At 33.8% G+C, this 72,089-nt stretch overlaps 2 pseudogenes; one reads left to right on the forward strand and one right to left on the reverse strand.

The window, feature by feature from the left end:
- The first annotated feature begins 7,895 nt into the window (after positions 1–7,895).
- LOC120186720 lies at positions 7,896–25,040 on the forward strand (annotated as a pseudogene).
- A 685-nt stretch (positions 25,041–25,725) lies between these two features.
- Positions 25,726–32,968, reverse strand: LOC120186732 (annotated as a pseudogene).
- Positions 32,969–72,089: the final 39,121 nt, after the last annotated feature.

Raw genomic sequence — 72,089 nt, forward strand, 5'->3', positions numbered from 1 at the left:
TTTAATTTAATAAATTAAGTCGCTTTGTAGCAGAGTTAGTACCTACAGAGAAAGATGCTTGCGAGTTGTTTGTTGAGGGCTTATGCCCAAGTTTAAAAGAGATACTGATAGTGTTAAACTTATCCTCGTTTCAAGAGGTAGTAAATCGTGCTAAAGCCTTAGAGAGAACTCAAAATGAAAGGTTTGGGAATCAAAATACCCAACCATCTAAAAGAACTGGGGCTTCATCAAGTTTTGCACCACCTAAGAGAAGTAGAGATTTTGATTTCCGATCTCAAGCACAATCAGAGTCGATGGCATCCGTTGCAAGGGAATCAAATCAGATGAGAGATAGAGAGACTCAATCTGTAGGGTTTGGTAATGGAAGAGCACAACAGAGTCAAATTAGACAATGTGAAATTTGTGGAAGAAGCCATAGCGGAACGTGTAGGGTAGTTACTGGAGCTTGTTTCCGATGTGGTGAAGTGGGACATTTCATGAGAGATTGTCCATTGGGGACAGGAGAACCAGTATAGTCGGAGCGATCTGCTTCGATGTTTCAAAGGAGGAGAAGAGGTAGATGAAGAGGTAGAAGTCAACCTGAATCCTCTACTCAATAGGAAATACGCTCTACTGCTCGAGTGTATAATATGAATACAAATGAAGATTTTGATGATCCAGAGATTATAACAGGTACTTTTTTATTATGTAATAGATATGTTATGATATTGATTGATCTGGACTTGCATATTTATATATTAGTAGTGAATTGATGTGAGAATGGAGAATTCAATTAGAAGTTATTTATGATGTGGAAGTGACAAATTTATTTGGGTACAGTGTTGGGATAAATAAAATATGTTGAGAATGTTCCATTAGAATTTAGAGAATTGAATTCCCTGTTAATTGATGGAATTATTATTCAAATGATTTGAAGTAAGATTGGAAACTGTAGAATTAGAGGATCTTTATCGTTCTGAAATAAAGTAGTTTCTTTACTTCAGTGACAAGATAAGGTAGAAAGAATGGGTGTTATTAGGGGAATATTAAAAGAATAAGTGATGGATACTATTATTTTGGGAAATTGGAAAATATGTGCATCAGTAATCAGTTTATAAGACAAAGGTAAATGGAATGTTTGAATGCAAACCAAGGAAATTGTATTATGGATAAGTGTGAATTATAAGTGGATATGAAAGTAAGGAAATGGTAGACGGTGTTATGAAAAGATTGTTTGATTCTGTAAAATGTATGTTTAATCAAATTTGAAGAAGAGTTAAGGTTGTGCTTTGGTCAAATGATGATGGAATAAGAGTTTGAGTTATTGTTATAAGGTAATTAGAGATTAATGAAGAAATAAATTGATTTATGATATAAAGTGATGAGAATGGAGGCAAAAGTAAGTCATTGGTTGGAAATTGATTTTCAACGGTCAAAAGTAGGTGTATAACCAAAGAAGAGAAAAGATCGAAATGGATTGAGTTACTTGGAAATTGAAGGCAAATCATTAGTTGCAATTGCGTAAGGAATAAAGTGGAGACAGCAGCACGAGAACATTAAAAGATATATTCTTATTAATATGTTCAGTGAAAATTTGAGGATGAATTTTCTTTAAAGGAGGGGAGATTTGTAACATCCCGAAACCCCGATTCAGTGACTAAAATGAGAATTTTTGAAATTTGGTGATAAAAGTAAAATAGTTTAATAGTTTAATGACTTATTAGAAATATAGTTGAAGGTTGTTTGGTAATTATTGAATGAATTAAAGGGCAAATTGGTCATTTGATAAAAAAAATATTTTTCCCCTTTTATAAGAATGAAACACGTGGGGGAAAAGAAAGAGTTATCTGGGAAACTCTCTTCTTCTTATTCTTCCTCCCGTATCTCCAAGCTCAAAGGTAAGTTTGTGATTTCTTGATTATTTGTTGTTGATTTAAAGGTTAGGTTATGATCACTAGATGATAATTAAGCTTAAGGAAAGTTTAATTTGTTCTTAAACAACAAGATGAAAGATATATGAGAGATTAAAGATTTTGAGTTCTTGAATGAAATCTTGGAATAGAGTTCATTACTCATATTGGAAGACAAATTTGACTTGTCATCCACTTAATTAAGGGATATGAAATGATAAAATTGAATTTAGAACAAGTAGAAAATTTAGTATGATTCTTGGATTTCATATGGAAGATAGAATTTTGAGTTTAAAGAAGTGATTATGGAATAGAAGTGAGTTTAAGTGTGTATATGAAAGTTAGGAATATTAAAGGAGGTGAAAGATGAAGAATTAAGCTGAAAGAGAGTGAATTCGTGTTTTAAATGTAAATTATGGGTTGTGTACATCGATGCATCTTCAATGTGCATCGATGCACTCTTAAATAAATGAACATCGAATGCAACCAGTGCATCAATGCATAAGGAGTGCATCTATGCACCTGCTTAAAAATACAAACATCGAATGGGATGCATCGATGCATGCCTTCATTAAAAGATAAAAATAGCTTTCTTATTAGCCTAAGGAATGATAGTTTAGAATATATCAATTAGTATACTGATATGTATCAATGTATTAATATATAGATTTAGAACGTGATCTCATTCCGGAACAATTGAAGGATTAGAATCGAGTCAAACAAGGCTAAGGTGAGTACATATTAGAAGTATGGTACAAGGGAATAAGACTTGTGATAAGTCTAATTCCTATGTTGATTTTCATAGCGCAATAGTTATGAACATGCATACATGATAATTATTATGATAAATGCATAAAGTATATATGTTCATATGATTTGATAAATGATATATGTGAACATATCCAAATGCACATGTGATATGATAAGTGATATGAGCTATATGATCACAAGAGAAATGACATGAACACATGAACACATGAAACATAAGAATAATGCCCATGGTATACGATATGAGAGCTATAGGTATAGTTGGCATGCCAAGAGTCGAAGGTTCTACGTGGTCCTTCGGGACGTATATGTATCCTTTGGAACATTTACAGTGTCTTTTGAGACAGATCTGATCCACTGGAATATGTATATGGTTCTTAAGGAGTGGTCCTTTGGGATAAATACAGTCATAGGTCATTCGGGACAAATTTCATATCCCCTAGTGGGACCCATACGAGCTGTGGTGACAGCATAGTGCACAACCTCAATGTACTGGAATACCTTGAGTTCTCAAAAATATACATGGGCCTATAAAAGGTTATCAAAGGTAATTACATTGTTATAGTTATATGTTATCATATTATTATTGTTTACATTGAATTGTATACGACAGGATTGAATGGATAGATTGCATGTTCATATTCATACTGAATGTATTATTGTTTATATTTATAAGTCTCACTAAGTCTATAACTTAGCGTGTAAGTGATTTACACGTAGGTACCAAGAATCAAGAAGAGTGGAAATAGGGTTTCAAGAACAGCAGCACTGTTAGAAGATCAGATCAGAAGTAACGGATAAAGTATGGCTTTTGTCGTGTATATGGTTGGCATGTAAGAAAAGTGTCTGTTACAAATGCTCTGATCAGTTTTGTCTTGTTTTGGTTAACTTGTGTAAAGTAACAATGTTATTTTAATGAAAGTTTTAAATTTCCTTGATTTTTTTCGTCAATAGTCAAAGTTTGAAAAGTCAATGTGACACCTCGGACTCGTATCCGGGTCGGGTATAGGTTGAGGGTGTTACATACATCTTATGCATACTTAAGAGCATCACATTTATCATTTTTTCGCATACATAATTTTTGCAGCTTTAGAGTCAAATATCAATTTCACAGTGGAAGATATTGAACTCGAAGCGATTCAATTTACAAGCTTGGATTTCAACTTCACAATGAAGGACATCCAATTCAAAGCTCAATTTCACAGCGAATGAGCCGTCTGCAATTTCAGCTTCACGAAGAAGGATATCATGGCCAAATGGATTGACTTAGTTTCACAGTAAATGAGTCATCTACAATAATAGGGGGTTATCTCCCAGCCTATTATAGCATAGCTCAAGGCGATAAGGGTTATCTGTCAACCAAAACTTTCGAGTTCGATTCCATTCAGCTCGAGGGTATATCAACTGCATTGTAGCAGCAAGGAACTACTTTCCAGTTGAAGTTAAAACTGAGGTCTTTAAGTCAAGAATAAGACCTGGGTTGGCTGCGATTTAGCAACAAGGAACTATATTCCAATCAAATTTACAACATAGCTCAAGGCGAGAAGGGTTATTTGTCAATGAAAACTTTCGAGTTCGATTCCATTCAGCTCGATGACATATCAATCGCTTGGTAGCAGCGAGGAACTACTTTCTGTGATTTAAACAAGGGGCAATATCCCACCTAGTACAATATAGCTCAAGACGAGAAGGGTTATCTGTCAACAAGAACTTTCAAGTTCGATTCCATTCAGCTCAATGGCGTATTAACCACAAGGTAGCAGTGATGAACTACTTTTCAGTCAAATTTTCACACCGAGGTCTTTAAACCGAGAATAATACCAAGGTTGACTACGATTTGACAACAAGGAGCCACTTTCCAATACAAATTTTGAATTATGATTTCAACTTCATAATGAAGGATATCATTGTTCAAACACAACTCTTGAATCATCCAAAGTATGGGCCAACAATAGGAAGTCAACCGCCTCTATTTTTTGAATCTTAATTTCACAGCGGAGGGTAGTTGACAAAGATTCAACTACAACCTTAAGTTGAATTTCAAGCTCAGAAGTTAACCATTCTTACAGGAGCAGGCTTGTTTCTAAGCCCATATACACCGAACGAAAATTTGTGTCTTTTTGTCTTTGCCCTATTTTTGTTACACGATAATAGGCAAAGAGGGGCAGTTGTAGTCACTCATTTTCGCCTAGGGTTCTATTTAATATATATAAAATTTTTCGAATATATATATATATATATATATAGTTTGAAACATTTTGAAAATATATATAATATATAGTTTTTGAAAACTTTTCAAAAATATATATAATATATAGTTTTTTGAAAACATTTTGAAAATATATATAAATATAGTTTTTGTAAACATTTTTGAACACATATAATATATGGTTTTGAAAGCATTTTTTGAAAATATATATAATATCATTTTAAAAAATATATACATTTTATTTATTTATTTTCATTTATTTATTTATTTATTTATTCATTTTTATTTTTTCTTTTTTTAAGGGTCCAATAAGTCCAAAACAGTCCAAGAGGCCCAGTAAGGAACCCAACCGGGTGGGCAAGCCTAACCCAGCAAGTCGACCCGATGAACCCAAGCCACTAAGGTTTCATCATCAAGATCAGTGCCACACAAATGAGTATCGTTAGATCAATATGGAGATCAACGTCCAAAATTATAAGAGAGCTAGGGTTTGTTTGACCCTCAAATATCATCACACCGCAGTCGATCCTGGACCGTTGGATCTGTAACCAATCCAACGGTCCAGATCAAATCCATGAGGGTTCCAGAAGCTCGAAAGCCACCAATGGCAGCGCATAGGAATCACGTGCCGACAAGATTACCAGTCGACCGAAGATTTCGATGATTTGAAACACAAAAGTCGAAGCAACTCGGACTGAACCATCTGAGATCTTCGGTCAATCAAAGAACAACCCTGAAGATTAGAGAAACTCAGACTAAACCATTTGAGATAACCAGGAACAACCCTAAAATAACCGAGAATAACCTTAAAGCAATCAGAAATGGCACCGATGGGGGTCTATAAATGCCCTGCGAGATAAAACATCGGGAGACAACAACAGGAGAAGCAAAAATATCACCAATCACAATAAAAAAAGAACCCAAAAATTAAGAGACCGAAGACAATATTCAAAGCCGAGGGACCCGAATCGTCAAAGCATAAGAGAACGAAGAATCACCGTCGAAAAGGTAAAAGATTCAAACTTTAGGCTTAGATCTACGTCAGTAGGGGTAGGTTTTGAGTTTTTTGGCCTCAGATTTGAGCTTACAGGGACGAGGAGATTTCTTTGGGTGATTTTGATTTTTTCGACCACCGACGGTGGTGGCTGGAGCGGCGGTTGGCGGGGGCCAGTATAACGGAGGGCCCCGTCGGAGTGGGACCAACCATTGGTCGAGAAGGATCAGTTGAGAAGATTTTCTAGGTGGAAGATGAAGTTTTTGGAAAATGGTTAAAATGAGATAGGAATTGGGTATTTATATACCAGAGACCTTTGTGTAATTAAAGGATTTTTAAATCCTTTCCGCCGTCCCCTTATTTTGATGTGCATTCTATTTTGGTCACATGTTATAAATTGGCATTGGGATTTTAAATTAATTCAATTTAGTCCTCATTTATTTTTCATAATTTTTGTAATTGAACCCCCTAACTTTGAGTTTTACTTTGCAGCCCTCGATTAATTCAATTTTGGTCCTTGAAATTTTTTAAACCCTTTAAATTTAAATTTTCTCTTACTTCTTTATTTATCCAAATTTTATTTAATTTTACTTTATTTTTTGTCTTTAATATTTTATTTCAACTCTTTATTTTATTTTATTTTATTTTATTTTATCTTATTTTATTCTATTCTTTAACCCTTTTGACAATTTTAGGAATGATTTTAATCGATCAAATGTAAGTAATTTGAATCGAGTCTTTAAATTTTAATTTTAATTTTCGCAATTAAGACATCCGACAAATTGAAATTGTACCGAAAAGGCAGTTCAAGGGTGCTAATCCTTCCTTGATTGTAACCGACTCTAAAATCCGACATATTTCTGATAAAATGCGGATCAGGTAAGATGGTGTCCGTTCAACCTAAATATTGTTTTTAAAATGATCGATGGCGGCTCTAATGTTTTTGTTTAAGTCGAAGCTCAATTCTGGATCCACCCGAAAGACGGTTATGAGAGTGTCTCCGCACATGCTACAATACATGACAATTTGTTGAAAGATAGCTTGAATACAAGTCTTAATAACATCATTTTTTTGTATACAATCTTTGTTTTTACACCTTGTGAATACGGTATTAATACCCTCCTTGAGATATAGATACCTTAAGTATCGATATCATGCAAATAATTTCGATATTCAAACTTAATCTTTTAAAAAATGAAACATTGAAGCTTGAGAAGGTATGGATCCCTTAACAAGATTGATACCTTACAAAATGTTTCAAAAACTATAGTTTTACCTTTTAACCTTTAGAGATTTACAACAAAAAAAAAAAGATTTGACTGCTACTTCTGAAAAAGTATGATGGCTCGATTGTTATGTTATTTGATGTTAATCACTGTAATACCCTTTGCTTTTAAAGTGTATAAATCAAGGATGGATGTACATGGTTTTCTAGGGGAGTTGTTGCACATCTATTATTTTGAGAAAATTGTTAAATTTAATTTAATTTGTTAATAGGAATAGAAAAAAATAAGAAAATTTACGTACCAAATTTTTTTAGAATAAGGTATTAAAATTTTAGATCATATTTTTTAATTTCTAGATCCGTCACTTATATAAATTTCAACAAAAAAATGAAATCTGATACCATTTTTATTTCGATCCTCGAACCTAACATCCGACTTGTATAAAACTACTAAAGAAAACAATGATGTTAAACTTTAAAATAAATCTATTCAAAATTACCCCGAATGATAAAATTATTTACCCAAAATCTCATTGACATGAACTTGAAAATAAAAGTAAAAAGTTTATAAGCAGGAATAGTTCATATCCAAATACATCTTATAATAGATTTTGCCCTCACATCCATATTTGTAATGGGAAGGATGACAAGAAATATTGGATGCATGCATGGCAGACGATGCGAAGAAAGTCGATAGGAATAATCTGCTTTTTCGAAAAAATATATATCGGCAGTTTTTTAATCATTTTCCTTCCAATTGCCAACCAATCAACGCTCCTTATTTTTCTTCTCCTCCTCTTCTTCCTCCCAAATTTGCAAGAATCTTTTTTTTTTAGAATTTACCTTGAGTTTTTTAGGACTGTATCCGCCGCCAGGGCCATGCATGTACTACAATTACCCATTCATTGCACCATCTGCAAGGCCGTTACCAACATCGCCGATCCTCGATCCGCCCCTTCTCCCTCCCAGCTGCCTGCTCCTTCCTCCCACGCGCCTCCTCCGCCTTCCCCCTTCAACCACGCGCCTCCCGGTGACCCTCCCCATGCGCATGGTCGGAAAAGGGCGGTGATCTGTGGGATATCGTATAGATACTCGAGGCACGAAACTCAAGGGTTGCCTTAACGACGCCAAGTGCATGCGTTACCCTCGTCAACAGGTTTAAGTTTCCCGAAGATTCCATTCTCATGCTCACCGGTAATCTTTCTTCTTTGTTTTCCTTTTACTTTTCATCATTAAATTTGGTATTGTTTTTTTTTTCCGAATTGGAATCAATTCTATTGAGCAATATTTGAACGGGCTGTAAATTCTAGGGTTTAAAGATCGAATTTTGACCATAAAAGTTGATAGCTGCCTCAGGGAATCTTTCCTTTATGTATGATGCATTTATTTTATGGTTTTAAATTTGAATTAAATAACTAAAAGAATTTAACTTTCTTTCCTAATGCAGAAGAAGAAACTGATCCCTACAGGCTTCCAACGAAGCATAATTTGAGGGTGGCATTGTATTGGCTAGTTCAAGGTTGCCAACTGGTGATTCTCTGTTGTTTCACTATTCCGGTCACGGTTCGCGGCAACGGAATTACAATGGTGATGAAGTCGACGGCTATGATGAGACCCTTTGTCCTTTGGATTTCGAAACTCAAGGGATGACTGTTGATGATGAGATAAATGCAACTATTGTTCGGCCACTATCTCATGGGTAAAGCTTCACGCAATCATTGATGCTTGCCATAGTGGAACAGTATTGGATTTCCTTTGTATAATGAACAGGTTTGCTGCAGCTTAACATGCTTAAGTGTTGTAACCGTCTTCGAGTGGGTTAAGAATCGGGCTTCTTAAATAAAACATATTAGAGTCGCCACCGATCATTCATTTTTAGAAAAATTTAGGTTGACTGTACACTTTAATTTATCATCTTACATTATCTGTGTTTTACTAAAAATATGTCAAGTTCGGGAGTCGATTACAGTCAATGAAGGATTAACACCCTTATACTGTCATTTCGGTACCAATTTAATTTCTCGGTTGTCTTAATTGCGAAAAAATAAAGGATCAAAATGTTAGATTGAAAAACACATTAAATAAATCAAAGAGGAAGGAAAAAAAAGAATAAAAGTAAATTGAGAAAAGAACACAAAAAGAAATAAAAACTGTTAAAAGAGAAAAATATATATATAATGAAATAAAATAAAATATAATATAATGAAAAAACTAAATTAAAAAATAAAAAATAAAGAAGAAAGTAAAAAAATAGTAAAATAAGAGAATATTGAAAGAGAAATAAAAAATGATGAAATAAACAAATAATAAAAAAATGTGTTAAATTTAGAAGAGAATGAAAATAATAAATAAATAAAAATAAAAATTTAAGGATCAAAATGAAATAAATTGAAATTTATGAATCTATTGATGATAAAGATGAGCTGCAAGAAAAAAAATTAAAAGGTTAGGGGACTGAATTGCAAAATGTAGTAAATATAACCATGGATTAAATTGAAATAATTCAAAATAAGAGGGTAATTGCAATAGGTGACCAAAAATTACACATCAACTTTTAGGGACAACGAAAATAATTTAAGAATCTTGTATTTACACTCGGGTCCCAAATAGCCCAAAAATCCTTAAAATTTCATTCTATCTTATTTCACCAAAACATCCCCGTCCCTCTTCTCAAATGCTCTCAACTCTCTCCGCTCGACTGAATGGGGCCACGCTTTAGCCCCGCATTGTCGCCCAGCCGCCGAGAAAAACCAAACGTTACCTTTCAAAAGCCCACGTTACCCCGAGGTCGGATCTAGCCCCCAAACCTCCTAAAACATCCCCGAATGGTGTAGATCTACGACAAAAGGTCCCAGGTTTTACCTTTTTCGACGTGCTCCGGCGACTTTTGGTTTCCCCCTCGATCGTGCTTCCCTTCACCTAGTGGCCTTTGATGAAGGCTTTGATTTTTTTTGTTTCAAACATTTGTTTTGCTTGTTATTTTGCTTGGTTTGCTGTTAGGATTTTTCTTGGTATTTTTCGTGGTGTCGGTTGCTGTGGTATTTTGGGTTTCTGGTGTGTGTTGGTTTGTGGTATTTGGCTCGGGTTTCTCTGTGTTCTTCTCGTTGTATGACTGGAGGCTTTTATAGCCGTAACCGACCATTGTGGTCCCAAATATCTCGGGATATTGGGGTGATGCTGATTTTTCTGGGATGGTTCAGTCACGTTCGGCGTCGTTCGTTGTTGGTGCGGCCATAAAACTCGGGATGAGGCAATCCTGGATTGTTCGGCCAGAAATCCCGCTGGTTACTGGCGCGTGGCCTCTACGTGCGCTCCTTGCTTCCTCGTGCGACGCCCTGATTAACATGAAACCAAGCTCTGTTGGGCTCACCGGTCGGATTGGGTCAGGCCTGCTTCCGGTTCTAGGCCCATTGGAATACTGGACCTGTTCCAAAATAAAAAAAAAATAAATAAATAATGAAATAAATAATAAATAAAATAAAATAATAAAATGTAATAATAACAACTATATAGATTATTATATGTTTTCGAAAAATTTTTTAAATATATATTATACGTTTTCAAAATCATTTAAAAACATATTATACATTTTCAAAACCGTTTTGAAAACTATATTATATGTTTTCAAAACCGTTTTAAAAAACTATATATTATATGTTTTCAAAACTATTTTAAAACCTATATATATACGTTTTCCAAACTATTTAAAAAACTATATACTATATGTTTTCGAACCGTTTTAAAAACTATATATTATACGTTTTCAAAAACTATTTTTAAAAACTATATATTACATTTTCCAACTATTTTGAAAAACTATATACTATATGTTTTCAAAATCGTTTTAAAAACTATATTATACGTTTCTAAAACTATTTTAAAAACTATATATTATACGTGTTTTTGCAAAAAATACAAGTTTTCAAAAACTATATTTTATATTTATATACTATGCATACAAATAATAAAGACCCCGGACGGAAATAAGTGTCTAACAACTGCCCCTCTTTGCCCATTTATCGTGAAACAAGAAATTGGGCAAAGATAAAAGGACACAAATTTTCGTTCGGGACTTGCAAGCAAGCTTGTTGTCTATCTCTGAATTTGAAATCCGACTCAATGATGCAGTTCGCTCTTTTATCGAATATTCTCCTTCGCGGAGTTGAAATTCGACTTAAAAATACAAGATGACTTCCTGTTGTGGAGTTATATTACGGGTGACTCATTCGTCGTAAAGTTGAGTTGATCTTGAATGTCTTTGAACACGATACCTTTGTCATGAAGTTGAAATCATGGTTGACCCCATCGTCCTGAAGTTGAGTCGGTTGAGCATGATATCATTCGCTCCAAAGTTGAAATCTAGCTCAATGTTTGGAGTAGAATGAAAGTCGTCGTCGTTCTCTTCAAGCCCAATACCCTTCGTTGTGAAGTTGGAATTTGACTAGATGACCTTCGTTGAGAGATATTTTCTTTTTGTTGTAGATAACTCCTTCATTGTGAAGTTAAGTTGATCTATTGGGCATGATATTCTTCGTCGCGAAGTTGAAATCGTGAGTGACTCCCCTGTCGGTTAGTTGAGTCCCAATTGAGTATGTTTTCTAAGTCGGATGTCCTTCGTGTGAAGTTGAAATCCAACTTTGAGACTGTATTGTTTTGAGTTTTCTTTGTTCAATATTCTTCGTCTTGAAGTTAAATTGACCTGACAAAATCTGCAAAATTATGCATATATGCGATGCTATGAATGCAATGTTCTTATGTATACTTAAAATGCATATGCATATATATTTATTTTAGGGTTTAGAGAGAATCTCAATCTCTTGTTGTCATTCTGGATGACTCTTGATTTTTGCCAATCTTGAATTTCTGATCCTTGATTTTGGACTCTTCACGGGCTTTGGTCTGATATACACTATTGGAACTTGCTAAAATAAGCTTTACTTCTAGTATTGATTTAATAATGCCTTTTTATTTCTCAATGAACTAGTATTCAAGTCATTCTTTCGAGTATGGTGCAAGACCTTTATTAGCTTCTGAACATCTGGATTTTCAGGAAATCTTTGCGCAATAATATGCAATGATCTTTTCCAAATGTGAATATATTATTTAACTCAATGGAAGATGCTTAAAAAATTAATTTTCATTTCGAGATACGACCATATTATTTTTCATGATGAAAAAGAATACATGGCAAACATTATAAAGAGTCAAGATATACAGGAGTACAAGTAAATGTCCTAGATCTCGATAATGCAGACGCTTCTGAACTGGTGCACCGTTAAATGACTTTTGAGTGCAGCTTTTGTCAAAGGGACTTCGAAAATGTGACAATGTTTGGAAAGCGCATAGTTCCTTCCAAATTACTAAATTTCCTGTAGACTTGGATGCCGCAATATTTTATTTCCTCTATCTGGGACCTTTCCAGCGTGAATCATGCATCGTTACCCAAGCTTACCTTTCGGGTTTTCAACTTGGATCCTCCATTGCTTTCAAGACGCCCTTTGCGGGTTTTCATATTGAACCCACCTTATTTTGTTCTTTGTTTATTTTTTTAATTTAGAGAACCCTTTCGGGTTTTCACTCTAAATTTTTTTTAAGAACTTCAACTTAGGGTGCCCTTCCGAGTTTTCACCTTAAGCGAAATATTTCTTGACTGCGTCAAAGTTTACAGGATTAGGTAGTTCCAACCCGTCTATTTCAATCAAGATCAGTGCTCCTCCGGAGAAGGCTTTTTTCACAACATAAGGCCTTTCCCAATTTGGCATCCACTTTTCTCTGAAGTTCTTTTAGATTGGCCAGATCTTTTTCAATACAAGATCTCCTTCATGTAATACTCTTGGGCGCACCTTCTTGTTGTGTGCTTGGATCATTCGTTTTTGGTAGAGTTGACCATGGTTAACGGCTTTCAACCTCTTCTCTTCTATTAGGTTCAATTGATCATATAGAGTTTGCACCCATTCTACATCATCTCCACTTCAATGGGCAATACCGCCTCTATTCCATATGCTAATGAAAATAGGGTTGCCTGAGTCAAAGTTCGTACCAAAGTTCAGTAAGCAAACAAGGCAAAAGGTAATTTCTCATGTCAATCCTTGTATGTCTCAGTCGCTTTCTCCACTATTTCTCGATATTTATTTGCAACTTCTACGGCTCCATTCATCTTTGGTCGATAAGCAGTGGAGTTGTGATGCTTTATGTTAATTGTTCACAAGCATCTCAATCATCTTGTTGTTCAAGTTTGTTTCATTATCGGTAATAATTCTTTCTGGTAAACTATACCAACATATGATCTCCTTTTTCAAGAACTTTTAAATAGTAGACTAAGCGACACTAGCGTATGATGCACCTCCACCCATTTGGGTAAAATAGTCAATTGCCATGAATGAACCGATGATCGTTTAAAGCTTTGGATGGATTTGTCCAATTACATCCATCCCTATATAGAAAAGGGCCCATGGTGTCGTCATCACATGAAGAGGGCGAGGCAGAACATTTATTTATCCCCATATATTTAGCACTTATAATCTTCTAGCATAGTTGTTTAGTCACTCTCCAATGTAGACCAAAAGTATATGCATCTCATAACTTGTCTGGCCATCATGTCTGTTTGCATGAGTTCTATAAACTCTGTCATGTATTTCCTCCAATATCTTTACTTCTTCTGCCTCTACACATCTTAACAAGACTTGATCATGGCTTTTGTATAAGACTTCTCTGTTAAGAACATATCAGCCGCAATCCTTTTGATTGTTTTTTTGTCAATTTCGGTGGCTTCTTCTGGATAGCTTTGATTCTTAATGTATTGTAGAATGTCATGGTACCAAGTTTGGTGTCTTTTATCTCTTCGATTTGGTAACAATGAGCCGGTACTCATATGACTGCATGTCAATTGGCATCATATCCGATCCCCGCCAGCTTTGAATGTTGCTGCCAAGGCAGCTAAGACATCAACCCATTTGGTTTTCTTCTCTAGCACTAGTGGAAAGTGACTTCGTCAAACTTTTAGAGTAGATCCAATATGAGTTTTTGTATTCCATCAGTTTAGCATCTTTTATCTCTTACTCTCCTTAGAGTTGATAGATTACTAGGCAGAATCTCCGTGTACCGAAAAGTCTTTATATTCTGTCTAATAGCAGCTTGAATCCCTAAATCATAAGCTTCATACTCTGCCTTGTTGTTAGTGCAATCAAAGTTCAATCTGCTAGTGAACGGTAATGATTTCCTTTGGGTGAAACCAAAATAGGCCCAATGTCGTGTCCAATGCATTTGATGCACTATACAAATGCATTTTACAGGAATCACATGTGGAAGTATTTGTTTCTTCATTTTGCAAATCAAAGTCCAGGGGCTCGTAATTTTCAGAAGTTTTGCTTGCCAAGAAGTCCACTATGGCATTTCCATTTATAACCTTTTGGCCAACGTATTCAATGTCAAATTCTGATAATAGCTTCTGCCATCGGCTAACCTTCCAGAGAGAGCATACACCCACATCATGTATTCCGCGGATCTAACTTAGAAATCACGAAGTGGTGTGGTACAACATGTATGTCTGAGTCTTCGTGTAGCCCAGACAAAAGCACAACAAACTTTTTCAATATGTGGGTATCTAGACTCGCAATCGGTGAACTTCTTGATTAGGTAGTAAATAGCTCGTTCTTTTCTTCCAGACTCATCATGTTGGCCCATGCCACATACGATCAAATTCTCAAAGATGGATAAATAAAATAAGGTTTACCCGTGATGGGAGACATTAAGACATGAGTGTGAGACAATACTCTTTTATTTTCTCGAATTAGTCTGGAAGTCCTCATTCCATGCTCCATAATTGTTCTTTCGGAGAAGATGAAAAATTAGATCATAATTTTCCGTCAACTAAGATAAGAATCGAGCGAGCGATGTAGTTTAGTTACCTAAAAACCTCTAACTTCTTTCTATGTTCGTGGGGAAGGTAAGTTCTGAATGGCCTTGACTTTGTCTGGATCAACCTCAATACCTTTCTTGCTAACAAATCCTAATACTTTCCAGATGTTACCCCAAAGGTACACTTGTTGGATTAAGTCTCAACTAGAACTTTCTCAATCTTTGGAAGAGTTTTCTCAGATTCTCGACAGTTCATCTTTAGTTTGTGCCTTGAAATTATGTCATTGACATAAACTTCAATCTCCTTATATATCTGTCATGAATAAGGTCACCATAGCTCTTTGGTATATTGCCCCAACATTCTTTAATCCGAAAGGCATTACCTTGTAACAAAATGTTCCCCACTTGTGACGACGTGGTTTTCTCCATGTTATTTGGATGCATTTTAATCTTGTTGTATCCTGAGAATCCGTCCATGAATGAGAAGAAAGCATTTTCCCACCATATTACACCAGAGTATCTATATGCGGCAAGGGGAAGTTATTTTAGGACTCCTTATTGAGGTCTCGGTAGTCGACACACATGCGCACTTTTTCATCCTTACTTGGCACTGCACTATGTTAGCTATCCATTCCAAATACTTGGCCACTTGACAAAAGCCAGCATCAAATTGTTTCTTGACTTCTTTTTATTTTAAGAAGCTTTTAGGTTTCATCACCTTAGTTTGTTGTACGGTTTGATTCTGGCTTGATGGGAAGTTTGTGGACTACCATATGTGTCTAGCCCAGACATGTCTTGATACGACCATACGACACATTTGTACTCTTGAATTAAGTCTATCAAGCTTTGCCCTTCCGATTAAGTGTCATGAAAATTTTAACTTCATTCTTTTCCTCTTGTGCCAAATTCAAAACCTCGATTTTCTCTTCATGTGGCAATTTGTTTGTCTTCTCTTTTCACCATTCTTAATAATCAAAAGTAAGTTGCTTCTTTATTGTTACATTCATCATTTCCTCAAGCAACTGAGCTACTCAAAATCCATCTTCGGGTCAGAATCATCATTGTCCGAATCATTATCTGAGGCCCTGAAAGGGAAATGAGAAGAAAAATGTGTATATGCGAGAGAAAAGTATCTCACATGGAAGAAAAGTTAAATATGAAAGAATGTAAATGAGAAGGAATAAATTTTTGTCAGAAAAGAAATTGCATCTTTTATTGAAATGAATAAAACAATTTATTAACCTTACAAAATATCACCTATTGCCCCAGGTATAGGCAAATAGGAAAGTCTGAGTATTACTCTGAAAGATTTGAAAACCACATGTAGTTCTTCAGCAATCCAGTTGTTAAGCACAAATCCCTACGGTAGTGGACGGATCCCAATCCTATCACTATCTTCAATGTCATGCTCAAGTCTTTCAGAACTTCTTTATATTAGGTAAGGTCATTCATTGATTCTTCCTCAAAAGAATAACCACCAAACCTGAATGTACTATTAAGAGGGGAAAATACATCAACTTCCCTTTAATTTCTTCTCCAGTCAATCTTGCCCTTCTTCTTTCTTGGCATTTTTGAATCTTTTTTATTCTATTGATGACTCGGCTAAAATCCGAGCCCGAATTGATCTAGCTTGACAATAGGAACATGGTCTGACTATTCCTTGTAAAGAACTCTCAAAACCTATCTTATAAGTGGTAGGTCCTATGGTCAATGGTGCCTCAATTTTGTCGAGCACTTCTCTTTGTCCCATAGAATGCTCGAACCATACTCTGGCATGTTCTCACGTGGGAAGTATCCATTGGTAGCCTTTTCAGAGTAACCAAAGGCATCACATTAAGGGAATCCATTGTCAATTACACACTTGGCAAGGCATGTCCCTTGCAATGAGTGGTGATGTTTAATGCTTTAACTTGACTTCTTCCTCTGGACGAAATCTCATCATCAGAAAATGAGATGAGATTATCAACTTGGATGTTGTTAACTAGTCAATCCATCTTGTTGACTGGTATGTCTTTCGACACAAGTGTCTGATTTAAGACTTTCAGTGCCTCTCTATGTGCCTCCGAACCTAGCAGCAGTGCCAACATTGAATACGTGTTGGCATTTTATGTAATTGTTTCATGATGTACTCCTGTGTTTTAGAAATTTTAGGAACTCTACAACCTCTTCTTCCATTATTTGATCATTTACTGCTAGCACGTCCCCTATGAATGGTTCAAGTGGTCTCTGGGTATGTTAGGCTTTTAGGAGTAGTATTTCCCAATAGTATGCCCCATTTTGTTGACATCTTCCTTCAAAGTACTTACTTGACATTCATACTTCTAATTTACTTGTTTGTTATCCTTGTAAGGCAAAGGTCTTGGTGCCACTATCACCACCTTTGCTGGTGCTTTATTGTTACCGTTACTTTAAGGGTGATTACCAGGTATGGCCCGTGCCATATACACTTTCAGATGAATCTGCAGCCACAAATATCAGCTTCTGGAGTGTCCTTGACTTCCTCATAGAATTCTAGCTCCTTCTTATCCATCATGATCTGGATTAAAGTTTTAAATTCTGAACAATCTTGCACATCATGTCCTTCTTCATTGTGGTAATAACAATTGTTACCATCTTCACATCTGGTGTGTCAGAATGTGGTGCAAGAAATCCTGCTTTTACCATATGCCTCCATACCCAGGTTAGAGGAGATTTATTTTAGAAACACTTTGTTTGACCCTCTTGATTCTCTCCTTGACGATTGTATTAACTCCATTTTCTTGGTGGTTAGGCAGAGGGTTATGTTCAACGTTTGGGGAGTCTGGATTATTGAAATGAATCTAGTTCCTGTTGCGCATCTGTTGCACGATTCTTTTGAAATGAGGCGATTCTCGATGGCAATGCCCTGGAAATCCACCATGATATTCACAATGTGCATTTCCATTATACCACTGGGTATAGGGGCTTTAAAGGTTCCATTAGTTAAGGTGACACCACGTGTGTGTGTCAAAGAACTACTGATAGAGTTTCTTATAAGTCATGCATATAGGATCGAAATGTTCTCTCTCTTTCTTTTCTTGGTTCCCTTTAGTCTTATTTAGAAGTATCTGATGGTATAACTATGGCTGGCTTTGAGTTAGAGACCATAACACCTTTGCTAGTGTTAAAAGAATTGATGTTATTGATCTCTCATTATCTTTTCTTTATAGGAGGACTTCTGCTAGACTCACCTCATTCAATTTTTTCCTTGCTTAATGGTTGTTTCCACCATCTCCCCGGCTATAACCAAATTAGAGAAGTTTCTGGACATAATGGAAACCAAATGCCCAATGTAAGGGGCCTTCAAGGTATGTACGAAGAGCTTCCTTGTCTCTTTTCATCCAAGGGCAGATGAACTTGCACAGTTAAATCCCTTCATCGCTGTGCATACTGTCAGAAACTTTCGTTATGCTTCTTTTCCATGCCCTGTAGCATAACACGATCTGCTAATGTCGTTTACGTGCTTGTCTGTTCCAAGAATGACTTGGCGAGATCTTTCCATGTTTGAATGTGTAGTGGTTCAGCTGATTGTACCACCTGATAGCTGAACCTGCGAAACACTTCTGAAGTAGTGAATTAGGAGTTGGTCATTCCTACGTATCCTCATCTTTCGACAGAACATGGTAATGTGAGCTGAAGGGAAACTGTTCCCATCAAACTTTTCGAAGTCTAAGACTTTAAATTTTAATGAATAATCAAATCTAGGACTAGGCTTAATTTCAAAGCATCAACTCCATAATAGTCGATATCCCCTTTAACCGTCTTCATCTGATCTTCTAACTGCTTGATCTTTTCCTCCATTTTCTTGCCTTGTCCTCTTCATCAAGATTCGTTATATGGTAGTCGTCTAGATTATTCTCAGGATGGATATAGAAGCCTGTACTTTACAGCAGATGATGCTTGTGCTTTTGCAGTAGATGATCCCCTTGAAGTCCTGGTAAGATTCTTGGCGAGATAACCATCTGTGGGTTAGGTGGCACAGTTACTCCTTCAGATGTCCCTACCCCATGAGTACTTGCCTGATTCAAGCCAGATAACTTTGCAAGATTTTATCAACCAAAGACTCTGGCTTTTAGTGATTGATTCCAGAGTACTTTGATTATTCTGACTTATTTTTTCTTCAAGCTCCCTTTGTAACCTCACATGTTCTCTTCGAGTTGAGCAATCTTAGCTTCCATTTTCCTCTTCTTTGAACGAGTATTAAAGTATGTAAAAATACATTATGCATGAAATTTTTGAGGCACTGATCCAAAAAACGTGTTTGTTATTATAAATAATCTTTATTGGGACAAAAGTGATATTTCTAAGAGATAAAAACAACTCAAATGTACATCATGATTAAATCGTCTAGACCCGAACGGCTTCTAATAGGTTGACAAGTCTTCTTCCTTCGTCTGTCACCGGCTGAATACCTTGTTGGACCACTTCAGCTTCTCTCGCCAAACTGTGCAAGTGATGTTCCCTTTCTGTACTTTCTCTAAGAAGTCTCGAATAACATATCTCTGGATTTCACCCTTTGCTGATCTTGCTCCAACGAAACACCATTGAAGTCCTCCATCAAAGGGAACTACGTGAAGCTCACTTGCATGCTTCTTGAACTTGTCAACAATGGCCTCCAATTCAGTTATCTTTTTGCCATCATGTTTTTTTTTGTCTTTGAGGGACCTTTCCAGATTAATAACCTTGGTCCTCAATCGTTTGTTCTGGTTGTTAGCTTTCTAACAACGTCTATAGGAAGTCTTTATCTGTTCTTTTTAGTGTCTCTTTTTCATCTTATCCTTCAAACTTCATTTTCAGACTGGTGGTTTCACTTTTTTATATTCGGAAGATCTTTTCAGACTAGAGTTGTTCTGAACTTGCTCTTAATACCCCTTTCTCAGTCTTCCAACTTAAAGCATATTTCTTTTATTCCTTTTCTAGCCTGTCTACTCGATCATTTTGAGTATCATCATCTAACTTCAATTGGAATCTTTTGGCCTCTAGATCCCTTAGTCTTTGTTTCAAGCTCATCTTTTTTAGATTTGAAGTCTTTATTTGCTATCTCTAAGGGAACTGGTTTAAGATGCTCTTCCATGGTCCGAGTATCTTTATGATCTAGTACAGGAATGGTGTCATTCTTCTTAGCTCTCCATTCCAAATAATCTAGAGTAAGCATGTCTTTAGCAGCCACAAATCCATATGGAATATCTTTTTCCATGACTCAGTTAAATCTTTGACCTTTTTTTGTAGTTGTCCTCATGGTATGCGAATATGATCCAAATATTCCATGTGTAGTTGGGATAAACTGATGTGCCCCATACTGCCGAAGTGCCAAAACGGAGAATAGCTGACTCATCCCCATAATCCAAATAACATTATGATTCCTGAGTCCACATCGATAAATGATGTCATATGGGTCAACTAGGGGGCTCTCCAAACAATGTCCTTATTTTGAAAGTGTGTGAATACCATTACCCATTTTTCTTTCGGGATGCCTTCTTGCCACTTTAGTGTAAGGAATTCCTCCAAAGAAGAGTAAGTGGTGTTGAATTGGCGGTAAGAAATCCTATCAGTCTTCCAGAAGTAAGTATGAATCCAAACATAAAGAAGTTTGTGGGATAAATCTTCATCCCCTAGTATTTCTGCAATAGTTTAGTGAATGAAAAGTTTAAGCTAATATTGTTGGTTCACTCGCTTAGCTAGTTGTTCAAACAGTTCCACCAAAGCCACCTCGATGTATCCCAAAGTTTTAGGAAGATAACAAGCCGTAGATACTTAGTGCGAAAAGGTCAATCACCTTCTATTCATATGGATGATTGTTCAATAATTATTTGATATAGGTCCAAGCAATTCCTTCTCCTTTACCTTTGCATTAATCCGTTCAGTTACCCACTTTTCATCTACCCCTGCAACCTTTGCCTACACATTCTTGAAAGGATGACTTTTGATGTACTTGGTGTAGACCCGGTCCATTCTGAGTCCTTCACAATGTAGTGAAGGAGTCTACTCTTCAATTTTGGGCACCATGTCTTCTTGATTGAATGTAAAACAGTTGTACCCTAGATTCCAAAATTACACTAAAGCTCGAATTAGGGGCTCATCTATCTTGACATAGAGTAGAAGCCTGATATCACTATACCGCTGGCAGAATCTATGTTTCTTTTCATTTTTCCAACTGTCCCAAATGCTCTGCAACTCTTGAACACCGTTTTGTTTAAGGATGATAGAAGCATAACCAACATTTCTGACACGTAGTTACCTTACAGTCTATCTCCCTTTTTCTTCTGGGTTTTCTCTGACCATAGACGAACCTCTGTATTTCACCTCTTGCACTACAACCCCTTTATCCATTAATGCAAATTATTTATGTTTAACGAACACTTTTTGTGGATCAACACTTCTTTAAATGATGCAAATGGAAAAAGTAAAAGAAAACAACATGGAAACAAGTTAGTAAGATAAAATAATAATAATTAAAATAAAGATTCCTAGCCCACACGATATCTACCCCATATGTTTCTCTATCACGCATGTTAATTTTGAGCAAGTTCTAACCGCATATATTTCTAGTTCGCATACTTTGAACAAAAAATAAAACAGGAAATAACTCAAGCATCTTAGGTTTTGAAATTGAGTGTCGGGGTAGGCTCTAATTCCTTGTAGTCTCCCGGTTTAGGTTCTAAAAAAGGTACCCGAGTTCTCATTCTTGGTGCCCTTGGGCTTGCCAGACCCTCAGTCCAAAGCCCATTACAAGTTTGTTTGGACCACGTTAAACTCGAGAGATGACACATTCCTTATGTTTGTACGTAGAATAAATTCACACGAAACATAAGGTATATGAATCCCGAAGGTTACTTGCTAGGCATGTACAGAGAATAAATTGTCACGAAGGTGGCGCTTCACATCCACTTACGAAAAGGTTTAGCGCTCAGGTATAGAGCCTGAGAGAATTTTGAAAAGCTGAAATCATTAAAAAATCAGTACAATTATTTATTTAAAAAAATAATCAAAGATAAATAATAAGGATCGAATAGACAATTAAAATTCAAACTTATAATTTTGCTTTAAAAAACAACCAAAAATTAATTTTGGCCTGACTCACTTACCTTTCCCCAACATAGTCGCCAAGTTGTCGTAACCGTTATTTGGGTGGGCCCGAAATCAGGCTTCGACTTAAATAAAATAAGTTAGAGCCGCCACCGATCATTCATTTTTAGAAAAATTTAGGTTGATCAGACACCTTAATTTACCATCTTACCTGATCTGCGTTTTACCGGAAATATATAGGATTCGGGAGTCGATTACAATCAAAGAAGGATTAGCACCCTTGTACTACCCTTTCGGTACCAATTTAATATGTCGATTGTCTTAATTGCAAAAAATTAAAAGTTAAATTAAAATTTAAAGATTGGATCTGAATTACTTACCTTTGACCAATTAAAACTGCCCCTAACAGTAAAAAATGTTAGATTGAAAAACAAATATTAGATAAATCAAAGAGGGAGAAAAAAAAAAGAAAAAAAAGTTAATTGAGAAAATAACACAAAAAAAGAAATAAAAAATATTAAAAGAGAAAAATATAATATAATATCATATTTAAAAACTAAATTAAAAAAGAAAAAATGAAGAAAAAAGTAATAAAATAAGAGAATTTTGAAAGAAAAAGAAAAATTATGAAACAATGTTTAAAAATAATAATAAAAAGAATGAAAAACATGTTAAAGTTAGAAGAAATTAAAAAAATAAACAATAAAAAAGATAAATAAATAAAATTTAAGGATTAAAATGAAACAAATTGAAATTTATGGATCAAATTGATGCTAAAGATGAGCTAAAAAAAGATTAAAAGGTTAGGGGACTAAATTGCAAAATGTATCAAATATAATCACTGATTAAATTGAAATAATTCAAAATAAGAGGATAAATTTGCAATAGGTGACCAAATGAATTACGCATCAAACTTTCAGGGACTGTGAAAATAATTTAAGAATCATGTATTTACACTTGAGTCCTCCTTATAAACAGCCAAAAATCCTTAATAATTTCATTCTATATCATTTCACCAAAACATCCCCTCCCTTTTCTTAAATGCTCAACTCTCCCACTTGGCCGAATGACCGACCACCGCTTTAGCCCCGCATCGCTTCCCAACGGTCGGAAAAACCAAACTAACACCTTTTGAAAGCCCACGTTACCTCGAGGTGGATCTAGCCCCCAAACCTCCTAAAACAACCCCGAATGGCGTAGATCTACGCCAAAAGGTCCTGAGTTTACCTTTTCGACGTGCTCCGGCGACTTTGGTTTCCATCACGACCGTGCTTCTCTTTGCCTAGCGGCCTTTGATGAAGGCTTTGATTTTTGTGTTGATTCGAACGTTTTTTTGCTTGTATTTTGCTTGGTTAGTTGTTAGGATTTTTCTTGGTATTTTTTGTGGTGTTCGATTGCTGTTGGTATTTTTTGGGTTTTCCAATGTGTTGTGTTTGTGGTATTTGGCTTGGGTTTCTCTGTGTTCTTCTCGTTGTATGACCAGAGGCTTTATAGCCCCGTAACTGGTCATTGTGGTCGAATATCTCGGGATATTGGGGTGTTGTCGATTTTTCGAGATGGTTCAGTCCGTTCGGCGTCGTTGGTTGTTGGGCCGAAAATCCCGCTGGTTACTGGCGCGTAGCCTCCACGCGTGCGATGTTTCCTCTCGTGCAGCACTCCTGATTAATATGAAACCCTATCTCTGTTGGGCTCATCGGGTTGGTTAGCTGGGTCAGACCTACCTACCCGGTCTGCTAGGCCCTTGGATTGCTGGACCTAGACCTTGACCGAAATAAAAATAAAAATAATAAATAAATAAATAATAATAAATAAAAAATAATATGTAATAATAACAACTATATAGTATTATATTATATGTTTTCAAAAAAGTTTTTAAAATATATATTATACGTTTTCAAAATCCTTTAAAAAATGTATATTATACGTTTTTAAAACCATTTCGAAAACTATATTATATATGTTTTCAAAACTGTTTTTAAAAACTATATTATACGTTTTCAAAACTTTTTAAAAACTATATATTATACATTTTCCAAACTATTTTAAAAACTATATACCATATGTTTTCAAAACCATTTTAAAAATTATATATTATACATTTTCAAAACTATTTTTAAAAACTATATATTATACGCTTTCCAAACTATTTTGAAAAACTCTATATTATACGCTTTTAAAATTATTTTAAAAACTATATATTAAACGTTTTTTTTAAAACAAGTTTTCATAAATTATATTATATATTTATATATACTATGCTATACAGTATAATAAAGACATCGGATGAAAATAAGTGTCTACATATGTACCCTAACTTTTAATCGAGATTCCCTTCTAATTTTGTTAGAAACAGAATCTCCATTCTAAAGAGATAAATTTAGTTTGCATATCGGGAAGAAAAGTGTTCCGTGTTATGCATGGTAGATGAAGAGAAAAAGGTTCTTTAAAGGACCTAATTATGGTCTAGGGTTGACCCATAAACTTTTCATACCCTTTGGAGGTTTAGTTTGTGGTTAACTATGCTGTTTTATAACTTTGAAGACCAGAAGTTGATGCGTTGTTTTTGTCCAGGGTTGGACAGTATGTATGGGAGGATCATCGTCCTGCATCGGGTTTATGGAAGGGAACAAGTGGTGGAGAAGTAATCTCCTTCAGTGGTTGTGATGATGATCAAACCTCTGCTGATACATCTGTAAGATTCTTGAAAACTGATTGCATGTCTTGAAACTTCAATTCTGTTGGCACTTTAGATTTCAAAGACAATATATTGCCATGACATTTTGTTTCATCCAAGCCATTGAGAGGGGGCATGGGGCTACATATGGGAGCATTCTCACTGCAATGCGCCAAGCGATTCGAAGTGTAGGTAGTGGTGGTGACCTTATTGGTGGTGCTGTTACATCCCTCGTCACCATGCGTTTGACAGGAGGTAGATCTGCTGGACTTGGTGGTGGGTTGAGGCAGGTAATATTCCCATGTTCAATTATTTAAGGAAAACCCCTGTTTCTCCGACTTATCAGTTTAGATTCCATTCCTCCAAAAAAAAAAAAAGAGTGCTTTGATTGATTGTATAGTAGGGCATTCCTATAAAAAAAAATGTATAGTATGGATCTTTCAAACACACCATACATACTCAACTCAAACATCCTCATGCTAAGCAACTAGGTTGATATATGCGCGAAAATGATAATGCAGATGCATGTGGAATCAGCATATATTCTGCCAACTAATTGACATGTTTGGAACAAACATTGGTAAAATCTTTGTTAAAACAACCAAAACTTTGAACTTGTCTCTTTGATGTTTTACAATATCATTCTTTTAAGCCAAGTTCATTGAGATTTTGGATTTGGCATTAGAATAAAGAGAAGAAATATTCGTTATTTGAAGATGTATTATTTTGTTTAATTTTATTTATTATTAATTTTAAATTTTTATTTATACTAATTCTTTTTTATAGTGTGATAAATTATTTTATAATAATTAAGCCTTTCCTTGGGTAAAATTGTTTCAGTGGCCCTTTTATGGCTCAGTCTCTGAGTTAATAGTATAAAGTTATACGTTATATTCAAAGTAATACTAAACATCTTCCTTCCGAGAATTATAAGTTGGTGTCTTGTTGAATAGCCTTCAATCCAAGGTTTCTACAATGGTGGAAGTAACAATATCAACTTTTGAAGCTAAAAAACTTGATCTTCCATAATTGAATTGAACGTTTCCAAGAAATAACAATAAAAATATCAAAACGTGGCCAAGAAGAAATCTCCCGTGTGTAAAAACCCTGAAGCACTAGACTTTCAACTTCTCTAAGCAAAAAATACAAAACTGAGAACCATCAACATAATTATTATTATTATCATCGTCTAAAGAAAAGTTTCTAATAACCTTGATTTGTAAGGATCTGGTGGCCGAAAGTCCTCCAACCGCAAGTTGCAGTTCCCTCGAATTTCATTAAACACACTTTCTCCTTTCTCTGTTTTAATTACTCCCAATGCGCTTCCAAGAACGTCCCCAGCAAGCCCGATTTCCCGAAGACGCCCTGGCTCCTCTCCACCATCATATAATAGTCCAATATCTTTCAAGGATACCACATTTTCTATTATCAGTTTGGCCATAAGTTGACCAAGAAATTCTGCAGCTTTTGGAGCATCATTAACAGCATCCTCCAGTGTGCTGAAAACATATTCAAACCTGAAGCAGGAAACAAATTCATATGGTTATTATTACCAACCCTGTAAGCCAAATGTTGATACCAAATGATTGGTCCTCATACCCTTTAACAAGTTGAAACTTGGCTCAGCACACCATCACGAGACCTCGTCAGATTCACAAGTAGCTTGGCCAAGTTCGTTCCCACGTCTTTTCTCTCGAAAGAGTCCGTTACAAACAGAGCAATCATTGAGGGGTGGAAACTTGGAGAATTCAAGTCTTTGATGCACAAAGCAACTTCCTTCTCATCCCTAGCACTGTAAGACTCAAAAGAGAAAAATTTTAAGCACTTTGATGAGCTTAACCAGGTAATCATATCTAATCTGTAAATTCATTATGGACAGCATTACAGCAGTATAAACATGTATATAACTCTAAGATTACCATTCGGGATTGCACTACTTACCCAAATTATGCATTATCAATATCTTAATCATACTTTCTAAAAAAAAATTGCTTCTAAATGTAAAAACATGACAAGACAGAATTTGGGCATGTTAATTTCAGTCAGAACATTAGACTACCATCTCACAAATTGATATTGGAGATACTGAAGCTAACTGTCAGTAAACCAGATACTGAAGCTAACCGTCAGTAAACCAACTTTTTCGATGCAATTCTACAGGTGCTAAAAGTAGAGAACATATACATCCTTCTGCAAATGTATATGTTAGTTTGTACTTTCTACATGAATATTGAAGGAAAACACCAAGTTTAAATAAGGAAAACACTAAATCACACTTGGGGTCAAGGGGATACCTGTAAATTCTTTAATTGTAGACATAGACATATCACGTAGGTGCTCCACAGACCAGCACTTTTCCGAAGGAAGACTTTGAGTTGAACTGGGTCTTTGGCCTCGTGAAGCTGAAGCGGTAGATCTATCAAAGCTGTGATCAGGACCCAGTTACCAAAATTCATGCCCCGTTCCTGGGAATTCAAGTAGTCATAAGCAGTAGGAACTGCAGATCTCTCTGTCCCATATCTTGGCATTCGATCCTCCCTAGAACCATAAGTAGCTCGCTCTGATTGAGAATTAAAACCATTCAAACCAGTGGTCACTCTTCTAGAATCTCCTGAAGCTGGAGAAGCATCAGCTAAGGGAGTACTGGATATTCCTGATGGTCCCTAAATGACATCCCTCTCGCAAGACCTCCCTGGGACCCAAAGTAATGGAATCATCACCCATTGGTCTTTGAGGCAAAGGAACCGACAAAGTCCTAGCCTCAAAATACTGTCTATCATCCATGCGAGAATCATGAGCACCAGAACCACGGGCTTGAGTTGGCATCGCTCTATAATTACCCATCTGAAAACCAGGGGAAGATAACATAGACCCTCGTGGACCAAAATCCATGGGTGCTCTTCTTGCAGCAGCATTGATGCCAGGACAACGAGCAAGCCTGCTGGTTTGTGCTTGTCGCTCTTGTGCAGCATCTCGGTGCACTTCCTCAATTTTTTTAGGTCCTTCAAACTTTCCTCCTCTGTTGCCAACTATTCTTTCTCAGATCAATGGAATCCTTCAACACGAATCTAACCCTAGAAGACAGTTTCATATTGTTCGACAACTTTGCCATCCTGTCAAAATAAGCATCCATATGTACCTTTGCTTTTGGATGATCAATCATTTCTCCAATCGTACTCATTAGTTTGCACAAAGCCTCAACATCCTCCTCATCAGGATTCTCATACTCACCAAGTAATTTCTTGATGCATTCATGCATTATTCTCTCAGTTAACATTTTTCTCTTGTACAATTCCCAATAAGTCTAATGTTACCTAACATTCGTCTTCGTGCCTTGATTCTCTTCTCTCGTCCCTCTTCAGATTGCTTAGCCTCACCCTCTTGCTCAACTTTATTTGCTTCTTCTTGCTCTCTTTCTCCTCTCTCAAATTCTTCTTGGCACTTGTTCAGTAGCAATCTCTTGAAAGTTATCTTTTCATTCTTTTCACTAAAATCAGGTAACACTCCTGCCAGATGATAACAGAAATCTGCATACATTTCACAGAAAGTAGGCTCCATCAGAGCTTTGTCAAAAATTTGTGAGATAACACGACCGAGTGTAGCTGCATTGTCAATGTTTACTGTTTTTACTTGCTCAAAGAGTTTCTCAAAGTTTTGTGGAGTTAGTTTGTTCAAAATGGCTTTCAGTTGTCTTTGCTTGGATTCTTCCTCACCAGCCACTTTACCCACTTCATACTTTCTTTCAGTTTTGTGCATCATCTGCAAAGGAGTTTGTGGAGAAGGAATAAACCCTTTTTGCTGATAGTTAGCAGTCCGCTTCCCATCTGTCTGAATCAAGATTATTGCGTGGCATTCCTCCTTGTGGACCCATAGGTTGCATTGGGCCAGCAAGGATCCCTCCAACATATACCAGAGGTGCTTGTCCACGTGGGTGCCTAAGAACACCAAAGTTACCTCCTTGACCAGGCCGAAAACCTGCAACAGCATAACCAAGATCGACACGCAAATCCCTTCCAGGGCCAAAAGAACCATGTTGTCTAATCCATCTGTCATCATCGACCATTCCACTAGCATGACAATCTTGTCGAGATCCACTAAATTGTCTATTCATAATTCTTCCACTACCACTGTATGAATCACGATCAACAAAGTGAGAAGCATTGGCATTGGTAACCATCAAGGAATCTACAATATCAGAAGCAATCTCAAATCCAGGGGGAAGATCAGTACACTTTTCTGAAAACTTGAGAAGGAAATCTCTGGAATACTTCTTTGCTATATTTTTACTTCCAACTTTCTCATGATTTACAAGCCCTCCACGGGCCCTTTCACCATTATCTGAAGTTCCTAATTTTGCTGTAGAGATGTTAGCAGCATCTTCCCAATCATCTGGTTCAGCTTTATTCTGTGCAATCTTCTCACTTCCATGGCATCAAAGTGAGGGGTCTCATGAGATGCCTGCTTCAAATTCTGACCAACAAAATTGCTTTCCGCACTTGTTACTGTCTCTTTCTTTTCCTCAGGGCCTTTATATGCCATATAGAGATCAGAAGTTGTTCCAGCAGCATCTGCTTTCTGAAGAATTTCTTTTCTTTTCTTCTTCCCTCTAGTTGTATTAGTCCTTTTCCTACCGATATCTAGCACAGATCTCTCTTTTGAACTAGGCACCTGAACACCTTCCCTTTCATATTTGAAGTGATTCTGAGGGATCAAGAGCTAGGATGGTATCAAACTGTTTATCAGATGCAACAGAATTAGAAACAGTTATTTCACTGCTACCAGCTGCACTTAAAGAAGCATCAGAAGCAATGGTATAACCAATGTGAGAACCTTCAACATCTGTAGTGCCAGCAACTCTAGAGGGAGAGCCATCCCTGCTATCAGGGACTCTCTCATTTTTGAGGTTCCTGAGGCAGGTACATTGCTGGTAGCTATTGCCTTTGAGGCAGATCCCTTATTAGAATTAAGTTCCTTAGAATTCAGGGTAACCGAATGTGAAGGAATCTCAAGAGTAGCATCGTCTGTTAATTGCTCTTCAAGTAATTTTTTTCCTTCTTCACCCTTAATTACACTAATTTCATGTTTCTGTTCATCCAGCGTTGAAGAACCATCTGTCTTCGCATGTCGAACCATGTCAAAGCTATCAATATTACTACCAGTACCAGAAACATCAGATGAAACTAAGTTTAAACCTTCACTCTTGCTGTCTGCCTTCGGCTCTAAGGAAGGAGGTGAAGCATTGTTAACTGCTGGTAATTCCATGGTATGTTGTGATAAAACATCAGTAACTACTGATGATGTTAGAGCTGTCTTAGCCTCTATTGTTTTAGAAACTGCACAGCCTGAAGGCATACCATGTTCGGCAGTGTGGGATGCCAAGCTGGATGCTGATGTAGACTGTCCAACAATGTGAGAAATAGAAGTTAAATATATGCAAACGAAACACATGTTAGAAAACAATAGCAAGAAAAATACCTGATTGGCTTTCATCTGATTATCTTTTGTAGAGTTGAAATCACTCAAACTATCCTTCTTGCTGTCATTACTAACAACAACTGCCATAGACTTCTCAGATGTGGCAGCTGGAGCAGGGAAAATGGAACTAAAGGGCGGGCTTTCATCCAACTTTGTTGTTGGAAATACCCAAGGTTGTTTAGCTGCATCTGAATATGACTTGGATGTTAAAGATTCAGTTCCAGGTTTTGGCTGCTGTACAGAGCTCCCCTGACAGGCATCCAAATCTGTTTGAGCCTGTGATGAGCTAACCTCACTAGCTGGAATTGAAGGTTTGAGGGACCTAACCTTTTCAAATGCAGGAAAGCTACTTGACAACGGGGAATCCACAACCTTTTCTCCAACAGAAACAGTGGTTGGCTTAACAGAAACCTGTACCAAACCTAATGGAACAGCGGATAAAATAGTATGTGCATCATTTGTATGCTCCATATTATTTGATTCTGAAGTGCCATGTGCAACATATACAAATTTATTACCTGGCACTGAACCATAATGGGCTGCTGCTGAGTTCACGAAAGAAATGTTCTCATGACCCTGGCTAATAGGATAGTTAAATCTCGGCCCTTGTGTATTAGCTGCTATCAGGCTATTGGAAAATGGAAGAGAACTTGGTGGCGGAAAAAAAACATTGAATTGGAAAAATAGTTGACCGAATGAGCAGCAAAGGATGGAATTGGCTGAGATTGAGATGGCACATTAGGATGAGTCCTGGGACCTGATGCCCCACCATCTGCATGGGCACCTGTCCGTTTATCAAGCCTTAATTCTTCATGAGTATCAGGATGAGTAATCTTGACAGGGGTAGTTTTACGTGGAACACCAAACTTCCCTCCCTGCTGTTGAGGATACTGAGGGGCAATACCCATTCCCAAGCTTCCCAAATGGGGTGGAAGCTGGCCACCTATAGGTGGCGAGAAACCCAAGCCCTGACCCTGATGCATCATTCCCTGAGGTGACAATTGATGAGCCTGAAGGCCTGGAACAAAGACTTGTTGCTGAACCTGAGATGCATTTTCCATAGGTAAAGGTATATGAATTGGCATTTGCATTGAAGTAGGAGATTGAATCGGAGGACTAGGCATCCCAAACTGCATGGAAACCTGCGGCTGGTGGTGAAATGGCCTCTGCATAGGATTCATGGGCACACTAAGAAGAGATGGCTTCTGTGTCTGGTTTGTGGGGGATGCCACAGAGGCTTGTGCATCTTTTTTGACCTTGGGCAATTCCTGGGCCTCCCCAAGATTCGATTGGATGGTTGGAGAATTCTCTTTGGTTGCTGCTGCTTAGGAACAGGAGTGGGAACATCCGGTACATATCTAAAAGAGGAATCATGGCATGCCTGCAGGTTAAAATGCCATTCAATAGTGAATTCCCAAAATTACAAGACTATCAATTAAAAACATGAGACCAACACTTAATATGGGAACAAACATGTCACTTGTATTGCAAGGTTTTCTATTGGTTAAAATCGTTAAAGATAACCACGGTGATTAGTGAAAATCATCTGTAGTTTTAAGCAATGTGATATTATGGTTCTTGAAAATTGAAATACATGAAGAAGACAACCAATGCACCAGATCCACTAACCTCTGTATCCTTTAAACTTTTTTTTTTAAAGGGGTGAGAGAAACATATGAAAGATGAGGTGCAAAAACATCGGTAAACAATTTACAGTTTACGATGACAAACAAACCTGGTCACGTTTCTGCTCATCCAAATTTGGGGGAGCTGAACTAGTTCTAACCGATATCTGATGCAAACGGGGACATCTGCTGTAAGATACAATGTTTTGAATGTGAAAAGATGGAACACCAACATGAGAAAAGTGAGGTACCTGCATCCCATTCATGAAACCAGGACTTATGGATCCAAACTGTAGAGAGAACACTTTTGATGCATCTCCTGATGCTAATCATCATAAATGAAAATATATATACATATAATTAGTTACATCAGATTAAGCTAGGAATGCTATTATGTAAACAAACAAACAACCAATACATTACACATCATTGTAACTACAAGTAAAATGAAGTACCCCATGTTCCCTATAATTCCAACAACTTTGATCCTATAAGCTTAACCCACCAGGCAACATACAAACATACCCTTTGTGGGAGTCATGGGGCTACCATCAGAATTCACGGTGGTCAGTTGAGAAGTTGGAGCCTTTGGAACTGCTCGGGTGCTTCTCTGAGTGGTGACTGATTCAACTGGATTGGCTGTACTGCTTGCAATCGTTTTATCAGATGCTCCTATAAAAGAAAATGAAAATGAATGCAAATAACATCAATATAATCCAATTTTCTTCAACTATAATCTATAAATTCAGACAAGCTTAAATTCTTTCGGATCATACCCTGTAACTGGGGATGTACATGTGCACCATTTTGTACGTTACTAGAATTTACACCGGGTGAAGTTGCCTGAGATTGCGCTCCTTGTGCATTGTTAGTCTTCTTAAAACTATCATGTCATTACCACCCAACCGAAAATAAATGAATCCTCAATCAATAAAAGTTGCAATAGAAAACTCTAATCCTGTGAAAACCCTATATAAACTGCTATCAAAATGAAATGAAAAACAACATAGCAAACCATTAAGCATTTACCTTCGATTGGAAGACGACGAAGAAAGTGATGGTGAAGGGGCAGGCACGCCTCCAGCACCCTTATTGCAATGGCCTGTGGAGGTCCGCTGCTGATTAAAATTTTTTGATCGCCTAGATTTCCGATACTGATGCTCGCTTTTTTCAAACCTCGATTGATTGAAAGACATATATTCCACCCTTGACTCCTATCTCCCCTTTTTTCTATCAACATCAACAAAAATGGAAAAGAAATCAATAAAACAATCATAACATTTTAACAATACAACAATGTGCAGTGGAGAATCAGGCTCAATCAGCGGAAGAGTGTACCAATGAACTCAATGGTGTATGTAGAGAGACAGAAAGATAAGGATTTGTAATAACGTTCTCATGTGATATACACAGGAGAATCAGAAGCAAATATAAACTTATAACTTATTATTCCCCTGAAAGAAACAGAATGAGAAATGAGAGAAGGAAAGAAAAGGCCCACAGAAAACAGAAAAGTGAAAGGAAAAAAGAAAAGAAAAGAATAAGTCATTAGTAAGAGAGTAAATTAAGTAACAAACCGTAGAGTAAGGTGGTGAAAAAATAGATTTTTTAGGTGACTCTTGGTTAAGTGAGAGAAATCTCCGATCTTTCCTTCATTTTCATTTCTATTTTTTTTTTTTTTTGTTTCCCTAAACTAAAGTCTACAAACAACAACTATATGTAAACAGCTAAGAAATGCCCCTCATTTGTTTCTTCAAAAATAAAAACTCTTACGAAAACCATACAAAAAAATCATCTTCCTGTAAAAATGTAAGTACCCATTATAGAAAAAACAAGAATGGAAATAATGCAATAACACACATAGATAAAGAAGATAATTTCATAGTTCTGGAAACTGAACGAAATGGGTTTGAAAGAAAATACGAGATATTATTACTAGAGAGTTCAACGGCTTAATAGTGTTGTGAAGCTTGGGCTGACGTCAAAGAACCAAAAAGGAACATCGTTTCTGTGTATTTTTTTTTCATAGGATTTAAAAGTTTGGAAGAAGAGTGGTTGTACTTTTTTCGAAGGGTTTAAAGGTTTGGAAGAAGAGTAGTTGTATTCTTTTGAAAGAAGAGGGGGCCGTCTTACTAGCGAGAAAGCATTGTTTTGTAAATGATTAATTATTAAAAAGTTATAAAATAATGATAATATATGTTATTCCTTAACTTATTAGTGTGATTTGATAAAATCAAATATCAAATGATTATTGTATCTCAATTAATAAGTTAACGTTTAGTTTAAACTATTATATTTTTAACGAAAGATGGTGAGTTTCAAACATATAAATTGTCGAAAGATAATTTTGTAAGTTTTAAAAATTAGAAGACTCAACAAAATAATAACATATAATTTAGAGATTATTTTGTAATTTTTAATAATTGAAGTACTTAACAAAACAATATTCTATAATAAATGACATATTTGGGTACTTTACTTTTTTTTAGTTATTCTATTTCTATTTTCTATTTTATATTTTGGATTAATGGTTGAGATCAATTTATCTTTTATTTAAAGGCTGTTTTTGTTTTTAAGAGTAAGTTTTAAGGTCTTTATTTACTTGTGAAAAAATACCAATACTTTTGAAGTTTAAAAAAATAAAAAATGATATTTCAACTTTTGAATTTAAATGTATCGATACTTTGCAACATTCTCATTTTTTATTTTTTTAAATTCAAAATTATTGATACTTATAGAAAAGTATTCATACTTTCAATTTTTTTATAATAAAATATTAACATATGTACAACCCATTTTATTAATAAAAATATTAACATTTCATATCACAATATTTTTCATAGGAACCATGACATTTTATTAATAAACTCTAATAACATTTTAGGCTCAACCCATTTTATTAATAAAAATATTAACATTTCAGATTAAAACTTATTTCTTAGTGAATTATTATATTCTTGGGTGTAACCTATTTTATTAAAAAAATATTAACATTCCAAATAGTAACCTATTTTTGAGTCAACCATGATATTTTTGGGCATAACCTATTTTATTAATAAAAATATTAATATTTCAGATCACAAACTATTTTTTAGTGAGCCATACATTTTTAGGCACAACCATATTTTTATATACATTCATAACATCTTCAGCTTTTAACTTATTTTTTTATCGTGGGTAAATATAAGGTTCCACCAGCTTAAACTCTATTAACATTTTAGGCACAACATAAGATGTTAATAGTATTCATAATATTTGCAGTTTATAACTCATTTTCTTACTCTATATAACATTTTAGTTTAACAAGTTATGTTACTACATTGATAACTTTTCCGGTTCCTTTTTATAACATTTTGTGTTCCACTTTTAACTTGTAAGATATGTTTCATGGTTACACCATTTTAAGTTATTTTAAAATGGTTACAATTTAATATATTACATATAGATTAACATTTCTGGTGCCGTTAAACCTTTTTTTTGTTAAATTCCTTTTTAAATTTTCAGTTGCGTCGTTTTTAACCTTATATTAATCTTCCGTTGCTTAGAATTGATCTTATTACTGTTGTATAATCAATCTATGATTATGTTCATTATTTATATTCATTTTACCTAATACGCAGGTTCCACTGTGTAGTTTGGGTTGCTTCATGGTTGTTCTGTTTTAAGGCTTCTCCTTTGCCAATCAATGGTGAGCGTTAAATATAACATACATTTATTGTTATTTACTCCTCGTTTTCCTGGGATATTACGAATTTATTTTTATTTTGGCTTATTTTCTTATAAAAATTCAATCAGTTAAAACCAACAGTGAAATTGTAGAATCTAAAATTTTTCTGGGAGTCATGGTTGTAGTAATGAGCATGATTTGGGACATAATATTTTTTGACGTGCCATACTTCGATGATCCAGTCATCATCTTCTAGAAGATGGACGAATATTATTTTGAAGATTAAATTTTTGAAATTATTTGAAAGATAATTATTTGAGATAATTGGGGGTTTGGAAGATAAAGCATAAGATTTTATTTTGAGTATTTTTATATTTATCTTTATCTTTTAGGGATATTTAGGTCTAAGTACCCCTAAGGTTCAAGCTTTGAACATAGATTAGAAATTATTTTTTCTTGGTTCTTTTTAATAGAAATATATATATTTTTACTTTTCTCATTTATTTTCCATACCAAAATGTCAAGAATGATATAATCCATGCTTCGCTAAACTTCCACTTAGCCAAATGTTTTTGCGAAGCTCAATTCTAATTGTGAGAATTGCGTCTTATTCTTCATACGTTCAGATTTTATTCTTCAATTTTTTTGGAAACTGTGAGTAACAATCGATCATTTCCTTAAAAGTTACTACATCTTCAACTCAAAATGTACACGTTCATTTGAATACTATTTTTGCTTGAACTTTGGAAGTCGGATCGATTGGTCATAATTCGACTTCTTATGAACAAAATTAGTAGCGATATGCTAAGTGGAATTAAGATTGAGTTTGATTTTTGGTGAGACACTATAACTCGAATCAAGTTTTTCCAGGACTTAAAACTATTTTAGATCTAACGATGTTAGACGTTGTTAAACCAAGAAGGACTGTATTTCAAAGATAGACTTAGAAATTTCAATTAGTCGTAGAGAAGAGTTCGCTACAGGAGTTGGGCTCTATTGATTGTAACCAGCGTATATCAATGAGGGAAAATTCTATTTTGATGATCGATCAAAATTAAAGCTAAGTAAAGCCTAAAACTAAATCAATCACATTGAATTCTTTCATTATTTTAATCATTTCAATTTACTTTATTTTTATTCCTCTTTTTATTTATATCAATTCTAAATCCCCACTTTTACCTTTACAGTTAAAACTGAAGGAATGAAACAAGCATATTTATCAGGCTTCCTTAGTTCTTGTGGTTCAACCTCTACTTCACTATATTATTTCCATTATTTATTTGAAATTAGATTATTTATTTATTTGGCAAATTTGACACTTGTCAAATTGGCGCTATTCGAATTAAAGATAGGTTTTATCTATCTTCTGTTGACCTTTCACGGTTTGTAAAATGATAATCCGTTTAACACCCTTAATTCGTAAACGTACTCAATTACAAGTTAAAGATGTCACATTAGCTTTTAAACACTTACTAAACAAATCGGGTTAAAATTTGAATCTTTCTGAAACTTGTACAACTATTCCCTTTTTCAGCAAACTGACTTAATCGCGTAACATAAAATTTAATATTTTGACCTAAAAAATTATATCCGATCTCAGGTAGAAATTTTGTAGTTCAACACTGAATCATATCTAAAATGAAACTGCCTATGTAAAAATTCATTTCAAAGGCGTTATAACTATAATTAATAATTACTATTTATGCAAAATATTAACTATATCTAATAATATACATACTTAAGCTAAATTTATATAATACATATGAAACTAATATATCATAGCAACAAAACACTTATTAATATACATGCCAACTAGCTAAGTCAAAATCGGTAAATACCGTACTAATACTGGAAGCAGGTGTGATCCACAAAAAGTGATGCTCTCTATGCTCCCTACTCCACTGACTTATCTTTTTCTTCACCTACGCATGAAATATTCATACGCTAAGTAACAACTTAGTGAGGCATAATCTAAATAGATAAATCATATCGACATAAAAAGTTGAAAATACATTTCTTATAGAAAATTTCTTATAAAAATATAAGAATATAATAACTGAATAATTCTTTTTTTTTTCACCAGAAATCTGAAAAAGTCATTCAAAATATAAATCCATATTCACATATCAAAATATTCAAAGAAAGATTTATTTTCAATGAATTAATTAATCATGTATATTTCATATCATTTAAACAGATAGCCCAATGTACACAACTGAGAATGCAAGGTACATGAGTCAGAACGAGTGTGTGCACAACATGCAGTCGTAACTACCAGAACGGAATGCACCTTTGGTGCTAGACATAAATATAGGTACTGTAGAACACATCATCACTACATTGAAAACAGAAATCATATAATGGCAACTAATAATGTCAAGACATCGTGAAGCCTAGAAAGCACATATAATGCTAGACATATGTACATAAATGTATCAGATACATAATCACTCAACCTCATAACATGCCAATCGTACCACTAGCACTCATTGCACATACAATGTGCTTAAAAATCAAAATCAGATTCCAATTTGCATTTCACATATAACAATAACAAAAATTAGTGAAATTGGGCAGTTCATGCCCGAAATCATTCTTAAATCATTTTAGAAAAATATTTCATAATAAAATTCATATTCACTTTCTTTTGAATACATCAGATGTTGAATTATCACAAGTCTTCCTCATTTCATATAAATAAAATAAATAAAATGCACTCACCTATGCCTCACCAACATACCTTTGCTTCGATATCCTTACTTGGGTACTTTGTCCTTGGCCTTTGGTTCCCAACACACATACATTTCAAAACATATGTTAGATACATACTAACATAGGTAAAATGTAGTAACTTAAATTATAAAAATTTATTAGATGCTAATATACTTCTCAACATAACTATTGACTTTAACATTCTAAAATAACACTTCTAGTCCTTCAATGTTCATATTCATCCAATAACCTTCAAACTTAATTTCAATTCCATAACTTAACCCTAAAGTGAATTCCCTTAGAATTCATCTCGACATTTGTAATTTATGTAAAATAACCTTTTTGACACTTGATTTCAAAGTCAAATATATCACCTTATAAAATCAAATATTCCAATATTCGAAACATGCTCATCAGCTTATACCAAATTCCAATCTAAACCCAAACTTCCTATAATTTGAAATTTGGTCCCAAACTTTATTCAACTTATAAATTGATCCAAGCTGACATCCAATTTTTAAATTAGCACTCAAATATTAGATTTCAGCGTATTACTCCATCATTTAAACAATTGTACTCATTCCCTCAAAATTTTCCAAAGTCTATGAAATGGTTCTTATACTTTCACCAATTTCCAAATTGGTCCAAATAACTTTCCAAAGCATGTAAAATCATTCTAGTATCAATTCTAAACAATAGAAAATTTTTGTAAAATTTTTCCTAATTTTCTTCACCCAAGCCGAATAACCTAATGATGTAATTTAATGATTTCCAACTTGTTTCGAGTATGAATACAAGATCTAAACCATATTCCCATGCAACCTTAATCAAATTCCTATCAAAATAGCTCAAATTAAACCTTTCCATAAACCCTAGGTTATGGCCAAATCTTTTTCTATGCATTTCCAATTGATTCCAATCATCCTACAACTTGAAAACAACTCTATAACACCATTAACATAAAAATTCATCCTTAAATCACAAAACTCCAACTTGTTTTTTATCCACCCTAACAACCAACTCAATGATCCAATCGAGAAAACTATGAAATAATTATACCAAATGATAGATGTAGACACTATATTTTGTCCCTACATAAATATTTATATATTACATAATTTATATGTTATATATATATATATATATTATTTACATGTCCTCCCTTCTTTTATTTACAGACGCGTTACACACAAGTAAAAAAACGGCCCTACAGTGGACCAAGCCCAGGAGCACACCAAACCCAGTACAGTAGCCCACCATGCTAGGGTTTGAAACCCTAGCTTTCCATTCTCATCCAGCGCCGCAATGAGGGAAATCTGCCCAGCCGAGGACTCCTCGCCACACAACCGTGTTTCACGCCGATTCTCTCGGCCTCCAACAGACGTGAACCTATGAAACTCCAACAACCCGAGTTCTTCGGCGCACATATCACCAACGAGCACAACAACTAGTATTAGTATTTTAATCGAAATAAAACTCCTAAAAATAGGAGTTAGGTCTACTATAAATTCATGTAATCAATACCCCATGGTACGAAGAGTTTTACATAAGGATTAGGCACAAAAATACTCGGAAAAAAAGAAAGCAAATCGGAGCTATTGTACACAGTTCGAAAAGAAATAAAGGTATCATTTTTACCTTATTTGTTGGTCTTTCGCTTTGCATGTTAGTATTCTTCTACGATTTGCTCAAAAAATAAAAAAAACAAGGTTTTGGCCGATGAACGGAAGGGTTGGTTGGGATCTTCATTCGTAGATCTAGTCCCCGGGGCATGTTTTTTTTATGAAAATCGTTTTGATTTTTGGAATATGTATTTAAAAAGCCTTCGAAAGTTTTAAAAAAAAATTACCGCCGATGAACGGTGGCGGTGGCGAGGCGGCGGAGTCACCGGAATCTGGAATCAGCGGTGGCTATTCTTCCTGGCTGATGAATAGCCGAGAGAATTTGAATGATGGGGAGGGGCTCTTTCGGACGAGAAGATAGAAATGAGAAAATAAAAAAAGGTTTTGGGTTTTATACCTGACCCATACGACCCGCACGACCCGACCTAGTGGTCGAGGATCGCATGTTTTACCTTTAAAAAGGGTAAACTTCGCTTTTGGACCCTCTAACTTTGAAAGCTTCTATTTTGACCTTAAAATCAATTTGTGAACCAGATTCTCTTTTAATTTGTCACTTGTTTTATCCTTTTTTACGATTTAGTCCTTTTTTAATTTTAGTTTTACTTTTCTATTTTCATTTTTATTTAATATTACATTATAATATTTATATATTTTGTATTTTCCTTTTATATTATTTTCTGGGTTTTTGTTTCTATTTTATTTTTTCCCCTTTAATATTTTATTTTTATGTACATACGTGAATTATTATTATATATTATTTATATTTTTATTTATATACCATAATATATATACCATTTGTATTTGTTTTTTTCTTATTTTTTATTTTTTTATTTTTTTCTTTTTATCTCTTGATTTTATTTATTTATTTTTTCCTTAAGTGTTTTGCTTTATTTTTACTAACAATTTATTTGTTTTTTATGTTTTACTTATTTTATTATTATTTTTTCTTTCTTTCTTTTTCCTTGTTTTATTATTATTTCATGTTTGCATCTTAATTCGATTATGGATTTCACTACATTTCTATCTTTTTGAGGGTACACTTTTAAACCAATCAAAGGTAAATAATTTAGGATTGTTATTTTACCTTTTAATTTAAAATTACAATTTTCTTAATTTAAGACAACTGGAAATTACATAATACCGAAAGAGCAGTTAAAGGGTGCTAACCCTTCCTTGACTGTAACCGACTTCCGAATCCGACACATCTTTGGTAAGACACAGATCAGGTAAAAAATAAGGTATTCAATCTACCTATTTATTCTAAAATAAAAGATCGGTGGTGACTCCAATTCGTTTAATCCAAGTCGAAGCCCAATTCCGGGCCCAACCGAAAGACGGTTCCGATAGCTTGGCGACTCCGCTGGGGACACAGGTAAGTGAGTCACGCTAAGGTAATTTCCAGTTGTCTTTTTAACGAAAAGGGTAAGTTTAAATTTTAATGTAACATTTCGGTCCTTATTGCTTACTTTTGATTATATTTTCGAGTAAATAGTTGTACTAACCATTTTCTAATGATTTCAACATTCTAAACTCGTTTTTCACTTAAGGATCTAAACCCGAGCTCTGAACCCATTTTTAAGTAGGGGTGAAAGCGACGCCTTCGTGTGAATTTATTCACCGTATGAGCCTAGCAAGTAATCTTCGGGATTTATATACCTTATGCCTTCGTGTGAATTTATTCTCCGTATGGGCATAAGGGAATGTGTCCTCTCGAGTTTAACTTAGTCTACACAAGCCTGTGATGGGTTTAGGACTAAGGGTCTGGCAAGCCCAAGGGGGCACCGGCAAGGAGAACTCGGGTACTGTTTTTAGAACCTAAACCGGGAGACCATGGAGAATTAGAGCCTACCCGAAACCACATTCCAAAACCTAGGATATTTTTACCCTAACCATGTTGTTTGCCTTTTTTCTTTTTACCTTTTTCTTTCATTACTATTTTTCTTATTTTATTAACTTTTTACTTTCGTGTTTATTTTAATCATTTGCATCATTCGAAAGAGGTGTTGATCCACCAAAAATGTGTTCGTTAAACGTAAATAATTTGCATTAATGGACAAAGGGGTTGTAATATAAGAGATGAAAATATATAGGACATTCTATAAGGTGACTATGTGTCGCATTCAATCCAGAAGACGTGGTGCCCACAATTGAAGAGTGTATCACTCTGCTGCATTATAAAGGACTCAGAATGAACCGGGTCTGCATCAAGCACAATGAAAGTCTATCTTTGAAGAATTGGCTGGCAGAAGTTGCAGGGGCAAGATGAAGGGAGTCCCTTCAAAGACAACAATGGCAAAACAATAGCTGAAATTGGAGACCCTTGCTGACGAATTCAAGAAATAAAAAAATGAACTTCACATAGTTCCTATCAATTGAGGACTCCAATGATGTATTCGTTGGGATCAGGCTTAACAAAAGATAAATGCCAGAGATGCAGTCATTCGAGACTTCTTGGGCTAGTACAAAAAGTAACTCAATATTTGCACGGTTCATCCAGAGAAGTCGGAGCGGTTCAACAAGTTATTCAATCGGTGACAGACAAAAACAGAAGACTAGTCAATATGTTAGAAGCTGTCAGGATATTTTTGTCTCTTAAAAGATAAAACGTTTTTGTCCCCAATAAGGGTTATTTATAATAACAAACACATTTTTGGATCAATGCCTTGAACATTTCATGCATCATGCATTCTTGCATATTATGCATTATTTTTATTTTCTTTCCCGTTTTTTCATTTCTAACAAGAGATGTCTCATAAAGGGAACAAACAAGCTTTGAACGCGAACTGAAGATTACCTGAAGCGTGTTTGAACATCCACAACGATGAATGAGATACTAGCGCGTGTTAGTAAGATCGATAAAATTCAAGAGAAACTCATGAAAACCCAACGAGAGATGATTGATCAAACAAGAAGATTTCAGGATGAATCCAGAGAACATATGACCAAGTTAATGGATATGATAAGTGTTGTGATCCATGGAGAGAAGCCACTAGTGGATCTTATGAATGCTGGTGCTGAAGCTGAAACGATAATAACCAGAGGACCTGTTAAAGAGCCAGATATTTCAGGTCCACCCCAAAAACCAAATGTTGTTATAGAAGGTTCCCCTAGGCCAACCATGGAAAATGAGTTTTCCATTGTGAGAGATAAGTTTCACTCAAAGAAGAGGGTCACAGAATATGATCGAATGTTGACCAAGAAAGCCAAGAATGTTTAACCTCTCATAATTAGAGGTTATACCCATTTTCAATCATCAAGACAGGACACTCAAGTTCTATCTATGAAGTCATTACCCAGTAGTCTCTTGTCATGGGGACTAAATGAGGAGAAAAACAAAGTGCAGGGTTTTCAGTTTCCTCCTTTCCACTTTTCACTTGAAAAATTACGTTCAGAAATGCTCACAGCCGGATTGATTACACCGGGATATATCCAGCCACAGTGGCCCCCGAATAAGAAATTAACCTACAAGGAGATTCCTTGGGTAAACCAGGATGGAACCCCAGCTTGTTCAGCTAAGGTTCCTGGAAACTTTGAGGATCCTTTAGAATAAGCAATCCATAAGTGCAAGGTAGAGATGAAGGTCCAAAACTCGGAAGTTGTCAATTTAATGGAGAATGCCTGCGAAGAACATCCAAACATGAGGCTTTCGTTAATGTAATCCGAGATTGGCCCGTGGGTTTAAGAATAAGTGGAACAGGCGTAGCTTCAACACCTATATCAGATTTCCTGAAAGTAAGAGGGATTCTAGGCAACTCAGGAGGATTGATGAATATTACGCCAATCACAGCTGCGATATGTGTTCAGGATTCAACCAAAACTATCACCACCGAGGAAAATCGTTTTGGATATAATTTGGGCCCAATTTCCAGCAACTAGGAAAGGAAATACTGATAAATCACAAAGAAGTGGGATTTTCCCTGGAAAATGACCCGGAAGAGGCAGAAATTGATGTGTCTGAGGGTACATCAAAAGAGCCCCGCCGGTGAGGAGTGGGGAGCCAGCACAGATGAAAGCCCTAATCAAACTAGTAGGGCACCCAAATGAGGCCTTATTCCATTTCATGGCATCTTGTTTGAAATTGTTTTTTTGAATTTTCTCGTATTTGGAACTTATTTTTGAACTCTTTTTGGATATTTAAATGAATTTATGTTGAATGTTGAACCAAATTTACAACTTGAAATTCCTTGAATATCACCTGAATTAAAAGCTTTTTAATAATTGAGGTTGTAAATCTTTGACAAATGACAAGATTGAACCCTTCAAAACAAAGACCCCTTGGTCCTAATTTAAAAGATACATTAGACTACATGCTCTCTCTACAGGGACCGAGCTAGTTTTCTCTTCTCATGAAAAGTCCATCAAAGGTTTTCAAATATGTGTTAGGAGCGAACAGAATGGGGCAACTAGCACATGAGATTGCAAAACTAATTTATACTTTTGTTCAAGACGTTCGATGATGATCATGATATTCTCAGATGGAATGGTCAAGTATGTGAATCTAGTTTAGGTCAGTTGCTTGGGAATTGAACTCTAACGATGGGATTTTCTAACCTTTAAAAAACCTAGACTATAACAGGTTCTTCTTAACAAACTTAAGAAATTGGACCCATATACCCACATTATAATATTATTTATATACAATAAAGCTTGAGTTGTCCCTATAGAGCAATTGGTTAAACACCCCGACTTTATGGATAATATTCAGCTAGCCTGATAAAGGTGATTATACTATACAATAAAGCTTGAGCTGTCCCTCTAAGGCAATTGGTTAAATGCCCCGGCTTTATGGATAAGATTCAGCTAACCTGATAAAGGTATTTACATATTAGTTGTCCCTTTAAAGCAATTGGTAAAACACCCCGGCTTTATGGATCCAGCTAGCCATTTAATGGCAAATTTAAATAAAGAGTTTCGGTAAAAATGGACTAAGGGAGTTAAGGAACACATGTTATAGTCAAATACACACGAGAACTCAGGAATTTTATTTTTAGACCGAAATTTCTGCACTACCTTTGTTAGAGGAGCTTACAAAACTTGAACAAATAGAAGATTTCAGAGAACTGAAACAGAAGTGTTCTAATAGGTCTAGACATTGATTATGCTAGTTGTGTCATTTTGTTCGCCTCCGATCAAAATGTCAAATCAAGAAAGAGGGGCATGCAATGATCTTCGCGATGACCGAATCGATGAAATAAACCTTAATTTAAATAACCCACCTCTAAACAAACTTTTCGGTCTTGATGTTTGTCAAAGATTCTATCAAAGCTTAAAAGAGAATTTGATTATTTTGATATAAAATCTTGTTTTATGACTTGCTTCAATTGTGAAACCTAGAAGGAGGTAATATTTTTCAAAACTCCTTTTGATATTTTTCAAAATTTTGAAAATTCAAAGGAAGAAAAACATTTTCAAAAAAGATAAGTTCTCTAGAAGCATGTCTTGGAAATCAATGAATATCTCTCCGAAGCTCAAGATTGAAGCTGGGGCAAGAGAAGCCAAAACTTTGGGCCAAAATTTGTTGGAGCAAGGAAAATAATTTGTCTTAGGTTGAGGTTTGCAAGAGTACACCCTGGTGAAAATGAAGACAAACTGAGTCAGAGATAGAATGAAGATTGCTCACGAAGTTATCCCCTTCACAGATCAATATTTTGTATATTAGAGTTTAGCATGTTGAAGAATCCAAGATCAAGAATCAGAAATTCAAGATTCCAGCATCAAGGGTCATCGAGACTGGCAACTAGAGATTGATATTTCTCTTCAAACCCTAAAACAACATGTTTCACATATACATTTTATGCATACATAAGAGTATTGCATCCATAACATTGCATATGTGCATAATTTTGTAAATTCATGCTAGAGTCAATTTCAACTTCACGAAGAAGGATATCATGCCCGATGAACTGATTTAATGTCATAACAAACTTGCCATCCATAGATTTAACTTCCTTAAGTCATCGATTAAAGCTTCTGAAAGGATTTCATTAACATGCATGAACAAGAAGATTATCGATCACCTTTGGGATTGTTTCTCTCGAAACGAGGGCGTCTCGCTCAAGACTAATTTACTCAAAAAAAGTTTTGTCTCTCTTGAGACGGTTTCTCTTAAAACAAATTTTGTCTCTCTTGAGACAGTTTCTCGTAAAACAAATTTTGTCTCTCTTGAGACAGTTTCTCGTAAAATAATTTTGTCTTTTTGAGACATTTTCTCTTAAAACAAATTTTGTCTCTCTTGAGACAGTTTCTTGTAAAACAATTTTTTTCTCTCTTGAGACATTTTCTCTTAAAACAAATTTTGTCTCTATTGAGACAGTTTTCATTGGATCAAATTTTGTCTCTCTTGAGACAGTTTCCCTTAAAACAAAATCTTTAAATCTGTTTTCCTTTAAACAAATTTTGTCTCTCTCGAGACAGTTTCTTTTGAAATTAAGTTTTATCTCTCTTGAAACAGTTTCCCTTGAAATAAATCTTTGAATCTGTTTTCCTTGAAACAAATTTCGTCTCCCTTGAGACAATTTCTTTTGGAACTAGATTTTGTCTCTCTTGAGACAGTTTCCCTTGAATCAAATTTTGTCTCTCTTGAGACAGTTTCCCTTGAAACAAAATTTTTGAATCTGTTTTCCTTTAAACAAATTTTCGTCTCTCTCGAGACAGTTTCTTTTGGAACTAAGTTTTGTCTCTCTTGAGACAGTTTATCTTGAAATAAATTTTGTCTCTCTTGAGACAGTTTCCCTTGAAACAAAGTTTTGCCTCTCTTGAGACAGTTTCTATTGAAGCACCAATCTTTGAAATTGTTTCTCTTGAAACACAAAAAAACCTTTGAAACAGTTTTTCTTGAAACACAAAAAAAAAACCTTGAGACATTTTCTCTTGAAACACAAAAAAAAACCTTTGAAATTGTTTCTCTTAAAACACCAAACCTTCGAGCTTAGTTACGCTCAGTTCAAAGTAACATCATTTGCAGCATAGCTTAACTCAAGGAAAGCTTTGTCAACAAAGACCTTTCGAGTTCAATCTCATTCAGCTTTAGTGCCTATTAACCACTTGGTGAAGTCAAAGAATTATTTTCCAGTCGAATTTTCAAACCAAGGCCTTTAAACCGAGAAAAAGACTGGAGTTGACTACAATTTGGCAACGAGAAGCCACATTCCGATTCAAATTCTAAATTGCGGCTTCAATTCCATTTCAAGATGGACCTGACTTCACAACTAAGGATCCATTCACATTTTAACCTCACGACGAGGGAGTCATTTCATATTTCAGTTCAATTTGACAAACCAGTTTTAATGTCGGATTTCAACTCTACGATAGAGGACTTTCGATATGGATGAAATTTGTGTCTTTTAATCTTTTCTTTATTGTTACACGATAATGATCAAAGAGGGGCAGCTGTAGACACTATATTCGTCCTTACATAAATACTTATATATTACATAATTTATATGTTATATATATATATATATATATATATATATTTACATGTCCTCCCTTCTTTTATTTACAGACGCAATACACACAAGTAAAAAAACGGCCCTACAGTGGACCAAGCCCAAGAGCACACCAAGCCCAGTACAGCAACCCACCATGCTAGGGTTTGACACCCTAGCTTTCCATTCTCTCATCCAGCGCCGCAATGAGGGAAATCCGCCCAGCCGAGGACTCCTCACCCACAGTCGTGTTTCACGCTGATTCTCTCGGCCTCCAATAGACGTGAGCCTATGAAACTCCAACAACCCGAGTTCTGCAGCGCACGCATCACCAACGAGCACAACAACTAGTATTAGTATTTTAATTAAAATAAAACTCCTAAAAATAGGAGTTAGGTCTACTATAAATTTATGTAATCAATACCCCATGGTACGGAGAGTTTTACACAAGGATTAGGCACAAAAATATTCGAAAAAATCATAAAGCAAATCAGAGCTATTGTACACAGTTCGAAAAGAAATAAAGGTAGCATTTTTTACCTTATTTGTTGGTCTTTCGCCTTTGCATGTTAGTATTATTCTACGATTTGCTCAAAAACTTAAAATAAACAAGGTTTTAGCCGATGAACGGAAGGGTTGGTCGGGATCTTCATTCGTAGGTCTAGCCCCCGAGGCACTTTTTTTTATGAAAATCGTTTTGATTTTTGGAATAGGTATTTAAAAAGCCTTCGAAAGTTAAAAAAAAAAATTACCGCCGTTGCGGCGGAGTCACCGAATCTGGAAACAGCGGTGGCTGTTCTTCTTGGCTGATAACAGCTGAGAGAATTTGAATGATGGGGAGGGGTTCTTTGGGCGAGAAGAGAAATGAGAAAATTAAAACAGGTTTTGGGTTTTATACCCCACCCATACAACCCGCACGACCTGACCCAGTGGTCGAGGATCCGCGTGTTTTGCTTTTAAAAAGGGTAAACTTCGCTTTTGGACCCTCTGACTTTGAAAGCTTCTATTTTGACCCTGAAATCAATTTGTGAATTAGATTCTCTTTTAATTTGTCACTCGTTTTATCATTTTTTACGATTTAGTCCTTTTTTAATTTTAGTTTTACTTTTCTATTTTCATTTTTATTTAATTACATTAAAATATTTATATATTTTGTATTTTCCTTTTATATTTTTTTGGGTTTTTATTTCTATTTTAATTTTTTCCCTTTAATATTTTATTTTTATGTACATATGTGTATTATATATTATTATTATATTTTTATTTATATACCATATTATATATATACCATTTCTATTTGTTTTTTTCTTAATTTTTTTCTTATTTTCTTTTTATCTCTTGATTTTATTTATTTATTTATTTCCTTAAGTGTTTTGCTTTATTTTTACTAACACTTTATTTGTTTTTTATGTTTTACTTATTTTATTATTATTTTTTCTTTTTTCTTTTTCCTTGTTTTATTATTATTTTCATGTTTGCATCTTAATTCGATTATGGATTTCACTACATTTCTATCTTTTTGAGGGTACACCTTTAAAACTTATCAGAGGTAAGTAATTTAGGATTGCTATTTTACCTTTTAATTTAAAATTAAAATTTTCTTAATTTAAGACAACTGGAAATTATATAGTACCGAAAGGGCAGTTCAAGGGTGCTAACCCTTCATTGACTGTAACCGACTCCCGAATCCGACACATCTTTGGTAAGACGCAGATCAGGTAAGAAATAAGGTATCCGATCTACCTATTTATTCTAAAATAAAAGATCGGTGGCGACTCCAATTCGTTTAATCCAAGTCAAAACCCAATTCCGGGCCCAACCAAAAGACGGTTCCAACAATAGAGAATTTGATATAGATTCATTCTCTAATTCATACTTTAATCCAAAACTTCAAGTAAATTGCTTAAAAATAAAATTGAAATTTTCTCACCTTTTCTAATGGAGTTCACGACACCTATGGAGAAGGTGAACAATTTTTTCTTGAACATTCTACTAAAATATCTAATAAAACTTTTCTTTATACTAAATAAATGAATTTAAAATTCATTTCAATCTTGTTTGCCATTTTGCCATGAATGAAACTTTATAATTTATCATTTTCCATTGCTATGAATTTATCTTCGAAGTCAAACGTGAACCAAATATCTCATACTTTTCTCTTAAACCTTATAAATTTTAAAAATTACAATTTAGTCACCAAAATTAAACAATTTTGATTTAACATGAAAAAATAATTTTAATTCCAATGATCCATGTTAAAATTCAACCTTATAAAATATAAAAGTAATATTTCTAACCCTTTTTCATCATCCTTTAGAATTTCTCAAAATTCTGATTCGATCCGATTATCCGAATTTTTACCGGACTTTACTACTTTATAGCCTTTTATACAAATTCTGAATCAAAATTCTTACTTCCATGAAAACGTTAATTTCGGAGTAAACTATTCATTTATGGGATAAATATTTTGAGAAATTATAACTTTAGTAGTTGAACTTCTCCCAAATTTCTACTTTGGTCACTAAACTTTTAAAATTTAAATTTTGTTTAGTAGTCAAAATTTGGAGTATTACAAATCTCCCCCTCAAAGAAAATTTGCACTCGAATTTTCATTATGCACCTGATACAAAGAGATGAAGAAACTACTTTTTCATATCTTCTTCTCATTCCCAAGTTGCTTCCTCGACTTTATGATTCCTTAAGAGAATTTTAACCAATGGAATCGTTTTTGTTCCTTAGTTATTTAACTGTATATACCAATATTTTCACTGGTCTTTATAAGTCAGGTCTGGCTAAATTTCAATTTACTTCAGTGTAATAACATGTGAAGGATCTGAACAATACCTTCGAAGCATCGACACATAAAAGAAATTATGAATCTTATCTATCCCTGGAGGTAAAGCTAACTGATAGGCTACTAGACCAACTCTTTTGATAATCTCATACAGACCAATGAATCTCAGAATTATTTATCCTTTTCTTCCAAACCGTAGAACTTTCTTTTATGGTGATACTTTAAGAAATACTTTATCACCCACTTGAAACTCAATCTCTTTCCTCTTTAAATATGAGTAAGATTTTTTTTCGATAAGTGGCTACCTTGAGATTGTCTTGAATAGTCTTTACTTTTTCTTCCATATCCCTAGTTAAATCAGGACCAATTATAATTTTCTCTTTTAGCTCGAACCAATTCAGAGGCGTGTTATATTTTTTCCATACAAAGCTTCAAAAGGAGCCATTTCGATACTTGATTGGTAGTTGTTGTTATAACCGCACTGTACTAAAGGTAAATACTTTTTCCATGATCCTTTGAATTCTATTACACATGCCCTTAGTATATCTTCCAAAATCTTAATAGTTCGTTCTTATTGACCATCTATTTGAGGATGAAAAACAGTATTGAAGTTAAGTCGAGTGCCCAAAGCCTTATGCAAAGAATTCCAAAATCTCGAGGTAAACCTTGGATCTCTGTCCAACACGATTGAGACAGATACTCCATGTAATCTTACAACTTCTTTAATATATAACTCGGTATATTTATCCATCGAGTAATTAGTTCGATCTGGGGCAAAGTGTTCTGACTTGGTTAATCTATCCACAAACACCCATATCGAGTCTTTCTTGTTGGGCATCAAAGGCAATATAGTTACGAAATCCATCGTTACTTGTTCCCATTTTCATTGAGGAATAGAAATCGACTTCAATAGTTTAGAAGGCACTTGATGTTTTACCTTTACTTGCTGACATGTCAGACATTTGGAAACAAATCCAGTGATAGTTTTTTCATGCCCGACAACCAATATCGTATTTTCAAGTCTTTATACATTTTGTTTCCTCATGGATGCATTTTCAAATGACTGTAATGCATTTCATAAAGGATTTCCTTCTTCGATTCCTTTTGATTTGGTATACAGATCCTTCCTCGATAATACAAACATTAATCGGGCTTAATTTCAAAGTCTTTATTTTCGCCTTTGTTCACTCTCTCAATCTTTTCTTTACACTTTTCATATTTTCTTTGTAGATCTCTGATTCGAACATCTAAAGCTCTTAATGCATAAAAAGTTTTATGGCTCAACGCGTCAGCTACCACGTTAGCCTTTCCCGGATGGTAGTTAATTATCACATCATAATATTTGAGAAGCTTGATCCACGTCTGTTGTCTCAGATTAAACTCTTTTTAAGTTAAAAAATATTTTAAACTTTTATGATCTATATAAATATAAAAGCACTCACCATATAAGTAGTGGTGCCAAATTTTCAAGGTAAACACCACCGTTGTTAATTCCAGATCATGAGTAGGATAATTCCTCTCATGTGTCTTAAGTTGCCTTGAAGCATAGGCCACCACCTTTTCTTCTTGCATCAAAACACATCCTAAACCGTTATGAGAAGCATCACTATAAATCACATAGTCTTTACCCGATTTCGATTTCACTAAGATCGGTCCTCTGTTAGAATCTTGTTTAACGTATCAAAGCTTTCTTGGCATTTGTTAGTCCAAACAAAAGGTACATCCTTTCCTTAACAATTTTGTTAGAGGCGAGGCGATCATTGAAAAGTTCTTCACAAACCTTCGATAATAACCAACAAGTCCCAAGAAACTTCAAAAACATTCTTAGGAATTTTCCACTCCACTATAGCTTGTACTTTCTTGGGATCAACCTTTATTCCTTCTGGTAAAATTACATGGCCAAGAAAAGTGACCTCAGATAACTAGAATTCGCAATTGGATAGTTTAACATAAAGCTTTTTCTCTCGTAGAGTTTGAAGAATAATACGAAGGTGAGCATCATGTTCTCCCTGAGTCTTAGAATAGGCTAGAATATCATCAATAAACATAACCATGAACTGATCCAAATATGGTTGATATATTCAATTCATTATATCCACAAAGGTTGCATGAGCATTTGTTAATCCAAACGACATTACCATAAACTCTTAGTGACCATATTGAGTCTTGAAAGTCATTTTAGGAATATTCTCCTCCTTGATCTTTGGTTGATGATAACCAAATCGAAGGTCAATCTTGGAAAACACTACTACACCTTTTAACTAATCAAATAAATCATCAATACTCAGAAGAGGATACTTGTTCTTCACTGTCACCTTATTTAACTAACGATAATCTATGCATAATCACATAAATATGTCTTTCTTTTTCATAAATAGCACTGGTTCACCCCAAGTTGATACACTTTGTTTGATAAAAAACCCCGATCAAGTAGCGCTTACAACTGTGCCTTTAACTCTCTGAGTTTGGTTGGAGCCATACGATAAGGGGCCATTGAAATAAGAATGGTACCCATAAATACGTTAATTTTAAATTCAACTTCATGGCCATGGAGGAAAACCAGATAATTCATCTGAAAATACATCCAAAAAATCTCAAATTGTGGGAATATATTCCAATTTAAATTCAGACACCCGAGTCTCCATCACATTAGCTATAAGTGCTTGGCAACCTTTTAACATTAACTTCTTAGCAGATACTATTGAGATCATATTGGACAATTGATTCATTCTTTCATCAACCATTATAATTTTTGAATCTTCTAAGTCTTTCAAAAGTAGTCGCTTCAAGCAGTAATTTACTATACCATGATATCAAGATAACCAATCCATGCCCAAAATTATTTCAAACTCCTCAAAAGGTAATTTTATTAGATTCACCAAAAACTCAACACCTTGAATCATTATCAGATAGTTTCTACACATTCGATTTACTCTTGCACTCTAACCAAAAGGGTTTGTTGCTATTAGATCACTTGCTACATGTTTTAATGGAATTTCTTTTTCTATGACTAATTTAGTTCTGATATACAAGTGAGTAAAACCATGATCAATCAAAACAAACATATGTTCATAATAAAGATAAATTGTACTTGTAATAATCTTTGGATGATCACGATCTTCACTAGTCTTAATGTTGTACACTCTAGTTGGACTACACACATCAGGATGGGAAGTTGACTCTGAAAATCCTCTTCCTTTACCTTTGTCTTTTCCTTCTGAGATACAACTGCTAATCTCTCAGTCTGAATAGATTTTTCTCTAGCTAGCATAGGATAATCCATGATAAAATGGCCAATATATCCATATATAAAGTGGATGATTCTTTCCGTAAATCTGACATGGTAGGTATTGACCCTAATATGATCTATCTGATTCTGCAACTGTTGATAGAGATTGTCGCCCTTTATCAAAATTGGCTCCTTTGCAGTTGGAAGCAATATATTCAGATCTATTATGATAACATAAATTTGATCATTTACCTCGCTTAGAATGGAACGAGGTAGAAGACATTCCCAGCCTCTTCAATATCTGAGTCCTCTACTCAATAGCTCTGTTAGGCTATGATAAAGATCTCTCAATTGCCTTGGCTCTTTTAATCACCTCGTGAAAGGTAGCCAGATTGAAAGCTAACATATATTCTCTCAACCCTGATCAAAGACCATGTACAAACAAATTACATTTAACTCTTTCATTTGGGAACATCTTTGAAGCAAATCAACTCAATTTGTTTGATTCACATTCATACTCATACATAGTCTAGTTTCCCTACCTTAAACTGGGAAATTCTTGCTTCATATCCAAAATAAATTGATCATCAATGTATTAATTCTTGAACTCCTCCAGAAAGAATTGCCAGATCACTTGTTCAGGAGGAATATGTACAATAACATTAGTCCACCATACTCGTGCTTGTCCTCTTAGCGGTGACATCGCTCAAACTTTTTTGCAACAGTGTAGTGGAAACCATCGAGCATGATATTTTTATCATTGAGCCATAGGTCTGTTGCCACTGGACCCTCATCGGCCTCGCCTTTGAATTCTGGATCTCCTAGACTCTTTAATTCTTTAGTAATTGAAAATTATGGAGCTGAAGGAGTAGGCGAGTGATGTTGTACTAAAATGGAATCCAGTGCCTGAAGAAATATTCCTTGATCCTGTACGGGCACCCCCTATTGTGCCGGTGCTCATTGTTGTTCATATTACAGCAGAGGTGCATTATTCACCTCATTATTTCCACTGTCGGCTCCTGTCGGAACCTCCTGATCGACCGCTTGACGTGAACCACCAGTTTGTGACATCTAAAACAAACATATTTCACAAACACGTTAGTAAGGAGAAACATTAATAATTAAATCTCATAACCATATCAAATCAGTAATACTAACATCTTAGTGGCATGTATAACTTTTTAACATAAAATATCTTCAGTTAAGGCCGAGAATCGGCTAAACTTGCAGCACTGATACCAATAAATGTAACACCCTTAACTAGTAAATATACTCAATTACAAGTTAAAGATGCCATATTAACTTTTAAACACTTATCACACAAAATTGGGTCAAAATTCGAATCTTTTTTAAACTTATACAACTATTCCCTTTTTATCAAACTGATTTAATCGTGTAACATAAAATTTAATATTTTGACCTTAAAAATCAGATTTGATCTCAGGTAGCAATTTGGAAGTTCAACATCGAATCAAATTTAAAATGAATCAGCCTAAAAACTACCATGTAAAACTTCATTTCAAAGGCATTATAACTATAATTTAATAATGACTAGTCATGCAAAATATTACCTATATCTAATAATATATATACTACTTAAGCTAAATTTATATAATACAACTTGACTTATTAAACTAATCTATCAAAGCAACAAAACATATTTAATGTACTTGCCAACTAGCTAAGTCAAAATCGGTAAATACTGTACTGATATTGGAAGTAGGTGTGATCCGTTAAAAGTGATACCAGCTATGCTCCTTACTCCACTGACTTTTCTTTTTCATCACCTAAGCATGAAATATTCATACGCTAAGTAACAACCTATTGAGGCATCATCTAAATAAATAAATCATATCGACATAAAAAGATAAAAAAATACATTTCTTTTAGAAAATGTTTTATAAAATATAAGAACATATAATAACTGAGTAATTCTTTTCTTTCATCATAAACCTGAAAAAGTCATTTAGAATATAAATCCATATTCACATATCGAAATATTCAAAGAAAGATTTACTTTCAATGAATTTGTTAATCTTGTATATTTCATATCATTTAAACATATAGCCTAATGTATACAACTGGGAATGCAAGGTACATGAGTTAGAACGAGTGTGTGCACAACATGCAGTCGTAACCACTAGAACAGAAGATACCTTTGGTTCCAGACATAAATATAGGTATTGTTGAACACATCATCACTATATTGAAAAACATAAATTAGATAATGGCAACTCATAATGTGCCAGATACATAATTACTCAACCTCATGACATGTCAATCGTACCATTAACTCTCAATGCACATACAATTCAGTTTTAGTTCATTTCCGAAATCATTATTAAATCCTTTTAGAAAATATTAGGAAAATATTTCATAATAAAATTCATATTCACTTTCTTTTGAAAACATCAGAGGTTGAATTATCGCAAGTCTTCCGCATATCATATATATAAAATAAATAAAATGCACTCACATATGCCTCACCAACAGACCTTCGCTTCGATATCCTTACTTGGCTAATTTTTCCTTAGCATTTGGTTCGCTTCGATCACGTTTTTGTTGAGTATCTAAACAAAAATTACATTCACAACATACATACATTTCAAAGCATATGTTAGTAACATACTAACATAGATAAAATGTAGTAACTTAAATTATAAAAATTTATTAAATGCTAAATATACTTCTCAACATAACTATTGAATTTAATATTCCAAAAATCACACTTAAAGTCCTTCAATGTTCATATTCATCCAATAACCTTCAAACTTAATTTCAATTCCATAAATTAACCATAAAGTGAATTCCCTTAGAATTCATCTCGACATTTGCAATTTATGTAAAATAATCCGTTTTGCCACTTGATTTCAAATTCAAATATATCACCTTATAAAATCAAATATTCCAATATTGTATTTTAAACATTCTCATCAGCTTATACCAAATTTCCAATCTAAACCCAAAATTCCTATAATTTGAAATTTCGCCCTAGACTTTAACCAACTTATAAATTGATCCAAATTGAAATTCCAATATATAAAATCAGCACTTAAATATTAGATTTCAACATAGTACTCCATCATTTAAAAAATTGTACTTATTCCTTAATTTTTCCAAAGTCTACAAAATGGTCCTTATACTTTCACCAATTTCCAAATTGGTGAAATAACTTTCCAAAGCATGTAAAATCATTCTAGTATCAATTCTAAACCATAGGAAATTTCTGTAATTTTTTCCCTAATTTTCTTCACCTAAGTCGAATACCCTAATGTTGGAATTAAATGATTTCCAACTTGTTTCAAGTATGAATTCAAATTCTAAACCATATTTTCTTGTAATATTAATCAAACTCCTATCAAAATAGCTCAAATTAAATCTTTCATTAAACCCTAGGTTATGGCTAAATCGTTTTTTATGCATTTACAATTGATTCCAATCATCGTACAACTTGAAAACAACTCTATAACACCACTAACATAAAAACCCATTCTTAAAGTACCATACTCCAACTTGTTTTTATCCTCCATAACAACCAACTTAATGATTCAATAAAGAAAACTATGAAATAATTATACCAAATGATAGAGAATTTGATATAAATCAATTCTCTATTTCACACTTCAATCCAAAAACTCAAGGAAATGACTTTAAAAAATTGAAATTTTCTCACTATTGCTAATGGAGTTCACAACACCTATGGAGAAGATGAACAAATTTTTCTTGAACATTCTACGAAAATATCTAATAACACTTGTCTTTATTCTAATTATATGAATTTAAAATTCATTTCAATCTAGTTTACCATTTTGCCATTAATAAAACTTGATAATTTCTCATTTTCCATTGATATGAATTCATCTTCAAAGTCAAACATGAACCAAATATCTCATACTTTCTCTTAATCCTTTTAATTTTCAAAAATTACAATTTAGTCACTAAAATTAAACAATTTTGATTTAGCATGGAAAATTAATCTTAATTCTAATTATTCATGTTAAATTTCACCCTTATAAAATATAAAAATAATATTTCTAACCCTTCTTGTTGAAAACATTTTGATGTTTAGATATAACAAATTAAGTGTAATTGAATTTTAAGATTTTATAATAGTATATTCGATTAAATTATTCGAATATCAAAATAATACTCTAAGTTTTTCAAAGATAAATTTCAATCCTTACTAAAGTGTAAAATTGTGTTTTAAACTTAAAATATTTTTGAAACAATTTTACAAAGTATTTTGAACCAAAATCGAGCCAAAAATCAATTTTATAAATGAATGTACCGATGCACTATTTGATGTATCGATGCACACCCTATTTTGAAAGCATTTTGTGTACCGATGCACATCCATACATCGATGCACTCTTGAATTTATTGAAACATTGAATGCATTTTATGTACCGATGCACAGACCATGCATCGATGCACTCCTAGCTCTTTTGAAACATCGAATGTAATTAGTGTACCGATGCACCCCTAGTGTACCGATGCACTAAGTCTTATAACGGTCGAAATATTTGAATTTTACACACAGTGTACCGATGCACCTTGATATGCATCGATGCACACACGCTCCCAACTATTTTATTAAATTATAATTACATAATAACGACTCTTTTGACTTCACCAATGATCCCCAACATTCAAAAGTGATCCAAGGTATATTTAAACAAGCTTAGGAGCCATTGATCAATAACAAGAAACAAGAATTGAGAGACAATCAAAGAGAAAGTGTCAAACCTCAAGTTTGAGCATTTAAGCCAAATTTTCATTCAATATTCATTTTGCTTTCAAGAACACTTATTGTGCTCATTTGTATTCATTTTTTAGTGTTCTTTCTTTGTTCTAGAATTGTGCAAACATCTTACCTAGTGAGGTTTTTCTATAAGTTTGTGAAATTTGCGTATTTCTCTTTGGGAGAGAGTGTTATCAAGAATTTGAGGTATAATTCTTGAGGGAGTTGTAAGGTTACTCTTTTTCCTCAAAAGAAAGAACAAATTAATGAATTTGTTGGAAAATCCTTAGTGTGGATAGCTAAGGTAGTGAACGTAGACTTTGGTTGAGAAAGTCGAACCACTCTAAATCGTTGTGCAATTATTTTCTATTTTCTGCAAAAGCTTCCACCAAAATTTTAATTGCCAATTCACCCCGCCTTGGCTATTTTATCGATCAATTAACTCAACAATTGGTATCAGAGCCTCACTCATTTGAAGGTTTAATCACCTCTTGAGTCGATTCGAGAAGATTTATATCGATAATCAAGTCATCAATGGCCTCCACTTCAAACTTCGACCTTGGTCTTGATTCAATGCCCGTCAACAAGTCTCTTTTCTTCAATGGAGCTAATTATGCTTATTGGAAGAATAGAATGAGGTACTTCATTCAAGCAAGTGACATGAGAGCATGGGATATCATAAAAGATAGATACTTCATTCCTTCCACTCGTTCAAGATTGTGGAGTGAAGCAGAGACAAAAATGTTCAAATTCAACTCAAAGGCTATCCATATTATTTTTTGTGCTCTTGGACTAGATGAATACGGAAGAGTTTCATCTTGTACAACCGCCAAGGAGATATAGGATAAACTACAAGTCACTCATGAATGCACAGACGAGGTAAAAGAATCTAAAATTAGTCTTCTAACTCATAACTATAAAAATTTTAGGATAAAACCAGATGAAGATATCAAAGCTATGACGGATAGATTTTCCACGATTGTCAATGGTCTCAAATCATATGGAGAGATCATTCCAAATGAGAAGCTTGTGAGGAAGTTAGTTTAAGCTCTTCCAAAAGCTTGGCAATCAAAGAAAACGACAATCATCGAGGCTAAAAACTTAAAGTCTTTAACTCTCGGAGAGTTAATTGGTTCTCTCCTCACTCATGAAACGATGCTTCAAGATGAAGTAGACCTCTAGAAGATTGACGAGACAAAGAAGGAGAAGCAGAAAAAAAAGAACGTGGGAGTTGCTCTCAAATCTACAAGATATGAGAGTGATTCGGATGAAGATGACGATGACGAGGAAATGGCATTATTTGTCAAACGGTTCAGAAAAATGATTAAGCCCAACCAAGGAAGAAAATTCAAACGAAATTAAGGCTACAAAAATGAATCGAAGGAGAAAGACCCTATTATTTGCTATGAATATAAAAAGTTGGGGCATGTCAAATACGATTGCTCACAATTGAAGAAGAAGGGTCAATCGAAGAAAAAATACAAGGCATACGTGGCTACATAGAGCGATAAAGAAGCTTCCGATGAAGAGGAACAAGAAGTAGGAAAATTGTGCTTGATGGTCATCGGGGAAAGCTCTTAGGTAACCTTTAGCTCATTTAATTTCAAAGATTATTCTTTTGATAAGCTGTTAGAGGAATATACTGGGTTGGCTTCGAATTATGAGAAATTATTTTTATAATACAAAAATGATATTTCAAAATTGAAAAAAAAAATAATTTCATATCGAATACCAACATTGATCTTGAAAGTAAAATTAAGGATTTGCAAATCAAACTAGATGAGTTTAAAAAGAAAAATACTGATTTGCATAATTTACTTTCAAGAGTAAATGATGATCGTTAAAAGAAAATTGATGATCTTAAAAATTCTTTTGATAAAGTTGGAACAAAACGTTTTGAAAATGGAGAAAGTTCAAAAATCCAACTTTGTTAGAAAAAGTTTTAAAAACTACAATCATAGAGGTCCCAGAAGAACCTCAAATGGAAAAATCGTTAGAAGTATATGGGTTCCTAAAGAACTCATTACTACTAAAGATAAGGATATCCTATACAAGTGGATACCCAAGGGGACTAGGATTTTAGAGACTAATGAATATGGACCCAAAAGAAATTGGGTACCAAAAATAAAAAATTAATCTATGTTTGTAGGAAAAGAAGCATTGCTACAAGGTGCAAAATACAAGTTCAAACTCATGGTACCTTGATAGTGGATGCTCAAGACATATGAACGGAGACAAGAGCTGATTCATCGAGCTTAATGACAAAAATGGAGGAGAGGTGACTTTTGGTGATAATTCAAAAGGTCACATTGAAGGTATAGGTACAATTGGTAATACCTCTTCCATACAAATTAAAAATGTTTTATATGTGAATGGATTAAAGCATAATCTATTGAGTATTAGTCAATTATGCGATAAGGATTAAATGTCATGTTTGAAACTAATGATTGTAAAGTCATTGACATTGCATCTAATCAGATTATGCTTGTTGGTCATAGAATACGAAACATTTACATGGTGCATTTAGATTCAATAAATATGACTAACCTGTGCCTAGTTGCTAAGGATGAACATGATAGTTGGTTATGGCATAGGAGACTAGGACATACTAGCATGAGTGTTTTACAATGACTAATTCAAGGAGGTTTAGTAAGAGGGTTGCCAAAGCTAAAATTTGATAATGATAAAATTTGTGATGCATGTGCTAAAGGAAAACATAGAAGATCTTCCTTTAAGTCCATTAATGATGTATCAACTAGTAGAGTATTACAATTGATCCATATAGATCTTTTTGGGCCTATTAGAACTGTTAGCTTGGGTGGAAAACAATATTGCTTTGTATTGGTATATCACTATTCTAGATATACTTGGGTTCTATTCTTAAGTACTAAATATGAAGCATTAGAAAAATTCATCACGTTTTCAAAAGTAATTCAAAACGAAAAAGGTTACTCCATAACTAGTGTTAGGAGTAATCATGGTACTGAATTTGAAAATCTTGGATTTACTGATTTTTGTAATTCAAATGGTATTAGTCATAATTTTTCAGCACATAGAACCGCTCAACAAAATGGATTTGTTGAGAGGAAAAATCAAACTTTAGAAGAAATGGTTAGAACCATGCTTTGTGAAAATAATTTGCCAAAATATTTTTGGGCAGAAGCCATAAATACCGCTTGTTATGTTATTAATCGAGTAATGATTAGGTTAATTTTAAAGAAAATCCATATGAACTTTTCAAAAAGAAAAAGCCTAACATTAGCTATTTTCATCCTTTTGAATGTAAATGTTTTGTTTTAAATAACGATAAAGACAATCTTGGCAAATTTGATGCTAAAAGTGATGAAGGAATTTTTCTAGGTTATTCCTTAAATTCTAAAGCTTGTCGAGTATTTAATAAAAGAACTTTAATTTTAAAAGAGTCTATACATGTTGTTTTCGATGATAATCCCCTTTCAAGGAAGGATTCTTGTGTTAATGATGATGTAGGTATTGTAAAAGCAAATGATGTTAGACATGACGTTGGAGAACCATCATCAAAGGAAGAAACGAAAGATGAGGAAATTCACGATGTTCTCGAGAATCCAACCATTGAAGAAAGGGAAGTCTCTTACCCAAGAGAATACAACTATGTCAAGGATGGTGAAATAATAGCTGATCCATCAAAAGGGGAAACAACTCAATCTTCTCTTAGAAATATATGTAATTATGTTGCATTTATTTCATGCATAGAGCCTAAGAATATCAAAGAAGCATTAGATGATGAAAATTGGATTATGGCTATTCAAGAAGAGTTAAATCAATTTGAGAGAAGTAAAGTATGAACATTAGTTGAAAGGCCTAGTAATAAATCTATTGTAGGTACTGGATGGGTATTTAGGGATAAGCCTGATGAAAGTGGTAATATAGTGAGGAACAAGGCTAGACTTGTTGCTCAGGGCTATACTCAAGAAGAAGGATAGACTTTGATAAAATATACGCTCTCGTAGCTAGGATGGAAGCAATTAGAATGTTATTAGCATTTTCATGTTTCAATGAATTTAAATTATATCAAATTGATGTTAAAAGTGCATTTTTAAATGGTTTTATAAAAGAAGAAGTGTAAGTGGAACAACCTCCTGGTTTTGAAGATTCAAAATTTCTAGATTATGTTTTTAAATTGACAAAAGTGCTTTATGGTTTAAAATAAGCTCCTAGAGCTTGGTATGAAAGATTGTCAAACTTTTTAATAGAAAAAAGTTTTTCAAAAGGGAAGGTTGACACTACATTGTTTTTAAAGAGAAAAGGTAAAGATTTATTAGTAGTTCAAATTTATGTTGATGATATAATATTTGGCTCTACTAATGATGTTCTTTGCCAAGAATTTTCTAAGCTAATGCAGAGTGAATTCGAGATAAGCATGATGAGAGAGCTCTCATATTTCTTGGGACTCCAAATCAAGCAAAGAAAATATGGCATCTTCATCAATCAAGCTAAGTACATTAAGGATATGCTCAAGAAGTTTGGATTGGAAAATGGAAAACCTCATGCCACTCCAATGAGCTCTTCTACAAAGCTTGACAAAGATGAATGAGGTAAATGTGTGGATGCTAAATTATATAGGTCAATGATTGGTTCTTTACTTTATCTAACTGCAAGTAGACTGGACATTATGTTTAGTGTTTACTTATGTGCTAGATTTCAATCATGGCCTAAGAAATCACATTTACTAACTGTTAAGAGAATCTTTAGATACCTTAAGGACACTCCTAGTTTAGGACTTTGGTATCCTAGAGACTCTAGCTTTAGCTTGCATTCCTTCTCTGATACAGATTATGGAAAGAGATAGGAAAAGTACCTCTGGTATTTGTCAATTCCTAGGAAATATGCTGATTTCATGGTTTTCAAAGAAACAAAATTGTGTTGCATTATCTACCACTGAAGCGGAATACATTTCAGCAGGTAGTTGTTGTGCACAAATTTTATGGATGAAACAATAACTTTTAGATTATGGAATTGAAGTAGGTACCATACCTATCAAGTGTGACAATACTAGTGCTATTTGTCTCACTAAAAATCCCATCCAACACTTTAGAGCTAAACACATTGAAATTAGACATCATTTCATTAGAGATCGTGTCACAAAATGAGATATAGTTCTAGAATATGTTGATACTTTGCATCAATTAGCATATATTTTTACAAAACTTCTAGATAAAGAAAGATTTTGGACACTTAGGAGAGAATTAAGTTTAACCAACCTACCTTGACTTAGTGTTTAAAATAATTTTAGCACTTTTAATTAAAATTAAGAAATGCTCATAAAAATAACACTTTTGATTGCATTCTTTGTTATTAGTTAGGGGAGTTTATGATTCTTAGTGAAAATTAATTATATGTTCAAATAATGTTTAAGGATAGATTTGATTGATTGAACATTGTTAATTTTCGATATATGAATTGTCAATACCACTAGAGCTAATTAATTTAGCATTTTAAGTGTTTAAAACAGATTTTGACTTTTTTGTGCAAAATGCATCGATACACTAGAAAGTGTACCGATACATCCATTGAATGTGCATCGATACACTATGATGGAGCACTGATGCATTTTTGAATGTGCATCGATACACTATGCAGTGAATCGATACACTCGTCGGGTTTTAGGATTATAATCCTTAATTTCCTCATTCTTTCAAAACCCCTAAAACAAAACACACTCACGCCGTACGCCTCATCTCAACTCCAAATCTCCATCTTTGATCATTATCATCGTTTCAAGTCAGAATCTACTCGATGTTCAACTCCTAAACCTGTTACATTCATTAAATCCGTGCAAACAACATCATATTCTCACCAAATTTGAATTTCAATGTAATATTTCAAAAACCCCTATTTTATTATTTTTGAACTTAGGACTAGTTTTGATTAGTTCTAGGTTGAAATATATATCGGGAATTGATTATATAGTATTTATAAACTAGATTCTACAACTAATTTCATAAAAAAAACACAAGATTTTTCAAGTTTTTTGAAAAATTCGAAATAAAAAAATTATTTTGATTTTAAAATTGTTGTTTTTGATTTAATTATGTTGTTTTGAAAACTTCATATTGATTTCAAACATAGTTTCAAAATTGTCCATTAAGATTCGGTTTAGAGAACCTTGAATATTGCAGACTCTTATTGATTTTTGGGATTGATTATATTGCATACATATGTTTTAAAATTGCAGGTATCTATTCTATTCCGATTTCTTGAACCATGTCTAATCCTAAACGCCTTAGGTCATCCTCTAGTCATTCGAGTCAAAACTGACCTCCCATTCCTCCTCCACCTAAAAATCCAAACCCAAACGAACCCGAAATGACCATTCTTAATTCTTACTTCAACCAACCTGGTCGTCGTCGAGAATAACTCTATCATAGGTTCGTTAATTCTTTCCAATCATACAAAATCCGGGAAGAACGTATCCCATCTATTCAAGCAATGGTCGATATGAACTTCCGATATCTTCCTATCATCTGTTCTTGGAAGTTTAATAAACTGTTTCAAATTCAGCCCATCGTTTATCACCAATTAGTCTGTATTTTCTAATCTAATGCGGTTTGTGTCCAAAATGAGTGTCAGACCGAAACCATATGAATTCAGTCCTATCTCTTAGGTGAATTCATTTTTATTGATTCCGATAGAATCGCTACCCATTTTGGACTATATAACGAGGGTTTAGATAATGAACAAGAAATGGTGGCTACTCCCTAAAACACTAAGGATAGTGTTAGTACCTTAAGAACTAATGAGCGATTGCATCACTTGATGATCTCTTGGTGGTTTAGACCATCCGGAGGTAGGTACTCCTCCCTTAGAGTCTTAGATTTATGGTGGATACATTGTATCCAACATAACAAGAAAATAAATTTGCCACAGATTATTTTTGGTGAGCTAGTAGATACCGTAAACATTGTCCCATCCAAAAATGTAGAAAGTTTAGTTTACGGCTGTCTCCTCAGTAATTTGTTTATCAAACTCGGGCTTAAGGTTTCACTTGATATTCCCATCCCTCTCCAGAACCAAATCAACTTCACATTCTTAAAGAAATCGAGATGGAAAATGAAAGGTGACTAATGGGTTCGAACCACTGAGAAAACACCGAGAGCTAGTTCTTCACGAGCTCCACCGGCACCGGCAACGGATGATGATCCAGAGCTTCAAGAGTTATTTCAAGATATCGACGATCACATACCCGAGGACGAGCAGACACAGCAAGAGGAACAAATGCCTCCATACTTTTGATCGTTTATGGAGTCATTTGATCTAAGGTTTGCATCCATAGAGCCCCATCTAACTGCTATGGGGGCTCAACAATTGGAATTTCAATGGGAGATGCACGAACATTTAGATGCACTTACACTCGAGATGCGAGCACATTATCCTCCTCCTCCCGATCCACCCTTGGATGATTAGACCTTGCCTTGCTTTGTTTTCTTTAATCGAACTTAGGACTCATTGTTAAAACATTTTGAATGTTTTTTTATTTATGTTTTGGATGTTATGGATATTGGATGTTTAAACTTGAATGCTTATATATTTGGTTTGGTTGATTTTTAAATTTGAACTTATTATTTATTAATTTTTGCATCATTTACATCATTTAGAATATGACCAATTTATCATTACACATTGTTCATGAATATTGAATTATGGAACTAATGGATAACCTTTCTCTTGATTATGATCTTAGCAGCTTAAGCTATATTTATTTAAAATCAATTGGCTAAATTTTCCAAAGTCTTGTTTTGAACAAAAAGTTTTCTAGAGTCTTTTTGATTTAACAAAAAGGGGGAGAATATAGTAAGGGGAAGTAATCAAAATTTTGTTTTGAAAAATGATTTTTCAAAAGAAAATCTTAAAATTACTCAAATGTTTTGTTATATCAAAAAGGGGGACATTATTGAAAACATTTTGATGTTTCGATATAACAAATTAAGTGTAATTGAATTTTAAGATTTTATAATACTATATTCGATTAAATTATTCGAATATCAAAATATTACTCCAAGTTTTTTAAAGATCAATTTCAATCCTTACTAAAGTGTAAAATTGTGTTTTAAACTTAAAATATTTTTGAAACAATTTTTACAAAGCATTTTGAGCCAAAATCGAGCCAAAAATCAATTTTATAAATGGATGTATCGATGCACTATTTGATGTATCGATGCACACCCTATTTCGAATGCATTGTGTGTACTGATGCACAACCATGAATCGATGCACTCTTGAATTTATTAAAACATCGAATGCATTTTATGTACCGATACATAGACCATGCATTGATGCACTCCTGGCTCTTTTGAAACATCAAATGTAATTAGTGTACCAATGCACCCCTAGTGCACTGATGCATTAAGTCTTTTACGATCGAAATATTTGAATTTTACACACAGTGTACCGATGCACATTGAGTATGCATCGATGCACACACGCTCCCAATTATTTTATTAAATGATAATTACACAATAACGACTCTATTGACTTCACCAATTATCCCCCAACGTTCATAAGTGATCCAAGGTGTATTTAAACAAGCGGAGTCATTGATCAATAACAAGAAACAAGAATTGAGAGACAATCAAAGAGAAAGCATCAAACCTCAAGTTTAAGCATTTCAAGCCAAATTTTCATTCAATTTTCATTTTGCTTTTAAGAACACTTATTGTGTTCAATTGTATTCATTTTTAGTGTTCTTTCTTTGTTCTAGAATTGTGCAAACATCTTGCCTAGTGAGGTTTTTCTATAAGTTTGCAAAATTTGTGTATTTCTCTTTGGGAGAGTGTGTTCTCAAGAATTTGGGGTATAATTCTTGAGGGAGTTATAAGGTTACTATTTGTCCTCAAAATAAATAACAAATTAGCGAATTTGTTTGAAAATCCTTAGTGTGGAAAGCTAAGGTAGTGGACGTAGACTTTGGTTGAGAAAGTCGAATCACTCTAAATCGCTATGCAATTATTCTCTATTTTCTGCAAAAGCTTCCACCAAACTTTTTATTGCCAATTCACCCCCTCTTGGCTATTTCGTTGATCGATTAACTCAACAATTCTCTATCATCTTTTAGAATTTCTCAAAATTCTAATTTGATCCGATTATTCAAATTTTTACCGGACTTTACTACTTTATAGTCTTTTATACAAATTTTGAATCAAAATTTTGATTCCCACAAAAACGTTAATTTTGGTGTAAAATATTCATTTCTGGGTTACAAATTCTTTTTGGGAAATTACAACTTTAGTCTATAAACTTTCCCAAATTTCTACATTGGCTACTAAACTTTTAAAATTTACATTTTGGTTACTAGCCAAAATTTGGGGTATTTTAATCCATAGAAAAGTTTGAAAGAGTTTCATATGGCCTGCCTAAGTATGAAACCACAGGAAGTTTCTGAAGATCAAATAAAACTCCGTGTTTTTCCTTTTTCCTTAGTCTATTAGGCAAAAGATTGATTATTTTATTTACCTCATAGTTTTATTGATGCATGGGCTGATATGTCTCTCTTATTTCTTGACAAGTTTTCCCCTAAAGCTAAAGCAAGTGAACTAAGGAGGAGCATTGCAGGGATTCGAAAAAAAAGAGAGATAATGAATCGTTAAACGATTATTGGGAACACTTTAAAAAGTTATGCGCTTGTTGTTCGCAACATGGCTTGTCAGAACAAACTCTCATACAATATTTTTATGAATGATTACTTCACATGAAGATGAAAATGATCGATGAGACGAGTGGTGTAAGACCCCTTTCCTGTATCCATCAGCTAACATGAGTCAGAGATGTCACAAAACATTTAAAGCAATTTTACTCGAAAATCGATAAAATTTTGTTTATTTTAAAATCACTCATTTTAACATGAAACATTAAAATCCTTTAATCGTGTAAAACCAAATAAATAATATTTTAATATTCAAATCATATTCGATTTCAGGTAGCAATTGAGCACTTTAATATTGTTTCATATCCTAAGTGAAACTTTTTGAATTAAAATCCATAATTATGGACACATATTTATAATGTATATTGTTATCGTAAAATATGACATAAACTAAATGACCAATTATGTTATAAAGTCATAAGGTATTACAAGTGTCATGGAAATAAAAGTGTAGATACTATTAAATTTGTTTTTAAAATTCGGAGAGGGACAGAAGTATAAGCGTATACAATAATTGATTCTTAAATCAGCTATATAAAGGGGTTATGGTCCCCAAGAAATTAATAATATCGTATTTACTCTTATCCCCGTCAGAGAGTTTATACTTAAGGGAACTCTATCTTCTTGGAAGATCACAACCAAACAAAGATTCAAGGATTTCAACCTATCAATTAATTCATGTACACTTCTGCATCTAGTATTTATTTTATTCTTGATGATTTGGCATGATTATATCCTAGTTAACTTCATATTTATTATGATTTAGTTCTAACAAGTGGTATCATTACCTATCATGTTCAATCATTGAGAATCAAAATTTTCTTTCATTCTTTTTTTATTTGATTTGTTTCTAAAGTTTGAAGCATTCAATATTTTAAGGTATATCGTTTTTCCAGAGCTTATAAATTTTATGATTAAAACAAAATTTGGTATAATTCTGATAAAATATGGTATTCATAAAGTTTTATATTTTGGATTGCCATTATCAATATATCAAAACTTTTGTTTATGCTTGATTGATTAGCTGCAAATTGGTTAATTGTTTGGTGCTTATGTGCATTAATTTTAATGCATAATTCAATTAGTTTTGAATTCTTTATATGTTTTCCTTTTGAATCTGTTTCAATTTCAGTTTCTTTTAATTTTGTATGATTTATTCTCATTATTATGAAAATATTATGTTTAATGAAAAACTATAAAATTTTCAACAATTTTAGTTAGTAAGGAAATCCAAAATTTGGTAAGATGTACTCTTTGTTTATTTTATGATTTTGTTGTAATTTAGTATAAGGATTTGTTCATACTACAACATGTACATCTTTTATTCACAATCAGTATATATATTGATTATTTTCATTAATTTCAAAACCATAAATTATGTTATTATGTTTTGTATTATTATGAATTTAATTTATGGTTGTGTTTTGTATGATTATATTAGTTTCCTCAAATAATATTTTGATGATATGTAATTTATTGCATCTCTTAGTTTTCATGATTATTTGGTGAATCTATGATTAAGAATTTTTTGAGAAATAGTTAAAGATTAATGAAAAACTGTCTATTGTTGACATTAGAGGATTCAACAATTGGATGTCGAAAAAGGAGAAGTAGACACTCAAAATTAAGGTAAATCATGTTTTGTTTTTATTTGGTGAATCTATGATTAAGAATTTTTTTGAGAAATAGTCAAAGATTAAGATTTTCGGTCTCTAATAACCTCTTTTATACAACCTTATTATAGGTTACTTAGGAAACCGTGATGCAATTAGAAATTTAAGTATTGATTTATGATTATTACGATTATAGAATATATATATATATGATTCAGTTTGATTAAAGATTTAATTCAATAATATGTATTTTGATTTTGAATTTTGGTTAAATATTTTTTCCATTTTGTCTTTAGTAATTTATGAAGTTATGAATTAAATGCATGTTTAAGAAATTCTTCAGAAACAATCAAAGACTTAAAATTTTCGATTTCTGATAGCACTTTTTATGTAACCTTATTATGGATTATTTCGGATATTGTAGTGCAATTAAAAATTTTAGTTTTTATCTTTGATTGTTATAGAAATATTAAATTTAAATATTGATATTTATTTTTGAGATGACATAATTAAATCAATAAGTCGTTAAAGTAACCCAATTATGGAAAATATATATTTTAAAATATGAAGGGTTAAGTGCATGTAACTTAGAATAAGTTAGTATTGATCGGCCCAAAGGAAGATCGTAGTTGACATAATCGCATGTACAACTTTGGTAATAAGCATGTGATAATTATTTGGTTTGATGTGTGTGTAATAAATTAGCCCAAAGGAAGATTTTTGCTTGACATGTTCTTATTATCAGTGCTTGGTTACCGCATCAGATATCACTTCAGATGAATATTTTTCTAAAGATGAAATACTAATGGAGTAATTGATATCTTAAGATAAAATTTAAGTGTATTAAAATTTAATATTGTTTTGGTTATCTTTTAATTTAATTAAAAGATAAATTAAAAGAATTTAATTAGTTGACAATATTTTTATGGTTTTATTTTGTTAATGCAATATATGTATATATTCAATTAGGTTTTTCATTTTTTTATTGTTGGTTAATAGAATATATATTTTTTTCAAATAAATTAATTCAGATTATGATTATGTCTGATATTTTGATTGATTAGCTGAAACAAAATGCCGCCAAAGTGACTATTTAATTGGCCCAAAGGAAAATTAATATTTGGTTGGATTTCAAGCGACACATGTGGTAAAAAAATGTGACAATTATGTGGTATTTATTTTATTTGAGCATTAAATTAGTCCAAAGATTAGTATTTTATTCGACATAGTTTATTATTAATGTTTGATTAGTAAAACAAGAGTACCGTTTACTGTTAATATTACTATCCAAAGACTTGATATTGATGTAGTGTTTGGTATCTTGTGATGAGAATTAGCCATTGTTTTGAATTTATTTGTTTACTTAAGATGTGAGCATCAATTTTATTTATATTTTATTTTATATTCAAATTATTTATTTATTTATTACTATCATGATATCTGCTCTATGGAAAAATGCACTTAGGAAAGTGAATATGATGGAATGGAAAAATGCATTTGCATAAGGTTTTGGTTGTATGAACACATACTTTGCGTCAAAGAAAGAACAATTTCCACCGCTCATGGGGATAACATTCTTAATTGGTATAAGGGATTTTGAGAGGAGAAATTTGTTTAAATTGTTAAATTGCATAAGTCTAGTGCTCATGAAACACAACATTTTAAAAGCTTTTAGGGCCACATAATCTGAAAAAGATTACTAAGGCTAATGGTTTTCTAAACGAAATTGAGAAATATTTTTCCAACAACAACATGGTTTAAATGACATCACTTTTGACTTATTTGATGTCTATAAAGTATAATGGTTAAGGAAATGTGAGAGAGTACATTACGGATATGTTTCATATTTTTTCATACTTAAGACACTTAAGATCCAGTTTTTCTGAAGAATTACTTATTCTTATGATTTCAGAATCGCTTCCTAAAAAGTTTAATCAACTCAAAGAGAGGAATGAACTCTAATTAAGCTCATTTTTCATTTTGTGAAAGAGGAATAAAGGTTGAAGCATAATAAGTCTAAAAAATAATCACTTGAAAAGTGCATATAAAAACAAGGGCAAAAAAATAAAATCAAAAATAAAATCAAAATGTAGTTGTTAAGGGTCCAACTTAAAAGAGACAATAATATATTACAAAGGGTTATTCTCTTTTGAGTTAAGTTGGGACATATGATGATAAATTAAATTCTAAAACAATAAACAACTACTTTGGTTATTTTGAGCAGTCCATGGATTATAAGTTTTATGATATCATAATTAAAAATATTTTTAAGGTGAGATCAATAACACTATCTTTTAGGTTGTTGAGTTTGGAGGAGAAATAAGGTTTAAGTAATTAATTTTGAGGAGGAATTGGATTATAACTCAATTCCTATTATCACTTTTGATGATATCCATGTATTCATACATGTCATTAATTAAGAAGTGAGTCTAGAATCTCAATAAAATTGTTTTGAACAATTCTCCAATTAAGTAAAAAATTGTTACGGAAGATCAAACTCAACAATCTCAAAGAACAAGTGCCATTAGGAAGATCCACAAGATGAGAGAAATATTATTTTAGATTATTATGTCTCTACAAGATGACTCTCAAAAGTGGATTAATGCCAAGTAAGAAGAGAATAAGTTTTATGCAAGATAATAAAGTTTGAGAACTTATCCCATTACCTGAATGTGCAAAGATAATTGGTTATAAATGGATATTTATAATCAAAGGTGGATGCAAATTGTGATGTTGACAAGTATAAGGCATGTCTTGTATATAACGGATATACTCACAAAGGAGGCATTAATTTTGGAGAGACTTTCTCTTTGGTTTCATTGAAAGACACTTTCAGGATAATTAT

This window comes from Hibiscus syriacus, unplaced genomic scaffold (assembly GCF_006381635.1).
Source record: "Hibiscus syriacus cultivar Baekdansim isolate YM2019G1 unplaced genomic scaffold, ASM638163v2 tig00004013_pilon, whole genome shotgun sequence".
Lineage (NCBI taxonomy): Eukaryota > Viridiplantae > Streptophyta > Magnoliopsida > Malvales > Malvaceae > Hibiscus > Hibiscus syriacus.